This window comes from Coregonus clupeaformis, chromosome 16 (assembly GCF_020615455.1).
Source record: "Coregonus clupeaformis isolate EN_2021a chromosome 16, ASM2061545v1, whole genome shotgun sequence".
Taxonomy (NCBI): domain Eukaryota; kingdom Metazoa; phylum Chordata; class Actinopteri; order Salmoniformes; family Salmonidae; genus Coregonus; species Coregonus clupeaformis.
In genome coordinates, this window is record NC_059207.1 from 58,931,677 (window position 1) to 58,992,727 (window position 61,051).

The 61,051-nt window shown below is 43.4% G+C and overlaps 1 protein-coding gene across 2 annotated transcripts; it reads right to left on the reverse strand.

Annotated features, from left to right (window-relative positions):
* Window positions 1–2,769: 2,769 nt before the first annotated feature.
* On the reverse strand, window positions 2,770–60,563 carry c5 (complement component 5). 2 transcript variants are annotated; one of them, XM_041900546.2, is made up of 40 exons: window positions 60,459–60,563; window positions 60,027–60,222; window positions 59,452–59,608; window positions 59,251–59,321; window positions 43,981–44,075; window positions 43,782–43,864; window positions 43,553–43,643; window positions 43,292–43,394; window positions 42,872–43,004; window positions 42,528–42,643; window positions 33,192–33,395; window positions 32,667–32,870; window positions 32,242–32,451; window positions 31,925–32,074; window positions 31,416–31,545; window positions 31,155–31,220; window positions 30,829–31,032; window positions 26,213–26,297; window positions 25,815–25,897; window positions 25,115–25,263; window positions 24,531–24,767; window positions 24,043–24,103; window positions 23,544–23,633; window positions 22,943–23,155; window positions 22,547–22,625; window positions 21,991–22,243; window positions 21,659–21,830; window positions 21,324–21,529; window positions 8,988–9,143; window positions 8,580–8,642; window positions 8,213–8,306; window positions 6,508–6,547; window positions 6,253–6,355; window positions 4,685–4,759; window positions 4,318–4,423; window positions 4,150–4,236; window positions 3,873–3,962; window positions 3,612–3,695; window positions 3,366–3,504; window positions 2,770–3,237 (listed from the first exon to the last, which is right to left on the reverse strand). In XM_041900546.2, exons 1-40 carry the CDS (start codon window positions 60,521–60,523, stop codon window positions 3,105–3,107), a joined length of 5,076 nt encoding a protein of 1,691 aa, XP_041756480.2. In that variant the 5' UTR covers window positions 60,524–60,563; the 3' UTR covers window positions 2,770–3,104. The 2 variants fall into 2 exon arrangements, 1 of the variants encoding a protein (XP_041756480.2); XR_006003738.1 differs by lacking the exons at window positions 2,770–3,237; window positions 3,366–3,504; window positions 3,612–3,695; ... (3 more) ...; window positions 4,685–4,759; window positions 6,253–6,355 and having other exon boundaries at window positions 8,213–8,349.
* Window positions 60,564–61,051: the final 488 nt, after the last annotated feature.

Consider the following 61,051-nt stretch of genomic DNA (forward strand, 5'->3'; position numbering starts at 1 on the left):
CTCACCTCCAGCACACATGCACTTACACACACACCGCAGGCTTTGGACTGATCTGAATTTTAGGTAGGTTAATTAACTTGTGAAGCTTTTTATGTGCGCTTACTCAGAAACGCTTTAATTAACTAGTATAGGCCTACTATTTATTTATTTGATCTCATACTTTTCTAGCCTACTGGACTCATAGAGAGCTACTCAAGTTATTTTGTTGGGGCGAGTGACTCTTTGAACTTACAATGGCTAGCCCCAAGTCGTTATTTTTGTTTCTTTATACTATTTGCCTCATGACTCCTGCGTGCTTTGTTGACTCTGAACTTGCTTGTTTACCCAACCGTGGGACAGACTGTTTGTTCCCACACTCAAGACTCTGACTCTCTATTGGTTACACAGACTCTTGGCCTCCCATCCTATTCTAACCCTCTCTCGCGGGCTTTGTATTCATGTCACCTGATGAAATTGCTGTACAATATGATCTTGTTGCCATCTGATGCACATTCAAATGTCATAAAAAATTAACATTGCAGAGCTCTCCCTGTCCTCTGCCATGCCCTGATTGTATTACTGCTGATGATGTCTGGAAATGTGCATGTACACCCTGGCCAATCTACTGTTGCTAGCCCCAATTCTGACTTGTGCTCTGATATCTGTTTCACTGATTTCGGCTCTCGTAAAAGCCTGGGCTTTCTGCACGTTAACACTAGAAGCTTATTACCTAAAATTGATCAATTGAAAGTGTGGGTTCACATCTGGAGTTTTTCACAATTCCTGACATTTAATCCTAGTAAAAATTCCCTGTCTTATGTCAGTTAGGATCACCACTTTCTTTTAAGAATGTGAAATGTCAGAATAATAGTAGAGAGAATTATTTATTCATAATATAATATAATAATATGCCATTTAGCAGACGCTTTTATCCAAAGCGACTTACAGTCATGTGCGCATACATTTTTACGTATGGGTGGTCCCGGGGATCGAACCCACTACCCTGGCGTTACAAGCGCCATGCTCTACCAATTGAGCTTTTATCATCCCTTTCCTTTATCATCCCTTTCCTTTTATTTCCCAGTGGGTTAGAAGTTTACATACACTCAATTACTATTTGGTAGCATTGCCTTTAAATTGTTTAACTTGGGTCAAATGTTTCGGGTAGCCTTCCACAAGCTTCCCACAATAAGTTGGGTGAATTTTGGCCCATTCCTCCTGACAGAGCTGGTGTAACTGAGTCAGGTTTGTAGGCCTCCTTGCTCGCACACGCTTTTTCAGTTCTGCCCACACATTTTCTATAGGATTGAGGTCAGGGCTTTGTGATGGCCACTCCAATACCTTGACTTTGTTGTCCTTAAGCCATTTTGCCACAACTTTGGAAGTATGCTTGGGGTCATTGTCCATTTGGAAGACACATTTGCGACCAAGCTTTAACTTCCTGACTGAAGTCTTGAGATGTTGCTTTAATATATCCACTTAATTGTTCTTCCTCATGATGCCATCTATTTTGTGAAGTGCACCAGTCACTCCTGCAGCAAAGCACCCCCACATCATGATGCTGCCACCCCAGTGCTTCACGGTTGGGATGGTGTTCTTCGGCTTGCAAGTACCCCCTTTTTCCTCCAAACATAACGATGGTCATTATGGCCAAACAGTTCTATTTTTGTGTCACCAGACCAGAGGACATTTCTCCAAAAAGTACGATCTTTGTTGCAAACCGTAGTCTGGCTTTTTTTATGGCAGTTTTGGAGCAGTGGCTTCTTCCTTGCTGAGCGGCCTTTCAGGTTATGTCGATATAGGAGTTTTATTTCATATATATTTGTCTTTGTCGGTCATTGTAAATGTTACTTGTTTTCCTGAGCGGAATCGCTCCTACTATTTCCTGAGTACTTTATATTTTGCACTTTGGGTTCGCCTTTTGTTTATGAAGATATACTTTGAGCACAACAGCTTTTGGGTTTCTTGCCGCTTTGATCTATGGTGCTTAAATAAATTCAGTAGTTCTAAACTTGCGACTGCCTCCTGCCTACTCCTCTCTACACCAGTGACAGGAAGCCATCGAGCATTTGGCCTCCCTTGATAATATGTATATTTTTTTATAGCCAATCAGCGTTGAGCTAAACTGAGTGAGCTCAGCTGTGAATAGTCCTTGCACACAAAAAAAAAAGTGTCAAGGGATACCAGTTTGGATTTGGCTTCACACCAATCACATCACATCAGAAGCCAAACGTCATTGACAGAAAACCTGCATTTTTGCATCTCGTTGTGTCGTTGTCCTCCGGTGGCTAGCTAATTTACTAAAATCATCCCTTTCCTAAATTAGCCATGGATGGAGATAGGGATTTGGGCTTGTGGTTTTACTTAATTCTCCGTACTGGCCAACCGTACTGATCCAACCATAAATTCAAATATTGTGCTCCTGGCCTGAGAGGATAAAGTTCAACATGTAGCTACTGTGTCTTCTTATTGTCTCGGCCTCAGGCCTATATCTCGGTGTCATGGCATATGCACTAACAGGTTATAGAGCAAACAACGCAATTATCACAACACATAGGTTGTAATATGTATTTTTTCCTGGCATCCTTGATGATGTTACCCACACACCACAACTGACACACACACACAGAGAATCAATATCATTTTACATTTTAGTCATTTAGCAGATGCTCTTATCCAGAGCGACTTACAGTTAGTGAGTGCATACATTTTTCATACTGGCCCCCCATGGGAATCGAACCCACAACCCTGGCGTTGCAAGCGCCATGCTCTACCAACTGAGCTACAGGAGGCTTATCATCTGTTTATTTGTAATTTGTACAAAATAAATGAGACCTATGGCACCTTTTATGTATTCACAATAATCCTAAAAACACCATATCGTAAAATTATGTTGTGTCTTCTTGAGTTAGTGTCTTGCTGTTTCCTTTTCGATTTAGCTGCTATAAACAAATAATGGCTAAATGTGTCTAAAGCGTTATAAAGTAACCTTTGCCTGCTCATAGTTGACACTTGATGCACACCAGATGATGTCATCAGTGTCTCCTGAACATAGAAATCTGCCGTTTTTTTGGCATGGTGCTGGAGATGATGAATTTGATGTTGAAAAAGGGTGAAGTGCCCCTTTAACAGCCTTCAAATAGAAAACGTTCTGCATAATCATTCAGAATGTTTACATATTCAGTGCAGGCGGGACTTTCCTCACATTCAGTTGGCCACATCTCAACTGTAGCCTGGGAATCCAAAGGGTATCTATACCTGAAACATAGGGTTAGGGTCAGACCTGAATCAAAAAAGACGTGGTTATAGTGCAACAGTATATTGTCAGCAGCCTAGTTTTATACATTTTTTTGTCATCTAAAATAAAGACATATGCACACACTCACTTATAACTTCTGCCAACTCGTATTTGCATGCTGTCCGCACCCATGATCAGGTACTGCCCACCAATCTTCATATCCACAGAACTGCAACTGGCCTTTTTGACAAAGTCCACCTCTGTGTTGATATTGACATTGTCCAACACTGCCATTTACACAAAACAGGAATAAAGTTAAACATATCATACAATTGTAAATATATATATATTTTTTTACATCACTTTAAAAAGTTCTTATAGGAGATAGACTTACCCCTTTTGAAGGGATCCTCCACGTTTGCCACATAAGTAATAAAATCACCTTCTTCCACAATGGATTTGATTTTTACCTTAAAAGCTGTGAGAAAAGACGCAAACATATCACATGCAAGGCCTCCTAAACCAAACAAAAGAATATGCTCATCATACCAAAAAGACTGCCTACAAATGTGACATTTCTTTAAAAAATCAGTTGGGCATTGGAGACTATTTTTACTGATGAGGTGATAACAGTTCTAACAAAGTATCATCTTACCATATTTTATATTGTCACTGCAGGTAGCTTGTTTTCTTTCCTCAGCAGTGATGCTGGGATCCATCTCTGATTTGAAGTTGCAGCATTCCGCTAACATCACCGCAACAGATTGCAGTCACAAATAAAAACAAACGAATTATTCTCCCATAATTCACATTAACTTGATTAAATGACCAACCAGCTTTCTCCAAACCCACTCATGTTCCACCCTCCATACATCCTCCATGCTTATAATTTACTTGGAACCACCACTGTCCCCTGAGCCCATATGACTTACCTGCCATGCAGTGGCACTGTTCCTCTACACAAAGCCGCAGTAGCTTGGTTTCTATAGCCGGGGAGTAGAGCTTGAAACATTGGCTCTCTGTTGAGCAATAGAGAAGGATTGGTCAAACTTCCTGTGGTATATTCGTTTCTGTGGGTTTTGTTTTCAGCCGTACTGTACCTGGATCATTGTACTCGTAGACTTTAAACAAGGAGGCACCGACCATGCCAACTCGAAATAGTTCTTTTATACGGAATCCCACACAGACAAATTCGTCCATGGGGACCTGTAGTGTGAAAGGCAATGACAGTGTTAACAGTAAATGACTCATTTGAACTACAGAATAGGACTAACTTATACTACAGTATAGTGCTACATAATAGGACTCATTTGAACTACAGAATAGGACTAACTTATACTACAGTATAGTGCTACATAATAGGACTCATTTGAACTACAGTATAGGACTACATTATATGATTGATTTGAATGTCCACACTTAAACCAAAATGTTCCAAAAGCAGAAGAGAAGATAAGTGGTACTTACTGAGTCCAGCTGAAGCACAACCTTGTCTTCTGTGATCTTGTAGTCAGATATCACAGATTCCAGTCCATCCCGAAACTGTGAGGGAATTGATCACAGGCTATGTCATTCATGTGGAACAGTGTACAAATAAACTGAACAAAAATATAAATGCAACATGCAACAATTTCAAAGATTTTACTGAGTTACAGTTCATATAAGGAAATCACTCAATTGAAATAAATTAATTAGGCCCTAATCTATGGATTTCACATGACTGGGAATACAGATATGCATCTGTTAGTCACAGATATCTTTAAAAAAGGTAGGGGCGTGGATCAGAAAACCAGTCAGTATCTGGTGTGACCACCATTTCCTTCATGCAGCGCGACACATCTCCTTCACATAGAGTTGATCAGGCTGTTGATTGTGGCCTGTGGAATGATGTCCCAACTCCTCTTTAATGTCTGTGCAAAGTTGCTGGATATTGGCGGGAACTGGAACGCGCTGTCGTACACGTAGATCCAGAGCATCCCAAACATGCTCAATGGGTGACATGTCTGGTGAGTATGCAGGCCATGGAAGAACTGGGACATTTTCAGCTTCCAGGAATTGTGTACAGATCCTTGCGACATGGGGCCGTGCATTATCATGTTGAAACATGAGGTGATGGCGGCTGATGAATGGCACGAAAATAGGCCTCAGGATCTCGTCACGGTATCTCTCTGAATTCAAATTGCCATCGATAAAATGCAATTGTGTTTGTTGTCCGTAGCTTATGCCTGCCCATACCATACCCCACCGCCACCATGGGGCACTCTGTTCACAACGTTGACATCAGCAAACCGCTCGTCCACACGACACCATACATGCTGTCTGCCATCTGCCCGGTACAGTTGAAACCGGGATTCATTCGTGAAGAGCACACTTCTCCAGTGTGCCATTGAAGGTAAGCGGTTACGACACCAAACTGCAGTCAGGTCAAGACCCTGGTGAGGACGACGAGCATGCAGATGAGCTTCCCTGAGACGTTTTCTGACAATCTGTGCAGAAATTATTCGGTTGTGCAAACCCACAGTTTCATCAGCTGGCTGGTGTCAGATGATCCCGCAGGTGAAGAAGCCGGATGTGGAGGTCCTTGGCTGGTTGGACGTACTGCCAAATTCTCTAAAACGACATTGGCTTTTGGTAGGGAAATTAACATTTAATTCTCTGGCAACAGCTCTGGTGGACAATCCTGCAGTCAGCATGCCAATTGCACGCTCCCTCAAAACTTCAGACATCTGTGGCATTGTGTTGTATGACAAAACTGCACATTTTAGAGTGGCCTTTTATTGTCCATAGCACAAGGTGCAACTGTGTAATGATTATGCTGTTTAAACACCTTCTTGATATACCACACCTGTCAGGTGGATGGATTATCTTGGCAAAGGAAAAATGCTCACTAACAAGGATGTAAACAAATTTGTGCACAAAATATTAGAGAAATACGTTTTTTTGTGCATATGGAACATTTCTGGGATTTTTTATTTCAGCTCATGAAACATAGGACCAACACTTCTTCAGTGTAGATTTTGGAGAAATGTAATTACCATATTCAGATCTTCTTGGAAGGGTTGCACCCCAGTGGGTAGTTGGATTTCCATGACTGTGTGGCTAGACTCAGTGAACACCTCATTTGGAGGGGGTTTGTATCTTTAAAACATATGAGACAATATATGCACTGTTCTATAAAGTATATTTTACTATACAGAAATACACATTATCTTTACAGTGGTCGAGATAGCATTAGGATTTCTTTGTATTTTAATGACATTAATAAACGAAAAACAAAATATTTTACTCACTTTGCACATGCAACAATTCGAGAGGAATGCAGCATAGTATCTGGTGAAGTAGAAATTAAAGCTACAGTACCAGTCAAAAGTTTGGACACACCTACTCATTCCAGGGTTTTTCTTTATTTTTACAATTTTTTACATTGTAGAATAATAGTGAAGACATCAAAACTATGAAATAACATATATGGAATCATGTAGTAACCAAAAACATTTTAAACAAATCAAGATATATTTGATATTTGATATTCTTCAAAGTAGCCACTCTTTGCCTTGATGACAGCTTTGCACACTCTTCACATTCTCTCAACCAGCTTCATGAGGTAGTCACCTGGAATGCATTTCAATTAACAGGTGTGCCTTGTTAAAAGTTAATTTGTGGAATTTCTTTCCTTCTTAATGCATTTGAGCCAATCAGTTGTGTTGTGACAAGGTAGGGGTGGTATACAGAAGATAGCCCTATTTGGTAAAAGACCAAGTCCATATTATGGCAAGAACAGCTCAAATAAGCGAAGAGAAACAACAGTCCATCATTACTTTAAGACATGAAGGTCAGTCAATACGGAACATTTCAAGAACTTTGAAAGTTTCTTCAACTGCAGTTGCAAAAACCATCAAGCACTATGATAAAACTGGTTCTCATGAGGGCCGCCACAGGAAAGGAAGACCCAGAGTTATCTTTGCTGCAGAGGATAAGTTCATTAGAGTTAACTGCACCTCAGATTGCAGCCCAAATAAATGCTTCACAGAGTTCAAGTTACAGACACATCTCAACATCAACTGTTCAGAGGGGACTGCGTGAATCAGGCCTCCATGGTCGAATTGCTGCAAAGAAACCACTACTAAAGGACACCAATAATAAGAAGAGACTTGCTTGGGCTAAGAAACACGAGCAATGGACATTAGACTGGTGGAAATCTGTCCTTTGGTCTGATGACTTGTGGTTCCAACCGTTGTGTCTTTGTGAGAATAGGTGAATGGATGATCTCCGCATGTGTGGTTCCCACCGTGAAGCATGGAGGAGGAGGTGTGAGGGTGTGGGGGTGCTTTGATGGTGACACTGTCAGTGATTTATTTAGATTTCAAGGCACACTTAACCAGCATGGCTACCACAACATTCTGCAGCAATACGCCATCCCATCTGGTTTGCGCTTAGTGGGACTATAATTTGTTTTTCAACAGGACAATGACCCAAAACGCACCTCCAGGCTGTGTAAGGGCTATTTGACCAAGAAGGAGAGTGATGGAGTGCTGCATCAGATGACCTGGCCTCCACAATCACCCGACCTCAACCCAATTGAGATTATTTGGGATGAGTTGTTCCGCAGAGTGAAGGAAAAACAGCCAACAAGGTCTCAGCATATGTGGGAACTCCTTAAAGACTGTTGGAAAAGCATTCCTCATGAAGCTGGTTGAGAGAATGCCAAGAGCGTGCAAAGCTGTCATCAAGGCAAAGGGTGGCTACTTTGAAGAATCTCAAATATAAAATATTTGTTTAACACTTTTGTAGTTACTACATGATTCCATATGTGTTCTTTCATAGTTTTGATGCCTTCACTATTATTCTACAATGTAGGAAATAGTAAAAATAAAGAAAAAACCCTTGAATGAGTAGGTGTGTCCAAACTTTTGACTGGTACTGTATATTTGGTTCCATGTTTATTGTGAGAGAAATGGTTGTAGTAAGTTAACAGACATTGATACACTGTCATACCTTTGGACTTTTTGTCAGGACGAAGCAGTTGAATGGAAATGTCAAATTTGCAGTTTTTGTGGTTCTGTGTTGTTTTATAATAAACGGTTTTCATCTGTTGTCAGATAAGAATTGAGCATACTGTTTAAAGGGGCTATCTGGAGGTGAAACAACAATGGGGTATGACAGTTGAACTAAGCTCATGAGGCATAAAATACATTCTTTAAGAATTATTAGGTATATGTATATCATTACTTAAAAGTTTTTTTTTTTATGTATCAATTACAGATTGCCTCTTTAATGTAAGCACGAAATAATACTTTAAGAGATAAGCAACTTCTGTTTAGAAGGAAATTGAGTAACGCAACAGAGGATGGATGGAACTTACCTGGACATGGGAATATCCTGAACCAAAGCCTGTGGACACTCTGACAGCTTTATCCTCAAACACCTGTTAAAATGAGACACAGTAGGACCAAATAATCATGAATTAGATGGGAGACAGAAAATAGAGAGGAAACACACAAACACAGCACATGAGATATAAAATATAGTCTGTACTGCAACTTCAGGGTTCATTTAGCAAAGATCAGTATGAAATGTGCCCTAGGGGTAGAGGCTGGATACACTACGTCAGTACATAAACGATTGAGATCGTGATCAGGTTATACTGCAAATATCATTGTCACAGGAAAACCCAATGAAAAGATGGTCTTGTTGAGCAGAAGTGGTCATTTTACAGACAGTGTGTACATTTAGGGTCACACAGCGTGTGAGGGTGGAGGTAAGCCCTTACCTCTATTGGTTTGCCCACAGGTTTCTTCTGGGTGAGCGCGATTATCCCCAGTTGTTCCCTCGTCTTTATGTAGGACGCCTCGATCAACAGATCCAGCTTGGCATGTTTGACCAATTTGCTGTACTCGGTCAGAGCCTCCAGGGTGAGAATAGTGTCCTGAGTAGAGATGACACACGGTAGGGTGATGATAAAGATGGTGGAGTGTAGGTGGCACTCTGTAGGTGGTCTTCTGTAGCTCAGATGGTAGAGCATGGCGCTTGCAACGCCAGGAGAGTTGGTTCGATTCCCGGGACATACGTAAAATATATGCATGACTGTAAGTCGCTTTGGATAAAAGCGTCTGCTAAATGGCATATATTATGTAAGGGATAATCAAGAGGGACTATACGTTATGGAAATTATTGAATGACAGTGTGGTGAAGAAGGACAGAGCCTCTTCAACCTCAGGAGGCTGAAGAAATTTGGCTTGGCACCTAAAACCCTCACAAACTTTTACAGATGCACAATTGAGAGCATCCTGTCGGGCTGTATAACCGCCTGGTACGGCAACTGCACCGCCCACAACTGCAGGGCTCTCCAGAGGGTGTTGCGGTCCGGGGGCAAACTATCCGCCCTCCAAGACACCTACAGCACCCGATGTCACAGGAAGGCCAAAAAGATCATGAAGGACATCAACCACCCGAGCCACTGCCTGTTCACCCCGCTATCATCCAGAAGGTGAGGTCAGTACAGGTGCATCAAAGCTGGGACCGAGAGAATGAAAAACAGCTTCTATCTCAAGGCCATCAGACTGTTAAATTGCCATCACTAGCACATTAGAGGCTGCTGCCCTATATACATAGACTTGAAATCACTGGCCACTTTAAGATATGGAATACTAGTCACTTTAAAACTGTTTACATATCTTGCACTACTCATCTCATACAGTGAGGGAAAAAAGTATTTGATCCCCTGCTGATTTTGTACGTTTGCCCACTGACAAAGAAATGATCGGTCTATAATTTTAATGGTAGGTTTATTTGAACAGTGAGAAACAGAATAACAACAATAAAATCCAGAAAAACGCATGTCAAAAATGTTATAAATTGATTTGCATTTTAATGAGGGAAATAAGTATTTGACCCCCTCTCAATCAGAAAGATTTCTGGCTCCCAGGTGTCTTTTGTACAGGTAACGAGCTGAGATTAGGAGCACACTCTTAAAGGGAGTGCTCCTAATCTCAGTTTGTTACCTATATAAAAGACACCTGTCCACAGAAGCAATCAATCAATCAGATTCCAGACTCTCCACCATGGCCAAGACCAAAGAGCTCTCCAAGGATGTCAGGGACAAGATTGTAGACCTACACAAGGCTGGAATGGGCTACAAGACCATCGCCAAGCAGCTTGGTGAGAAGGTGACAACAGTTGGTGCGATTATTCGCAAATGGAAGAAACACAAAAGAACTGTCAATCTCCCTCGGCCTGGGGCTCCATGCAAGATCTCACCTCGTGGAGTTGCAATGATCATGAGAACGGTGAGGAATCAGCCCAGAACTACACGGGAGGATCTTGTCAATGATCTTAAGGCAGCTGGGACCATAGTCACCAAGAAAACAATTGGTAACACACTACGCCGTGAAGGACTGAAATCCTGCAGCGCCCGCAAGGTCCCCCTGCTCAAGAAAGCACATATACATGCCCGTCTGAAGTTTGCCAATGAACATCTGAATGATTCAGAGGAGAACTGGGTGAATGTGTTGTGGTCAGTTGAGACCAAAATCGAGCTCTTTGGCATCAACTCAACTTGCAGTGTTTGGAGGAGGAGGAATGCTGCCTATGACCCCAAGAACACCATCCCCACCGTCAAACATGGAGGTGGAAACATTATGCTTTGGGGGGTTTTTTCTGCTAAGGGGACAGGACAACTTCACCGCATCAAAGGGACGATGGACGGGGCCATGTACCGTCAAATCTTGGGTGAGAACCTCCTTCCCTCAGCCAGGGCATTGAAAATGGGTCGTGTATGGGTATTCCAGCATGACAATGACCCAAAACACACGGCCAAGGCAACAAAGGAGTGGCTCAAGAAGAAGCACATTAAGGTCCTGGAGTGGCCTAGCCAGTCTCCAGACCTTAAACCCATAGAACATCTGTGGAGGGAGCTGAAGGTTCGAGTTGCCAAACGTCAGGCTCAAAACCTTAATGACTTGGAGAAGATCTGCAAAGAGGAGTGGGACAAAATCCCTCCTGAGATGTGTGCAAACCTGGTGGCCAACTACAAGAAACATCTGACCTCTGTGATTGCCAACAAGGGTTTTGCCACCAAGTACTATGTCATGTTTTGCAGAGGGGTCAAATACTTATTTCCCTCATTAAAATGCAAATCAATTTATAAAATTTTGACATGCGTCTTTCTGGATTTTTTTGTTGTTATTATGTCTCTCAGTGTTCAAATAAACCTACCATTAAAATTATAGACTGATCATTTCTTTGTCAGTGGGCAAACGTACAAAATCAGCAGGGGATCAAATATTTTTTTCCCTCACTGTATGTATATACTGTATTCTATTCTATAATATTCTACTGTATCTTAGTCCATGCCACTCTGTCATTGCTTGTCCATATATGTATATTTTCTTAAATTCCATTCCTTACTAGATTTGTGTGTATTGGGTATATGTTGTGAAATTGTTAGATATTACTTGTTATATATTACTGCACTGTCGGAGCTAGAAGCACAAGCATTTCGCTACACCCGCAATAACATCTGCTAAACACATGTATGTGACAAATACAATTTTATTTTATTTGATGACTAGTGGTGATTTCTGTGTGTAAGCTTCAGTCCTAAGAGTCAGTATTTTTGCAATGGAGGAAACTAGCTAGTTGCCGTAGGCTACTTCCGAGAACGCAAACTCTCGCAACTTTTACAGCAAAGAAAGAAGCACCTAGCGAGGGAGGGAGAGAGAGGGGAGGGGCATAGCCTGGCATGTCGGCCACCAGGCAGTCAGTCAGAACCGTGCATCCGTAATCAAAAGATGTATATGTTCAATCTTATACTTACAACTAGTGCTAAGTTAAGATATTATACTGAGTTAAATCAACCAGACTCATAGGTAAACTTCAACATGTCTTTACTCCATCACTGTCACGGATTCAGCCGAGGCTGCTCCTCCTCCTTGCTCGGGCAGGCTTCGGCGTTCGTCGTCACCGGAGTACTAGCTGCTACCGATCTATGTTTGGGTGTTCTACTTGTCTTGTCTTGATTGTTCACACCTGTTTCCCATTATCATTGATCACTGCCCTATTTAACCCTCTGGCTTCCACTGTATGTTGTGCGTGTTTGTTCATGTTTGGTTGTCATCTGGTGAGCGGGTGTGTTTCCTCCCTGCGTGGAGGTCATGTTATTTGACGTTACCTACGAGTAAAGTAAGTTTTCGATTAGCTCTGTGTCCTGCGCCTGACTTCGTCCTACCGCATTACACTGACATCCTGACAGAAACACGCACCATAATATGGAGTCAGCAATGTACATTCATTTTGTCCGGATCAATGGAGGAACGTGTCCAACAGCAGGCGACCATGATCCAGACTCTCGGTACCGCAATGGAGCGCGTGTTGAACACTATGGAACGATGGGAGAGAGGTGGTGGTCCTACACCTCCTCCAACTACACAACCACCCACACTGCTGTCCACCCCTTTGTCACCTGGATCCAGTGGGATTCGGCTCTCGCTCCCGAGGGCGTACGATGGTACAGCTGCCGGGTGCCAGGGTTTTCTGCTCCAGGTAGAGCTCTACCTGGCTACCATCCACCCGTCTCTCTTGGGATACGAGAGCGTGTCCGCCCTCATCTCCTGTGTATCGGGAAGAGCGCTCGAGTGGGCCAACGCCGAGTGGGGTGGAATAGACGCAGCGTCAGTACGCTATGAGGATTTCACCCGCCGCTTTTGGGCGGTATTCGATCATCCACCGGAGGGGAGAGCGGTGCGGGAACGTCTATTCCACCTCAGACAGGAGAAGAGGAGCACACAGGACTTTGCCCTGGACTTCAGGACTCTGGCTGCCAGCGCACGATGGAATGAGAGGGCCCTGATCGATCACTACAGATGCAGCCTCCGGGAGGATGTTCGTCGGGAACTGGTCTGCAGGGACGCCACCCTTAACCTGGACCAACTGGAGGACATGTTAATCAGGCTGGATAACCTGTTGGCAACCCGCGGACGTCCGGATCAGGAACCATCCATTCCATCCCCCAGCACCTCCGACCCTACCCCTATGGAGCTCGGAGGTGCTGCACTTAGGGAGACCGGAAGGAGGGACATCTCCTGCACCAACTGTGGCCGCGGAGGACACACTGCTGGTCGGTGCTGGGGAGGGTCCTTCAGGAGTCGAGGCGGAGCACTGGTGGACCGTCTCAGGTGAGTAGGCACCTGACTCACCCAGAGCTCCCTGTTGCGCATATGTGTATAGATATTGTATTTCCAGAGTTTTCCCCTCATTCCCAGCATAAGGCGCTCGTAGATTCAGGCGCAGCTGGGAACTTTATTGATCGTCAGTTTTCTCGTAGTTTAGGGATTCCTATTGTTCCTGTAGATGTGCCCTTCCCTGTACACACCTTAGATAGTCGACCTTTAGGGTCAGGCCTAATTAGGGAGGTCACAGCTACAATCTGGATGAAAACGCAGGGGGGTCATGAGGAGAAAATTAGTCTCTATCTGATTGATTCTCCTGTGTTTCCAGTGGTGTTGGGGCTTCCCTGGTTAACCTCTCATGACCCCACTATTTCATGGCAACAGAGGGCTCTCAAGGGATGGTCAAGTCAGTGCTCGGGGAGGTGTGTAGGTGTTTCCATAGGGGCAACTATGGTGGAAAGTCCAAACCAGGTCTCCACCATGCACATTCCCCCCGAATATGCCGATCTGTCCCAGGTAGGCGCTGCACTTCCCAAGAGTCACGTGTATCCCCTGTCACAGGAAGAGACGGCGGCTATGGAAACATATGTCTCTGAATCTCTGGGGCAGGGATTCATTCGGCCATCCACTTCACCTGTCTCCTCAAGTTTCTTTTTTGTGAAGAAGGATGGTGGTTTACGCCCGTGTATTGACTACCGGGGTCTCAATCAGATTACTATCAAGTACAGTTATCCACTACCGCTCATTGCTAGTATGACGGAGTCATTGCACGGGGCGCACTTCTTCACAAAATTGGATCTCAGGAGCGCGTACAACCTGGTGCGTATCCGGGAGGGAGATGAGTGGAAGACAGCATTCAGTACCACCTCTGGGCATTATGAGTACCTCATCATGCCATACGAGTTGATGAATGCTCCATCAGTCTTCCAATCATTTGTTAATGAGATTTTCAGGGACCTGCACGGACAGGGTGTAGTGGTGTATATTGATGACATTCTCATATACTCCGCTACACGGTGTGTCCCTGGTGCGTAAAGTGCTTGGTCAACTGTTGGAGCATGACCTGTATGTAAAGGCAGAGAAATGTCTGTTCTTCCAAGAGTCCATCTCCTTCCTAGGGCACCGCCTGTCTGCGTCAGGGGTGGAGATGGAGATTGACCGCATTTCGGCCGTGCGTAATTGGCCTACTCCAACCACGTTGAAGGAGGTGCAGCAATTTTTGGGTTTTGCCAACTACTACCGGAGGTTTATCCGGGGCTTTGGTCAGGTAGCGGCTCCCATTACTTCCTTGCTGAAGGGGGGACCGGTGCGACTGCAGTGGTCAGCTGAGCGGACAGGGCTTTTGGTCATCTGAAGGACCTGTTTACCTCGGCTCCAGTACTGGCTCATTCGGATACCTCCTTAGCATTCCAGGTTGAGGTGGACGCGTCCGAGGCTGGGATAGGAGCTGTACTGTCTCAGCGCTCGGTTACGCCACCAAAGCTCCGCCCCTGTGCTTTCTTTTCTAAGAAGCTCAGTCCGGCGGAGCGCAACTCTGATGTGGGGGACCGGGAGCTGTTAGCTGTGGTTCAGGCCCTGAAAGTGTGGAGGCATTGGCTTGAAGGGGCTAAACACCCTTTTCTCATTTTGACTGACCATCGCAATCTGGAGTACATCCGGGCGGCGAGGAGATTGAACCCTCACCAGGCAAGGTGGGCCATGTTCTTTACTCGTTTTGTGTTTACGCTTACTTACAGACCAGGTTCCCAGAACGATAAGGCAGACGCCCTGTCCCGACTGTATGACACAGAGGAGAGGTCCATTGAGCCCACTCCCATACTTCCGGCGTCGTGTCTGGTGGCACCGGTGGTGTGGGAGGTTGATGCGGACATCGAGCAGGCGTTACGTACCGAGCCCACTCCCCCCCCAGTGTCCAGAGGGTCGTATGTACGTGCCGCTCGAGGTTCGCAATCGATTAATCTATTGGGCTCACATGTCATCCTGGCACCTTGGCATCAGAGCCAGATCGAGGCTCCTGTGGTGGATGAGTGGTTTCGGCGCTCGGAAGAGACCTGGAACGCTGCCCATGTAGGCCTGCAGCGGGCCATCAGGCGACAAAAGGCGAGCGCCGACCGCCACCGCAGTGAGGCCCCGGTGTATGCACCGGGGGACCGGGTCTGACTCTCGACCCGAAACCTGCCCCTTCGCCTACCCTGCCGGAAGCTGGGTCGGCGGTTTGTGGGGCCATTTAAAGTCCTGAGGAGGTTTGTTAGAGGTTACAGCTTCCTCTGAATTACAGTATTAACCCCTCGTTCCACGTGTCTCTCATCAGGCCGGTGGTAGCTGGTCCACTCCAGGAGTCTGAGGTACGGGAGGTTCCTCCGCCCCCACTGGACATCGAGGGGGCACCGGCGTACTCGGTCCGTTCCATCCTGGATTCGAGGTGTCGGGTGGGGGGCCTGCAGTATCTCGTGGAGTGGGAGGGGTACGGTCCGGAGGAACCGTGCTGGGTCCCTAGAAGGGACATCCTCGATCCCTCCATGTTGAGGGATTTCCACCGTCGTCGTCCGACTCGCCCTGCGCCGCGTCCTCCTGGCTGTCAAGGGGGGTGGGGTGGGGGGGGGGTGGGGGTACTGTCACGGATTCAGCCGAGGCTGCTCCTCCTCCTTGCTCGGGCAGGCTTCGGCGTTCGTCGTCACCGGAGTACTAGCTGCTACCGATCTATGTTTCGGTGTTCTACTTGTCTTGTCTTGATTGTTCACACCTGTTTCCCATTATCATTGATCACTTCCCTATTTAACCCTTTGGCTTCCACTGTATGTTGTGCGTGTTTGTTCATGTTTGGTTGTCGTCTGGTGAGCGGGTGTGTTTCCTCCCTGCGTGGAGGTTATGTTATTTGACGTTACCTACGAGTAAAGTAAGTTTTCGATTAGCTCTGTGTCCTGCGCCTGACTTCGTCCTACCGCATCACACTGACATCCTGACAATCACTGTCCGTGTAACAAGCCCCACATTCCTTTACTGACGTCATATATCAGTATGTCACATCAATACACGACAGTATAGGCTTTCGCAATGCTGTATCTCTCAATTTCTTGGCTTGCAATGTCTCATGCAAGTTCACTAAAGTAGGGGCTATCAATGAGTAGGCTGAGCTATTCTACACGCAACAGACCGAAGACCAGACACACGCTAATGTTTTTCATAGCGAAGAGAAAGAGCAGGCGAGTCAGGCAGGGAAAGAGAGAATCGGGGCAGGCAGACAGTCGAACCATGCGCATAGGCTATATCTTGGTAATCTGTATCTCGCAATGCCTCATAAATTCACTGAAAGTATATATTAGGCCATCAATGAGTATAGCTTTTCCTTATAGTGCCAGTGATTTGAAGTTGAACATCGCATAATGCAATAAAAGGTATTGTGCCTATAACTTATTTAATGAAACCCTGGCTGGCTGTTGATGTCCTAGGTCAGGGCTCTCCAACCCTGTTCCTGGAGAGCTACCTTCATGTAGGTCTTCGCTCCAACCCCAGTTGTAAATAACCTGATTCAGTTTATCAACCAGCTAATTATTGAATCAGATGCGCTAGATTAGGGTTGGAGTGAAAACCTACAGGATGGTAGCTCTCCACAAACAGGGTTGTAGAGCCCTGTCCTAGGCAATAGAATGCAAAGCAGGGCATCCCCGCAAGTTCACTTTAAATATTATGGGGACGCCTATACATTTGGCAGCCAAGCACGAGTTATCAATGTAGCCTTTTATTTTTTAGATATGACTTTGAAATATCTTCATGCCTAGAATAAAACCTCCAGGCTTCTGTCATAAGAGTAAATTACATTTGAAAGAATAATTACATAACATGTGCGCTATTCCTCTGGAATAACGCACATGCTTGGATAATAATTACATAACCAACGTCTCTAGTAATACCCGTCTGAATAGGCCTATAACATGGCAAAGAATAGGCTTATCAGCGTAGAGTGCACGGCATCTTCCCATGGGATCTGTCAAGGCTGCGCACAGCAGAAATACCATCTTGCTTTGATTATTTGAATCAGCTGTGTAGTGCTAGGGCAAACATCAAAACATGCAGCCAGGGGGGCCCCAGGACTGAGTTTGGGAAACCCTGCTCTAGAACGCAAATGCAGTCTTCCTAGTAGGACTGCAATAATGAGGCAGTTTGTATGTGTGTGCACATCCGTTTCAGCTTGTTTTGGGAGTCGAGCAAGAGTCGACTCCAACCAAAGGAGCCGGAGTCGCCTGCAAAAATCCTGGAGTCGTGCACCACTAGCCACGACGAGTTAGCAGATTGACACTAGCCTTCCACAGAGTTGTATTATTTTCCAGAGATCGCATAGAGCCATGAGTTGATTATCCGACTTACACCACAGCTATATTTTAACACATACAGTGGGGGAAAAAAGTATTTAGTCAGCCACCAATTGTGCAAGTTCTCCCACTTAAAAAGATGAGAGAGGCCTGTAATTTTCATCATAGGTACACGTCAACTATGACAGACAAATTGAGATTTTTTTTCTCCAGAAAATCACATTGTAGGATTTTTTATGAATTTATTTGCAAATTATGGTGGAAAATAAGTATTTGGTCACCTACAAACAAGCAAGATTTCTGGCTCTCACAGACCTGTAACTTCTTTAAGAGGCTCCTCTGTCCTCCACTCGTTACCTGTATTAATGGCACCTGTTTGAACTTGTTATCAGTATAAAAGACACATGTCCACAACCTCAAACAGTCACACTCCAAACTCCACTATGGCCAAGACCAAAGAGTTGTCAAAGGACACCAGAAACAAAATTGTAGACCTGCACCAGTCTGGGAAGACTGAATCTGCAATAGGTAAGCAGCTTGGTTTGAAGAAATCAACTGTGGGAGCAATTATTAGGAAATGGAAGACATACAAGACCACTGATAATCTCCCTCGATCTGGGGCTCCACGCAAGATCTCACCCCGTGGGGTCAAAATGATCACAAGAACGGTGAGCAAAAATCCCAGGACCACACGGGGGGACCTAGTGAATGACCTGCAGAGAGCTGGGACCAAAGTAACAAAGCCTACCATCAGTAACACACTACGCCACCAGGGACTCAAATCCTGCAGTGCAAGACGTGTCCCCCTGCTTAAGCCAGTACATGTCCAGGCCTGTCTGAAGTTTGCTAGAGTTTATTTGGATGATCCAGAAGAGGATTGGGAGAATGTCATATGGTCAGATGAAACCAAAATATAACTTTTTGGTAAAAACTCAACTCGTCATGTTTGGAGGACAAAGAATGCTGAGTTGCATCCAAAGAACACCATACCTACTGTGAAGCATGGGGGTGGAAACATCATGCTTTGGGGCTGTTTTTCTGCAAAGGGACCAGGACGACTGATCCGTGTAAAGGAAAGAATGAATGGGGCCATGTATCGTGAGATTTTGAGTGAAAACCTCCTTCCATCAGCAAGGGCATTGAAGATGAAACGTGGCTGGGTCTTTCAGCATGACAATGATCCCAAACACACCGCCCGGGAAACGAAGGAGTGGCTTCGGAAGGAGTGGCTTCGTAAGAAGCATTTCAAGGTCCTGGAGTGGCCTAGCCAGTCTCCAGATCTCAACCCCATAGAAAATCTTTGGAGGGAGTTGAAAGACCATGTTGCCCAGCGACAGCCACAAAACAAAATACCAGCAACAGTGTGTGAAAACCTTGTGAAGACTTACAGAAAACGTTTGACCTGTGTCATTGCCAACAAAGGGTATATAACAAAGTATTGAGAAACTTTTGTTATTGACCAAATACTTATTTTCCACCATAATTTGCAAATAAATTCATTACAAATCCTACAATGTGATTTTCTGGAAAAAAAAATCTCATTTTGTCTGTCATAGTTGACGTGTACCTATGATGAAAATTACAGGCCTCTCTCATCTTTTTAAGTGGGAGAACTTGCACAATTGGTGGCTGACTAAATACTTTTTTTCCCCACTGTACTTCAGTGGATGTTGAACACATTTCTATCAGCAAATAATAGCCTTAGGATAAGCGGGATAATCAACTTGGGGCTCTATGCATTCTCTGGAAAATAATGCAACTCGGTGGAAGGTAAGTGGCACACACCTTCCACTTAATGCATTATTTTCCATAGAATGCATTGCCCCTCGTTGATTATCCCATAAATATTATATATATGGTGAGCTCTAAGTATTGGGACAGTGACACATTATTATTATTTTTGGCTCTGTACTCCAGCACTTTGGATTTGACTAAAGTATTGGGACTAATTAACTTATATGTTTAATAATGTAGTAAAAAGTTTAGTATTTTGTCCCATATTCCTAGCACGCAATGATTACATCAAGCTTCTGACTCTACAAACTTGTTGGATGCATTTGCTGTTTGTTTTGGTTGTGTTTCAGATTATTATGTTCCCAATAGAAATTAATGGTAAATAATGTATTGTGTCATTTTGGAGCCACTTTTATTGTAAATAAGAATAGAATATGTTTCTAAACACTTCTACATGAATGTGGATGCTACGATGTTTATGGATAATCCTGAATGAATTGTGAATAATGATACGTGAGAAAGTTACAGATGCACAAATATCATACCCCCAAGACATGCTAACCTCTCACCATTACAGTAACATGGGAGGTTAGCATTTTTGGGCGGGATATGATATTTATGCCTCTAACTTTTTCACTCATCATTATTCACGATTCAGTCAGGATTATCCATAATCAAGATAGCATCCACATTCATGTAATAATAATAATAAAAATAAGCCATTTAGCAGACGCTTTTATCCAAAGCGACTTACAGTCATGTGTGCATACATTATTAGGTATGGGTAGTCCCGGGGATCGAACCCACTACCCTGGCGTTACACGCGCCATGCTCTACCAATTGAGCTACAGAGGACCACACATGTAGAAGTGTTTAGAAACATATTCTGTTCTTATTTACAATAAGGCTCTGTCGTAGCCGGCCGCGCCCGGGAGACACATGGGGTGGCGCACAATTGGCCCAGCGTCATCCAGGGTAGGGGAGGGAATGGCCGGCAGGGATGTAGCTCAGTTGGTAGAGCATGGCGTTTGCAATGCCAGGGTTGTGGGTTTGATTCCCATGGGGGGCCATTATGAAAAATAAAAAAATAATGTATGCATTCACTCTGCTCAAGTCGCTCTGGATAAGAGCGTCTGCTAAATGACTCAAATGTAAAATGTAAAAAAGTGACTCCAAAATGACACAATACATTATTTACCATTCATTTCTATTGGGAACATAATAATCTGAAACACAAACAAAACAAACAGCAAATGCATCCAACAAGTTTGAACACTCACAAGCTTGATGTAATCATTGCGTACTAGGAATATGGGACCAAATACTAAACTTTGGACTACTTTAATAAACATATAAGTTAATGAGTCTCAACACTTTTGGTCCCCTAAAATGGGGGGACTATGTACAGAAAGTGCTGTAATTTCTAAACGGTTCACCCGATATGGATGAAAATACCCACAACTTAAAGCTGACAGTCTGCACTTTAACCTCATAGTCATTGTATCATTTCAAATCCAAAGTGCTGGAGTACAGAGCCAAAACAACAAAACAATTGTCACTGTCCCAATACTTTTGGAGCTCACTGTAGCTAGGTCATAGGATTCAACACAGGTATGTTTTCATTTGTCATTTAGGGCTGGAACCCTTGGCAGCAGGCTATAATGTACATGTCATATTATGTATTGTGAGACCTGGGTTCAAATAGTTTTCTTTCAAATACTTTAACTGCGCTTGATTGAGCCGGTCTAGCGCAATGTAACCAATGGAATAGTCCCTAACATTCAAACCCTGCCCATCTTGCACTTCGTACAGGCAGGCTCAATCCAACGCTCAAAGTATTTGAAAGTAAATTAAATACTATCTGATACCAGGTCTGTGTTAGTATTGCTATGGAACCTGAGTTGAGTGAAAGCCCCCTCCGTAGCGCTGGTCCTGGGTCAGCCAGTTGATGATGGGCTGGGCGTAGCTGTGTTTGCCTTTGATCAAGGCTGTGAGTAGGACGTAGGAGGTGGTCTCCACGGTCTGGGCCGATGCTTTGTCAGGCTTTAGCGGGTTCACACTGGCGTCTTTCTCACGCCAGTATCGATATTTCACTGGTTCTTCTTCACAAGGAGACACAAGAGTACAGACGTCACAAGATTATACTGATAATTCGGAGCTACAGTATGTTCTACATTGAATTCTAGATTGTATCCAGTAACTTTCGCCTCAGATTCCATATCACTTCGTACCTCCTTCCCTGGCTTGCTTCTCAAGGCTATCATACAGGAACACGGATTGCATGCTGTTCCTGTCGTCCAGTGTGAGAGCATAAGCAGCCACAGCTCTTGCATACAGGCTTTTCACCCGGGGAGCATGATCAGAGATGTAGACTGCAGCACGTTTCAGAGCCTCACTAAACTCCTGAGGATAATCACACAGGTCTAGGTTACCACATGATACTGAAAATATTACATTTACATTTACATTTACGTCATTTAGCAGATGCTCTTATCCAGAGCGACTTACAAATAGATTAGAGCCTATATTTGATAGCCTACTTCCACACTTGCTATAGCCTCACCAGCAAGCCACAGTTTTCCACCGCCATGGCGGTCTTGATTCCAATCATGACGAAGGATGTAAAGAAGACTGATTGATCCACGGCATCTACACCTGGACCCTGTACTCTGGGACAGGTGGTGAATTCACGGAAGGAACCATCCTCATTTTGAGCCTTGTCGATCAGCCAGGAGATGGAGTTAGACAACATGTGACTGTCTACTTTGACGTATTTGTCCATCTGTCCCAAAGTCTTCACCACAAGAGCTGTTAACCTACAGGAGAGTCGGTCACACAACAAGACAACAAGGTAAGGTGCATGACACAGCGCCCTGAGTTTCCTCTAGCCTGGCTGCTGACCCATACTGTATACATGTGCTGACTGGCAGCAAGAAGCACAACAGAAAGATGACAAAACATAATCTTTGCCTACATTTACACAGGCAGCCCAATTCTTAAATGTTTTCCACTAATTGGACTGGCTGCCTGTGGCATGACAATGATAGAGGAGTTGGCTACAGCACACAGTATGGGACCAGAATCTGTCTGTACAACCCTATACCAAGCAGCAGACTCACCATGTACTAGCCTCTTTGTCCTTCCACATGCTGTAACTAAATTCACGAGGCCTCCTAAAAGACATGATGCTTGTGATGCCTTAACGACGCAGAACAAAAAAACACAATTGAGCAACACCAATTCAAAGATCAAGAAACAAAAATATTACAATTCTATTGAACCTTTGTTTAACCAAATGTTGAAGTTAGGAAACTTTTTTGCAAGGAGGACTTGGCAAACAAAGGAGCAACATAGAAGCAACAAGGGATTCAAAACAACATGTTCCTGTAGAACAGGATAGGTAATGTAATAGGTCATGTAATGTTGTGTTCACATTTGTATTTTAGAGAAACAATAAGTGTAAAAAAAAAAAAAATAGTAAAAATAAGAGTACACAATCAGATTGAATCTCCCACCCTCTCTGATCTTCCCCTTAAGTTCCAGGGGACTGTTGTGTTTCTCAGGGCCCATGATGTCCCAACGGCCCGTGGTCTCCAGGTAGTGGTAGACAAAGTAGATGGGGAGGACTCTCATGATCTCGCCCTCAGCGGAGCCACTGGGTAGTTTGACAAGCTGGCGCAGGCCATCGGGGTTGTTCAAGATAGCCAGCACCTCTCCCAAAATCTCACCTAAAAGACATGGTGAGGAGGATACAGGCTCATTTAAATGCAAGATGGAGAGGGAGGAAAAGGAAGGAGTGACAACAATTAGATACAATAACAAAGATTATGATAATGAGGTAAGATTAGGCTACGAGATTACGATTTCTACAATTCATTTAGGCTAAATAAAGGGCAACTGTGGGGCAATTCACAAATCATACGGCACAACTTATTGATATGAACTAAAAGTCATGATCAATCATTTGATATTGTACAGTTTCAGAAATTATACACATTTGTATCATTTCTGCTGGTGAAGTTCTACCACGTTTGAGAAAACAAATAGATATCACAGGGCAACCTCTGTAGCATACCATTTCATTACACTAGAATAGAATCAAATAGAATAGAATACCATTAATAATAAGGAGACGTTCCACAGAGGTCTTAGGCACCAGTTGTGAAGGAATGTTATTACTGAATTCTACCTTCCTGCTGGCGGGGCCTGATACACACAACACAGAACATACATCAGCAGTTAGGAGAAATGATATCAACAATGATCAACAACTCTAATGTCTATGTGTGGAGCATGTGCATCCAATGGAATGCTTTGTTCATCCATTTGTTTTGTTTTTCCCAGAAAAGACAGCCCAGCATTACAGAGGGCATATTTATTGTTTAGGAGAGATGATCCACAGGAGGCTGGTGAGGGGAGGACGGCTCATAATAATGGAGATTATTAGAGATTATACATATGCCTTTGTTGACAGGAAAAGTTTTTATATATATTGTGGTAGGGTTATTTTTCTTCACCACACACCAAAACGATGCACAACTCAGGGAGTCCAACCAATACACATACTGCCGATGTTGTGTCCCAGCACTAATGTGAAATAGCATTGAGCCCATACCATAAAGACCTTGTGGGTCCAGTGTTCCTGCACTGAGGTCCTCGGTCCTGATGCCTTCAGGCTGGTGAAAAGACAGATAATACACAGCTCTTAAAACATCAGACTGTCATATACTGCACATAATATACTGAAAATATTGTGTATGTAATCACAATATTCATTAAGTAGTTGCAAAGATGTTAAAGAGATAGTTTACTGAAAAAAAAAAAAACGTTATTTTTTAAAAATTGGTCCTCTATTGTCGATGCAGTCCAACAAATGTTTGCATGTCATCAGTTTTCAAGATAGAGCACTTAGTAAAAATCTAAAAGTGTGATGATGATGCATTTTGTGTCATTTCCATTTTGCCTCATCATCACCCCTTTTGTTTTGTCATATCCTCAATAATACCAGAGGGTTCGCAACTGTATAATGGTGGGGATGACGCTCGTTCTAGTAGAGTTAAGTGCTGAAGTAGCAGCAGTTGAACTAGTTGTCTATGAGCTTACCACTACACGGATCGTCTTGACAATTTGGTCGTTGAGCGTCGACTTGTCAGTGCGCAAGGTGAATGTGAGAGTGTGACTCCCCACTTCTAAGGCCATGAGAGTGAAGGTGACAAGACCAACTGAGCCGCTTTCCAACAGAGTGGTCTTGTCACAGCTGGTAGTCTTTATGCCGTCATCTTTCGTTGGTTTCCCTTGGAACAGGCACACTCCTGGCCCAGCGGTCAGAGTTACACAATACTAGCCATGGATGATACAGACAGAAAGAAGAATGGAAGCAGTAAGATGTAAGTAAATCAGTGCTTAAAATGGGCAGGTATGCACCAGTACTGAATACCAGCAACTCCATTTTTGACTGCTTGAGTACCGTCACCTCTTATAGAATATTGGCTTAACAAAAAATATGATGAGTACCGGCACCCAAAATAAGTACTGGCACTTATTTCATTCCACTTCAAGCACATCATAAATTCCTCAAAATATGCATTATATGATAAACGTTTTCAATCCTAATGACATAAATAATGACAGGTTTAATTTTTTTAATTTCCAATGCATTTCAATAGAACCTCTTTTACTGGCCTCACCTTAATATTTTCTTCTGCCTGGTTATAGACGGAGCCTCGCAGCTCGATCTGCTCTCCACGCACCATGGAATAGGGCAGGGGCACATCTACACTCACTGCCTGAGTAACTGGGACCTTGATGGGGTCCGCCACGCAGATCCCTGAGCGCCCTGGGAAGAATGAGAAAAACATTAACAACAAAACTGTGGTGACCAAGGGTTGATTCACATTACTGTTTTGAGCCAAGCTTTGCTGGCCTGTCTACACAACTACAATGGCAGCGGGGGGGCATGTAGCTCATACATGAGTGCTACAGGAGTGATGAAGGCCTAGAGCACAATTTATATATATATATATATATATAGATATATATATATATATATATTGTGATCTATCAGGGGCTGCATCACCCACAGCACCCCTACTTCCCTCGGCTATGACAACTACCATAGTTTCTGGTACTGTGCTGGAAAGGACAATGTGTAGACAAAATACCAGAGCCTGCATGGTACGGTTCGGGTTGGCACGATGTGTGAAAGGGGTACAACTGATTGTGTAGAACAGTGGCTAAGGACTCCAGCAAAGATAGTTGCTGTTATATGGATGAAAAAATAAACAAGATTTCTATGTATAGTGGCTTGGTGTGTTGAATGACTGTGGTAAATGTACCACATTTCTCCTGTGGGTGGTGCTAGGCGTCAGTGTTTGTTCACCAACTTACCCTCCTTGAACACGCCAACAGCTTTAATCTCCCAAGTGGTCAGAGAGTCTGGGAGATTTCTTTTCAAGGTCATCTGCCCTGACCTGGTTGATTACAACAGTAACACACTTACTTGGCCTCAGGTCAACCAAGACACAAGGGCCACTGGGCTAGCACACTCCCCTTTTAGATATGGTTAGATAACCGTACATTCAATGAACATAGAGAATACACATGTTAAATCTGTCTTTCAGTATTGTCTCTCAAGTAACTTACTTTGCATGAATTGTTAACCTTAATGTTCCATATATTACATCTCTTCCGGGTAAGAAGATATATTGCATTTACAGTGTGTTTATATTTTTAAGTTAATTAAATTAATTTTGATTCAGACTGCCAAGAACCTTTGTTTTTCTCACCTGACTGGTTGTACTTCCCATAGCCAGCTCTCTGGGAAGAAGCTGCGTATCTGAGTGGGCATCAGGTCAAAGAGAATAGCCATCTCTGCATAGAAAAAGCAGGGATTGTAAGTTAAAACACAACTACGCTGACCCTCAACACGGGGGCCCCTCAGGGATGCCTGCTTAGTCCCCTCCTGTACTCCCTGTTCACCTGCAACTCCAACACCATCATTAAGTTTGCTGATGATACAATGGAGCTCCCTGCCCTCCAGGACCATTGTGAACCAGAATAGGACCACAACAAAATGCACAGGACCAGAACAGGGACTACCCACTGGGCACACACTGGTTGAATCAACGTTGTTTCAACGTAATTTGTCAATGTATTGTGATATGGAATCACTCCGAATTAACTTTCACATACAGCTTGTGTAAGAAAAGTTTGAGGAGTTACTTTCAACTATTCAATGTTATTTATGTAGTGTACGCAAATTAGTGTGGAAGCTGATCAATGTCTAAATGTGTTGACATGATAGCTCAGCTGAATCGAACACAGCTTGTTTCTAAAGTTAAGCAGAGTACATAGTTCTCACTGAAGTGCATTACCTCTCATATACCAGTAGGAGTCAATGTCCAGGCAGGAATCGTTGGACTGTGGCTTCACATTATATTTCAAGGTTGACGTTGAAACAATGACATTGATAAAAAAAAAAACATTTTACTATCAACATTGAAAGGGCAAATCAAATGTGTGACCAGTTTCAAGAAACTAGGCGTATGTCGCACGTCACTACTTCACAGGAGTGGCATTTGAACGTAAAAAATAAATAATCAAAATACAGTTTTGGGCAGAATTGCCTTCTGAAACATATTAACTTTCATATGCCTTAATAACAAACTTGTATGCCATCTGTAAATACGAATACAATTGTTAAATAACGAGCCTAGTTGGTTTAGCCAGGGAAAAATACAGGAACCTTCCTGCTATCCATGATTGGCTGAGATAATGGATGGGCTGGACATGCCGAGAGAGGAGTTTGGAGCATGCTTCTGGCTATAACATGAGCTGCTAAGTATGTGTGGATAATCCTGTCTAACGCAGCTTTAAAAAAAATATATCATGAAGAACTGAAAAAGTTTTGCTACTGCTCTCAACATTGCTTCCCTGAAGTTAATAGCGCTATCGACAAAGCTCAGTGGGAAAATGTTCTGATGGACTACTTTCTGGAGGATGATCGTGCCATGCTGACTCTTTCTGACTGAAAATGAATCAGACAATGAGGAAATCCCTGATTTATGTAAGAACATTTTCATTGAACCAGACATTGTAGAGTCTTCTGATGACAATGGTGGGGAAGAAACGGTGTCATTGTCACGGAAGAAGTTGACTGAGTTTTGAAATCAGTGGAATGCCCGGTGGATGCAGAGAGATGATTGCCAAATGTGGAGAGTCCAAAAAAAGAACACAGAAAGAAGGCTGTTGTATAAAACACCTGTCTCCGGATTACATCTTCAAACTAAGGGCAACCATGGCATCCATGACAGAGGGAGAAACGTTCATCCATGTATACGGGTAAGTGTCTAGCTACATTTTCAAATATTATACGTTTCTAATATTGTCAGAAAGTTGTTTTCATTGCAAGTTAAAGCGTACTGTTAGCTAGCTAGCAAACGTTAGCTGGCTGCCTCGCTAGCTAACGTTACGTGTATGATCTGTGTAGGAGCTCTAGAAAGAGGTCAGAGTTCCCGAGTTGGAATTCCAAGTTGGATGACCGTTGAAAGCGATTTTTCCCAGTCGGAGTTTGTTTTTAATCGGAGTTCCCAGTTGTTTTGAACGTGGCATTAGAGTTGGGATTATGGTTCATTGTTTAGCTAGCTAGCTAGCTATCTAGCTAAATTACTAAACAAAAGACTCTACTATGCAAGTAACCATTTAACTGTACCATTTACACCTTCTGTATCCTGTGCATGTGACAAATAAACAGATTTTATTTGATAAAGTGTGTGTCTACTAGAGACGGTAATGTGAAGAACAACATGACCTGCACCAAAGTCAGATTAGGATATAGGTCAAGGACTAGATAACGTTTATTTTTACTACTACTTTTTGCTACTACTTTCACCACTTTTAGTCTTGCAATCTTTGGTTGTTTACCACACTGTGAATCCTTAAAGAGATGGGTGGTGCTAAGGCTTAAGAGGGTGTGAACGATGCTGAATGGGTATAGACAAAGATGAACTCTCCAGTAGGTGTACCAAAATATTCACGGGCCATTTTCTCAAAAGTGGGGTTGAAAGTTTATCAACTTTCAAAGCAGAATTACAGTGAGGGAAAAAAGTATTTGATCCCCTGCTGATTTTGTACGTTTGCCCACTGACAAAGAAATGATCAGTCTATAATTTTAATGGTAGGTTTATTTGAACAGTGAGAGACAGAATAACAACAACAAAATCCAGAAAAACGCATGTCAAAAATGTTATAAATTGATTTGCATTTTAATGAGGGAAATAAGTATTTGACCCCTCTGCAAAACATGACTTAGTACTTGGTGGCAAAACCCTTGTTGGCAATCACAGAGGTCAGACGTTTCTTGTAGTTGGCCACCAGGTTTGCACACATCTCAGGAGGGATTTTGTCCCACTCCTCTTTGCAGATCTTCTCCAAGTCATTAAGGTTGAGGCTGACGTTTGGCAACTCGAACCTTCAGCTCCCCTCCACAGATTTTCTATGGGATTAAGGTCTGGAGACTGGCTAGGCCACTCCAGGACCTTAATGTGCTTCTTCTTGAGCCACTCCTTTGTTGCCTTGGCCGTGTGTTTTGGGTCATTGTCATGCTGGAATACCCATCCACGACCCATTTTCAATGCCCTGGCTGAGGGAAGGAGGTTCTCACCCAAGATTTGACGGTACATGGCGCCGTCCATCGTCCTTTTGATGCGGTGAAGTTGTCCTGTCCCCTTAGCAGAAAAACACCCCCAAAGCATAATGTTTCCACCTCCATGTTTGATGGTGGGGATGGTGTTCTTGAGGTCATAGGCAGCATTCCTCCTCCTCCAAACACGGCGAGTTGAGTTGATGCCAAAGAGCTCGATTTTGGTCTCATCTGACCACAACACTTTCACCCAGTTCTCCTCTGAATCATTCAGATGTTCATTAGCAAACTTCAGACGGGCCTGTATATGTGCTTTCTTGAGCAGGGGGACCTTTTGGGCGCTGCAGGATTTTATTCCTTCACGGCGTAGTGTGTTACCAATTGTTTTCTTGGTGACTATGGTCCCAGCCTCCTTGAGATCATTGACAAGATCCTCCCGTGTAGTTCTGAGCTGATTCCTCACAGTTCTCATGATCATTGCAACTCCAGAGGTGAGATCTTGCATGGAGCCCCAGGCCGAGGGAGATTGACAGTTATTTTGTGTTTCTTCCATTTGCGAATAATTTCACCAACTGTTGTCACCTTCTCACCAAGCTGCATGGCGATGGTCTTGTAGCCCATTCCAGCCTTGTGTAGGTCTACAATCTTGTCCCTGACATCCTTGGAGAGCTCTTTGGTCTTGGCCATGGAGGAGAGTTTGGAATCTGATTGATTGATTGCTTCTGTGGACAGGTGTCTTTTATACAGGTAACAAGCTGAGATTAGGAGCACTCCCTTTAAGAGTGGGCTCCTAATCTCAGCTCGTTACCTGTATAAAAGACACCTGGGAGCCAGAAATCTTTCTGATTGAGAGGGGGTCAAATACTTATTTCCCTCATTAAAATGCAAATCAATTTATAACATTTTTGACATGCGTTTTTCTGGATTTTGTTGTTGTTATTCTGTCTCTCACTGTTCAAATAAACCTACCATTAAAATTATAGACTGATAATTTCTTTGTCAGTGGGCAAACGTACAAAATCAGCAGGGGATCAAATACTTTTTTCCTTCACTGTACTCTCTCATTGTTCCTCAACTGCAGTGTATGATATACCATTTTATAGCTCGGATTCTCTACTTTTATCCAATGAAAAATACACCATTTCAAATTTAGCTAAATAGGACCGAATCCAGGTGGTGGGTCACATAATCAAATATGAAATTCAACATAATTTCAACCACCCAATATATTGAGTATAGGATGATAAAAAAAAAAAAAAATTATATGTGAAATTTTCAACACAATTTCAACGTATACATAGTTCTGATGATTATGTTGAAATTAGGTTGATGTAACAACCTGTTAGTTAGGTTAAGTCAATGTATTAAAGTTTAAGTTTTACCCTAATTTCTATGTTTACAACGCTGGTTGAAATTAGATTAAAACAGTTCTGGTTGATTACTTTTTTCAAATCCAATGTATTTTCAATGTTGATTCCACGTCACAATACGTTGACAAATTACGTTGAAACAACATTGATTCAACCAGTGTGTGCCAATAATCTATACTTTCTCATAAAGTGTGCACTTTGCCACCTTCGCACATATTTAAAAGCATTTGTATCATATTTCTTATACCAATCCATGAAAGGAAGTAAACAAATGCACACTTTGGGAGAAAGGATAGATTATTGGGATGCAGGGAATATCACATTAACAAGAATACGTTTTGTGTCAACTTAATCATAGGGGCTGTGATTGCCATCCAAAATATGCACTCACCAACACGTGCCAAGACATGATCATTACTGGTTTGGAGAAGCTTTAGGCTGTAATCACAGCACTCAGTGAACACCGCACGGCACTTCTTCTCATCACTGGATTGTTGAACCTTAAGTCCATTGGCACGGTGAGCACAGGTATCCAGGGTTGGGATTTGACGCAATCCCTGCCAGCAGCAGTTAAAATTCCTGCCATATTTTTTGGCTGTGGGACAGATACACAGTTAGGGCCCTTATTTATCTAAACAAAGTACAGGTTTTTCTGCTTAACATTTAGAATAAAAACAACATTTGTTGTGATGGGGAGTTAGCTCACTATTTACTTGCCTTTCTCTTTCTTTTGGTCATAAGAGAGGGCGCGCTTTGGTCTCACAGAAGCAGTGCATGTGTCATCTGATGGAGGGCACATACATGGATACAAGTGTGTGTAAGGAGGCTTATTCTCAATGGCACTTCCATGTTCTCCAGTCCTCCTCGACTTTAGCTGCGTCTGAAATGGCACCCTATTCCCTTTATAGTGCACTACTTTAGACCAAAGGGACTAGGGTGCCATATATGACGCAGACTTTGACAGATACTGTAGATTACCTTCAGATTGGGAAGCCTGAGCATTTGCATTGGTCATAAAAGTGAGTCCAGTGAGACGGAAGACATCAGCGTTATCTTTGCCACCTCCTCCTCCACACCCTTGGTCACTTTGCTCGATATGGCGGAGCACCTAGAGAAGAAAATGACAATGATTGTCACCTCACCTTGTACGGGCCGGCTTTGTGCTTTCTATGAAATGTGCCCAGTTCAGGTCTTCAGTGTTACATTTGGCGTAGTCGGCAGGATATTCATATTTATCAATAAATCCCCCATTACTAAGGTTCCATTCACCATAGAAAACGCCATTCATCCCCTCAGCACTAACCATGCTCAACAAGAGTTTGCTGGACTAACCTGTACACTGTATGTAATGCTGTATGCATCTTTTAACTCAGAGTGCCAAACACATATGTCATTTTTTTTATTTTTATGTAATGGACAATCATGTTTTCTTATCTAACAAGTTAAGCATGGCTGCTGTGTGTTTTCTGAGTCTTGAATGGTCTTACTCTTGTCACTGGGTCCTGGAGTGGGGCTCTAAGTGAGTAGACAGCAGTGTCAATGGCAGATAAGGCCACCAGGGAATCCTGACCAGTTTTCACTTCTAATACCAGTTCATCCTTAGGCTTGTAATTCTTCTTAAGAAATGAGAGCTCTGTCTAAGAGATAAACAAACAGAAAATGTTCTGATGAATAAAGATGGGGTATGCTCATTGGGAAAAGACAAATATTCAGTGGATTCTCAGCTTATTCACAGTTACATGTGACAATACGATCAGGAATCAAGAGTTTTGAATGGGTTGTGGTGGAGGCGGAGCTACCGTACCTTAAGTCCATTGACACATTTGTCCTTGACGTCTATCCACACTGAGTCGGCAACCAGCTCAGGCGTCTTCTCCCCATACAGTATGTAGTAGACCAGCAGGCGTATCGATGGCACCATGTCTGAGGTCACTGTGAAACTAATGGCTTGGGAACTTGTATCTTTGATATGCTTCTCAGAAGCAAACTTCACTATCTTCCCCCTCGAGATGATCTGGCATAGAAGTCAGATAGGTAGGTCAGGAAGAGGTAACATTTTAGAATTACAGAACATTTAGAGTTATTTTTTTGTTTTTGTTATATACCTTTTTTTTTTTTTTTTTTTTAACGCAAATCATTTTCTTTTTACTTTGACCAAATGGAGTATTTTGTGTAAATCAGTGAAAACAAATCCCAATGAAACCAATTTAAATCCCACCCATCACTTACCTGGTAGCTGAAAGTCTCAATTTGGAGGTAGCGGCGAGCATGGAAGTAGATTTGAAGGCTGACATGTTGTCCAACTTGAAGGCCAGAGTAATCGGATGGCAAATCAATGTACAAGTAGCGTTCGTTGGGGGACAAGTATGCCTTGGCTTCAAGTGTATATTCAGCTTGACTACCGGAGGGTAACTGCTCATCAGCAGTCTTGAACTGAAACAACATTACAGCATTACATGCATTCTATCACAAGCCTCACAACACCAATAGAAAAGAGAGCAATCAATAGATGTGTGGCATGTGCAGAGCCTGTGGTCTAACGATAACGTGCCTGGATTAGACACATTTAAACTCCCTCCCCTACTGGAGACTGGGATTCAATCCCGGCTCCAACCCTTCAATCTGTTTCTCCCACCTCCCTGTCTAAACAGTGTCAAAATACCTCCAGAAATATATATATAAAAAATAGATGTATGCCAAACTGCCTTTACTTAAACATACATGTAATGAGACTCAAGCCACACTGGTACTTACGATAAATCTTGCACTCTCAGCTTCTGAATGAAGGTTGCAAATGAAAAGAACAATCCCATCGTCATTGGTTCTCTTACTGTTATCCGCTGTCAGTACAGGACACGGAAGTTTCTCGTCTACACCAAGTTTGTTTTTGGTGAAGGAATTCACCAACCTCACTGGTACCCGTGCCACAGGCTCCCCCAAATGGTCCTTGACTGACACCTGGTGGCAGAACCCCCATACACACTTAGAAAAAAGGGTTCCAAAAGGGTTCTTTGCAGTGGGATAGGTTTCTACCATGAACCGTTTTCATCTGAAGAAGCCTTTTTGGAAGACAAGGCTGCTTTGTAAGGCGAAGGGTTCTACCATGAACCTTTAAAGGGTGTATATGAAACAAGGGATGGTGAAGAAGGAAACCCTTCTGCAGGCACCATAATATTATTTTTAATTCTATTTATTAACATTTGATCCCCAAAAAATAAACAATATGAATTTTAAACCAACAGTTTGCAAAGTATTTTTGAACGTTCCGGATGTTTGTCGTTCTGAAGCAATGGACTTTGACGTCACTCGGCGCCCAAGGCTATAAATTCCTTCCACCAGTGGGGGCGACCGGAGTTTGCAGTTCAAGATGTGATTTGCATCTCTGGCGTGTAGCCCTCACTCGTTGGGCCGCTATAAGCCCTTGGCAGGCCGCTTTTGCATCTATGCCGTTTAGCCTGCACTCAGAGGACAGCTATAAGCCCTAGGCAAGCCATCTAGCCATGAGAAAACTTGAAAGACAATAGCAAGGAATTTCTCTAATCTCAAATTTGGCCTGCCACTTTCCAGCTAACCACAGCCAGCCAGAGACTGCAAGCTGTTTTTGTTGTTTCCATAAATACCTTATATTTATTGTGATTTTAATTTGATTAGATTTATTTGCCAAAAAACACCATTACAACCAGATGTGGACATAATGCATTTAAAATCATCAATCATGACAAAAAATGTGATACACCTAATAATTTAGTTTAAGTAGATTAATGATATATTGATTATGCCCCAAAATAGCCTACATTACTGCCATTGCTTTAATATACTATATTTTCGAGGCAATACCAATGGTTCCTTTCTAGCAATAATGCCACTCCCTAAACCGTCTCACCCACTTGAAGAAAAGTGTTTATCACTACGAACAGTAGGTGGCGGCACCTCTTAAACCCCACAGAAGAAGTTTAAAAACCTTCAACAGGAAGTTATCTTTGTTACAAACCTGTCTTTGAATCCGAACTCATCTTAAGGGGCAACAGTCATACACACATGTAGTCAGAGCCAGCCCTAGCCTGTTGGGGGCCCTAAGCAACATTTTTAGTTTGAGAGTACATTTTTCTCGATGCCATTTTTGCAAATGTATAAAAAATACAAAAACGGAAATGTCACATTTACATAAGTATTCAGACCCTTTACTCAGTACTTGGTTGAAGCACCTTTGGCAGCGATTACAGCCTTGAGTCTTCTTGGGTATGAAGCTTGGCACACTTGTATTTGGGGAGTTTCTCCCATTCTTCTCTGCAGATCCTCTCAAGCTCTTTCAGGTTGGATGGGGAGCATCGCTGCACAGCTATTTTCAGGTCTCTCCAGAGATGTTAGATCGGGTTCAAGTCTGGGCTCTGGCTGGGCCACTCAAGGACATTCAGAGACTTGTCCCGAAGCCACTCCTGCGTTGTCTTGGCTGTGTGCTTAGGGTCGTTGTCCTGTTGGAAGGTGAACCTTCGCCCCGCACTGGAACAGGTTTTCATCAAGGATCTCTCTGTACTTTGCTCCGTTCATCTTTCCCTCGATCCTGACTAGTCTCCCAGTCCCTGCCTCTGAAAAACAGCCCCACAGCATGATGCTGCCACCACCATGCTTCACCGTAGGGATGGTGCCAAGTTTCCTCCAGACATGATGCTTGGCATTCAGGCTAAAAAGTTCAATCTTGGTTTCATCAGACCAGAGAATCTTGTTTCTCATGGTCTGAGAGTCCTTTAGGTGCCTTTTTAGCAAATTCCAAGCGGGCTGTCATGTGGTTTTTACTGAGGAGTGGCTTCCGTCTGGCCACTCTACCATAAATTCCTGATTGGTGAAGTGCTGCAGAGATGGTTGTCCTTCTGGAAGATTTTCCCATCTCCACAGAGGAACTCTGAAGCTCTGTCAGAGTGACCATCGGGTTCTTGTTCACCTCATGACCAAGGCCCTTCTCCCCCGATTACTCAGTTTGGCCGGGCGGCCAGCTCTAGGAAGTGTCTTGGTGGTTCCAAACTTCTTCCATTTAAAAATGAAGGAGGCACTGTGTTCTTGGGGAACGTCAATGCTGCAGACATTATTTGGTACCCTTCCTCAGATCTGTGCCTCGACACAATCCTGTCTCTGAGCTCTACGGACAATTCCTTCGACCTCATGGCTTGGTTTTTGCTCTGACATGCACTGTCAACTGTGGGACCTAATATAGACAGCTGTGTGCCTTTCCAAATCATGTCCAATCAATTGAATTTACCACAGGTGGACTCCAATCAAGTTGTAGAAACATCTCAAGGAAGATCAATGGAAATAGGATGCACCTGAGCTCAATTTCGAGTCTCATAGCAAAGGGTCTGAATACTTAATAAGGTATCTATTTTCTTTTTTATACATTGGCACAAAAAAAAAACTGTTTTCGCTTTGTTATTATGGGGTATTGTGTGTAGATTGATGAGGGAAAACATTTATTTAATCCATTTTAGAATACTTTCCGAATGCACTGTATTCACCACAGCACCATGTGGATGTGATAGCCATGGAGGTATTTTTATTTATTTAACCTTTATTTAACTAGGCAAGTCAGTTAAGAACAAATTCTTATTTACAATGACGGCCTACCCCGGCCAAACCCTCCCCTAACCCAGACGACGCTGGGCCAATTGTGCGCCGCCCTGTGGGTCTCCCGATCACGGCTGGTTGTGATACAGCCCGGGCTCGAACCTGGGTCTGTAGTGACTGTAGTGATGCCACTCAGTGTCCCACTCAGGTATGTAAACGTTACATTCACTTAGCCTCTCTGTTCTTTCTTGCACAGTATTTACTTAATTTCAAATGTGACATTATTGTTTCAAACAGGGCCAGGAGTCAGACACTACAATGGGTCAACGTTGCCAGGTTTGGGCCGCAGACATGAAGGTAAGAACATAGCTAACTGTTACCAACTTAAATGTAAATACGTATTGGAAATATCTGCCATCTGTCTTTACAGACTGTCACAATAAATGTATGTAAAATATAGGGGGTGAGGGAGGAAATATGTGAACATACTGTGTAATTTATAATACTTCTCTTGCATTTTGTAGCTTAGGTTTCTGGCTGTAATGGGTGCCAAGGACCTGAAGTCGCCAGTGTGGCAGATGCTACCTTGCATTTTGTCAAACCGTCTTGCCATCGCCACTACCTGGACTGTGGCCGGTGATAAGGCCTGTTTCAGGGACTTGTTTCTGAAGACCATTCTTCACAGTAAGTTTTGATATTATTAAATGTGTTAGTACTTTTAAGTACATTCTTAAACTTTTGTAACTCAATGTTCTTTCTTTGTGTATTGTAGCCATCAGGAAGAACCCTGCAATATAGGCGATATAAATGAAATTGAATGAAATGAAAATTATATATTTTTTTAATCGTATTTTCTTTTATCTGCATGCCTCTTGTACTTGATTTAGTTGATTTAGTCTTTTTATTAGTATGTTACAGTGGGGGAAAAAAGTATTTAGTCAGCCACCAATTGTGCAAGTTCTCCCACTTAAAAAGATGAGAGGCCTGTAATCTTCATCATAGGTACACGTCAACTATGACAGACAAATTGAGAATTTTTTTCTCCAGAAAATCACATTGTAAGATTATTAATGAATTTATTTGCAAATTATGGTGGAAAATAAGTATTTGGTCACCTACAAACAAGCAAGATTTCTGGCTCTCACAGACCTGTAACTTCTTTAAGAGGCTCCTCTGTCCTCCACTCGTTACCTGTATTAATGGCACCTGTTTGAACTTGTTATCAGTATAAAAGACACCTGTCCACAACCTCAAACAGTCACACTCCAAACTCCACTATGGCCAAGACCAAAGAGCTGTCAAAGGACACCAGAAACAAAATTGTAGACCTGCACCAGGCTGGGAAGACTGAATCTGCAATAGGTAAGCAGCTTGGTTTGAAGAAATCAACTGTGGGAGCAATTATTAGGAAATGGAAGACATACAAGACCACTGATAATCTCCCTCGATCTGGGGCTCCACGCAAGATCTCACCCCGTGGGGTGAAAATGATCACAAGAACGGTGAGCAAAAATCCCAGAACCACACGGGGGGACCTAGTGAATGACCTGCAGAGAGCTGGGACCAAAGTAACAAAGCCTACCATCAGTAACACACTACGCCGCCAGGGACTCAAATCCTGCAGTGCCAGACGTGTCCCCCTGCTTAAGCCAGTACACGTCCAGGCCCGTCTGAAGTTTGCTAGAGTGCATTTGGATGATCCAGAAGAGTATTGGGAGAATGTCATATGGTCAGATGAAACCAAAATATAACTTTTTGGTAAAAACTCAACTCGTCGTGTTTGGAGGACAAAGAATGCTGAGTTGCATCCAAAGAACACCATACCTACTGTGAAGTATGGGGGTGGAAACATCATGCTTTGGGGCTGTTTTTCTGCAAAGGGACCAGGACGACTGATCCGTGTAAAGGAAAGAATGAATGGGGCCATGTATCGTGAGATTTTGAGTGAAAACCTCTTCCATCAGCAAGGGCATTGAAGATGAAACATGGCTGGGTCTTTCAGCATGACAATGATCCCAAACACACCGCCCAGGCAACGAAGGAGTGGCTCCGTAAGAAGCATCTCAAGGTCCTGGAGTGGCCTAGCCAGTCTCCAGACCTCAATCCAATAGAAAATCTTTGGAGGGAGCTGAAAGTCCGTATTGCCCAGCGACAGCCCCGAAACCTGAAGGATCTGGAGAAAGTCTGTATGGAGGAGTGGGCCAAAATCCCTGCTGCAGTGTGTGCAAACCTGGTCAAGGCCTACAGGAAACGTATGATCTCTGTAATTGCAAACAAAGGTTTCTGTACCAAATATTAAGTTCTGCTTTTCTAAAAATTACAGACCTCTACATGCTTTGTAAGTAGGAAAACCTGCAAAATCGGCAGTGTATCAAATACTTATTCTCCCCACTGTACATGCCCGTCTGAAGTTTGCCAATGAACATCTGAATGATTCAGAGGAGAACTGGGTGAAAGTGTTGTGGTCAGATGAGACCAAAATCGAGCTCTTTAGCATCAACTCAACTCGCCGGGTTTGGAGGAGTAGGAATGCTGCCTATGACCCCAAGAACACCATCCCCACCGTCAAACATGGAGGTGGAAACATTATGCTTTGGGGGTGTTTTTCTGCTAAGGGGACAGGACAACTTCACCGCATCAAAGGGACGATGGACGGGGCCATGTACCGTCAAATCTTGGGTGAGAACCTCCTTCCCTCAGCCAGGGCATTGAAAATGGGTCGTGGATGGGTATTCCAGCATGACAATGACCCAAAACACACGGCCAAGGCAACAAAGGAGTGGCTCAAGAAGAAGCACATTAAGGTCCTGGAGTGGCCTAGCCAGTCTCCAGACCTTAATCCCATAGAAAATCTGTGGAGGGAGCTGAAGGTTCGAGTTGCCAAAGCGTCAGCCTCAAAACCTTAATGACTTGGAGAAGATCTGCAAAGAGGAGTGGGACAAAATCCCTCCTGAGATGTGTGCAAACCTGGTGGCCAACTACAAGAAATGTCTGACCTCTGTGATTGCCAACAAGGGTTTTGCCACCAAGTACTAAGTCATGTTTTGCAGAGGGGTCAAATACTTATTTCCCTCATTAAAATGCAAATCAATTTATAACATTTTTGACATGCGTTTTTCTGGATATTTTTGTTGTTATTCTATCTCTCACTGTTCAAATAAACCTACCATTAAAATTATAGACTGATCATGTCTTTGTCAGTGGGCAAACGTACAAAATCAGCAGGGGATCAAATACTTTTTTCCCTCACTGTAGATACAGTGCCTTCAGAAAGTATTCAACTCCTTGACTTGTTCCACATTTTATTGTGATACAGCCTGAATCCAAAATTGATTGGGAAAACAAATTATCTCACCCATTATACACCATAATTTTAGCAAATGTATTGAAAATGAAATGCAGAAATATCTCATTTACATAAGATTCACACCCCTGAGTCAATACATGTTAGAATCACCTTTGGCAGCGATTACAGCTGTGAGTCTTTCTGGGTAAATCTCTAAGAGCTTTGCACACCTGGACTGTACAATATTTTCTCATTATAATGGGGAAATATTGTACAATCCAGGTGTGCAAAGCTTGGTTGTTGATTATTGCTAGACAACCATTTTAAAGTCTTGCCATAGATTTTCAAGCAGATTTAAGTCAAACTTGTAACTCAGCCACTCGGGAACATTCACTATGCTTGAAAATATGGAGAGTGGTGCTCAGTAATGTGTTGTATTGGATTTGCCCCAAACATAACACTTTGTATTCAAGACAGAAAGTGAATTGCTTTGCCACAGTTTTTGCAGTATTACTTTAGTGCCTTGTTGCAAACAGGATGCATGTTTTGGAATATTTGTATTCTGTACAGGCTTCCTTCTTTTCACTCTGTCAATTAGGTTAGTATTATGGAGTAACTACAATGTTGTTGATCCATCCTTAGTTTTCTCCTATCACAGCCATTAAACTCTGTAACTGTTTTAAAGTCACCATTGGCCATGGTGAAATCCCTGAGCAGTTTCCTTCCTCTCCGGCAACTGAGTTAGGAAGGACGCCTGTATCTTTGTAGTGACTGTGTGTATTGATACACCATCCAAAGTGTAATTAATAACTTCACCATGCTCAAAGGGATATTCAATATCTGCTTTTTTTATTTGTACCCATCGACCAATAGGTGCCCTTCTTTGCGAGACAATGGAAAACCTCCCTGGTCTTTGTGGTTGAATCTGTGTTTGAAATTCACTGTTTGACTGAGGGACCTTACAGATAATTGTATGTGTGGGGTACAGAGATGAGGTAGTCATTCAAATATCTGGTTAAACACTATTATTGCACACAGAGTGAGTCCATTCAACTTACTATGTGACTTGTTAAGCACATTTTTACTTCTAAACTTAGTTAGGCTTGCAATAACAAAGGGGTTGAATACTTATTGACACAAGACATTTCAGCTTTTCATTTTTTTTTTCTTTATATAGTTCCACTTTTACATTATGGGGTATGTGTAGGGCAGTGTCAAAAACATCTCAATTTAATACATTTTTAGTTCAGGCTGTAACACAACAACACAAAGGGGTGTGAATACTTTCTGAAGGCACTGTAGAACCCTTCTGAATCTGAAGAAGCTTTTTTATTATAATTATTTTTCTTTCTTTTAAATAATACCTGAGCATTAGTGTTACCTCAGTGTTAAACTTTAACATCAGGAGTTTGAGTAATCTGATACATTTAAAAAGATTGGTGTGAGAATGTTTTAAACTTTACCTACTGTATATGGGAATATTTTTGAATTGATCTGGTCTTCCCTTAATAATTGTGCATATACAGTACTTGCATAGTTGGTATCTTTGCCATGATTTCTGTCTTTTAAATGAGTATTTTCTATGATTTTACTGAGCAGAGAGTAAGGGAATAGAAGGGAGTATGAGTGGTATAGTAAAACACTCAAAATCACAACCATCATTATTATGTTTCCCAGCATGCTCTATTGCACATAGATTTTTAGAATTGTTTGTTTCAAAATGTGTGTTTTTGCATGTACATTGGTTGGTTGATTAATGTTATGCTACACAAAGATAAATAACATACATTTTTCTAAACTAATCCAATCTGTTTGTAGTTGGACTTATTGCACCCGTTACTGAGATGGTTGTTCAAGTTTAAATGATTTAGGTACTAACTAATCAATCTTCTCTATCCTTGCAGTCATTCTTGAAGACATGCTCCGGTACTTTGGCGACTAATACGTATTTTTTAAACCTCCCGCTTTGGGCTGGATGTGTCAATGTGTAGTTCATACATGCATAATCTATGAGCAGAATGACTGTTTTACCTTCATTAGCCAGGAAATCCCTAAATTGAAAGTGTCTGTTTTCTGGAAGCTGTGTGGCGCCATTTTCCTTACATTTACCCCCACTTGGGCCAGCCCCTAGCAATTTGAGTTTCAGCCAATGAGCTTCAGCTCCTCGACATTTGAGTGACAGTTAGCAAGATGCACACACAGTAGAGCGAGAGAGAACATTGACGTGGTGCACATTTGTGACGTAGTATGCAATTTTCGGGGACCACTTTTGTCTCGTGGACGCTACTTTCAGAACTACTGCCTTAAAAGTATAAAAAAGTACCGGAGAATATCTTTAACGCAGGTTGCAGGTGATTAATAGTTCCAATTGTTGGATATCCTCACTCTGGCTGGATTCCAATAGGAATTACACATCACTTTGGAAGTCAGCATAATGACTTGCTGGCCTAATGTGGCCTGTAAACCAGGAGTTTCCTAAAACCACTGTGTTAGGGTATAACTAGGCACTCAAAGAAAGGCCTTATGATATGTAAGGTATTATCATAAAGACTTTAATTTTAAATACTAATAAGGCTGGTGGAACCATTCATAGAGGGTTCTAGGAAGAACCTTTCAAAGATAAAAGGTTTCTCGGTAGAACCGTTCATAGAGGGTTCTAGGAAGAACCGTTAGAGGATAAAAGGGTTCTTGGTAGAACCATCGTAGAGGGTTTTAGGCAGAACCCTTCATACAGGGTTCTAGGTTGAACCATTTAAAGGGGGTTCTATGAAGAACCCTACATAGAAGGTTCTACAGTAGGTAGAACCATCTGCAAAAAGTTTGACCTATCACCAAAAAGGGTTCCCCTGTGGGGACAAACCGAAGAACCCTATATGGTTCTACTTAGCACCTTTGTTTCTAATTATATTAACTTAGTTTGGCGGAACAATGACCATAGGAGTTGGGAACTGTCAAAGAGTAGCTAGCAAGCATCAAGATATGCCAAATAACAGTCTAAAAATCACTTGAGGGCAAATAAATCTGATTTGACCATTCAGACACATGTCGCATGGCCAGGAATCAGATTTGTATCTGATTTCAAACCACCTATGAAGGTGGTTTGAAATGAGGCTTGAAATATCTGATTCCATGTGTTTTTGGCTATTCAGACTACAAGAAAAAGAACAGATTCTAGTCAGATATGCAACAAAATGGGATTTGAGTCACTGCAAACTGTCAATGTGAACAAGGCTATAGAGGTGCCCTACCCTGATAGTGTATGGTAGTCCTGGTTTGATGAAAGGAGGAGTAGCGACAAGACTCAGGCTGTACGGGGACTTTAAGAACTTCACATTGGCCATCTCAGCTTCCTGGGAGATACCACCTAGAGAGATTGAAAAGAACCGTGTCTGATCAAAAATAGAGTAATAATATGTTCCTGCTAAACTAAATGATGCAATCATTTCCCAATAATGCAATGATCTACTTTGAATGATCAATCAAACCCTAGATCAAAGTGAACAAATCTTAGATGCATCATATAGATGACTTATTATTGTCAATATTGTAGGTTTGTGTGCAACAAGGCGGGCCTACACTGTGCGTCTCTCACCAGTTGGCTCTTGTACCATCACAGCCACATACAGGAACTTTCCCACCATCTCCTCTAGTTCTTTGGGTCCATCATCAAATGATAGAGCTTTCTTCATGTTTATGTTCACCTCCACGTCGCCACTTTCACTCATCTGAAATGTTTGATCACAATGTTGCTTACAAACCCCAGTGGCCCTTGAAGACCAATGGAAAACAATAATATCATGTAATAATATAATAATATATATTTAGCTGACGTTTTTATCCACAGCGACTTACAGTCATATGTGCATACATTTTTTGTGTGGGTGGCCCCAGCGGGACTCGAACCCACTATCTTCTTTCTCTCACTCATAAATTAGAATAAATCCATGTATAGTGCACTGACACACACACCCAACCACACAAACATAACTTGTTACTCATAACTCATTCTTACTTGCTCTCTTCTCACTGATTTGTGTAGGATGACAGTTGTTGTCCCAATGTATCCAAACCGTAGGAATACCTCTGCATTTGCAACTGGAGCACCGTGAATATACCTGATACACAGCACAAATAACAAAGAAACTCAATATCATCCAAGATAATGTAGAACCGCCCTGACTACTGACAAGGGATAAGACAAGACTTAACTTAATCAAGAATTAATGCAACAGTGTAGGTTAAAATGATCAGACAGACTGTTATTTTTACCCACCTGGCAGATATCTTGATCTTAAAAGCTTCAAAAGTACCGAAACTGATGTAGCTAGCCTGTGGCTGCATGTGGATGGAAAGGCTGGGTAATACTAATAATAAAGAAAGCATAGTTAGACTCAACAGTTAAGACTCAAAAGTGTCTAAATCAATGTGACTTGGTGGGAGGTGACCCCCCCCAAAAGTATAATTCAATCATCAATCACAATCGATGTTTCTTGTTGAGTTACCGTATTCTTTGACTTCAAATTCAGCTTTGTTTGTTGTGGTGAACTCATCTTGGTAAGAAGCTTCAATTCTCCAGATACCTAACCTATGACATGGACCGCACAGTATGTACTGTCATTAATGATACGTACAACCGATATTATCATCCTGAATCATGACTAACAGTGTGATGTCAAATGTTGTGTTGTAGATACCACTTACTTTGGTTTTAGAGGGATTTTGAAAGGATTTTGCATTGATGGGATTCCATTGATATCTGTCAGGTCCACAATGTCCACCTTCTGTAACTCTGGGTCCTATACATTGCCAGACAAAAGAAAGTCCCATATCAATGTAGTGTATGGCTAAGTGCATCGCTACTGCCTTCCTGAGACCTAGAAGTACTGTCGCCCAGGACCCAGAAATAACTTTGCTTAACTGGATCACTGGTATTGAAGGTGCTTCGTAAAGGGACAGTTCACCAAATGACAAAATTCCATGTTGATTTCCTTAGCCTGTAAGCAGTCTACGGACAAGGTATGACAGCAATCCATGCTTTAGTTTAGTTTCCCTGGCAATGTTTCCGAATGCTAACGTTTTAGCATTTGTGGCATAAATCCCATTCAAGTCGTTGGACTGATATTAGCATTTTTCGTGCATCATGTCCAAATCATCTGAAAGTATCTAAAATTGATTAAGTCACTTTATTGATGATTTTAACATTATGCATAAAAAATTATAATATCAGTCCCATCAACTCAGGATTAAATGTTGTAAACATGCATTTAAAGGAGCAATCTGGGTTGGTCCATCCATTTCTGGACTTGATTCTTGAAGAATATAAGTTATAAATGCCTCATGAGCTTGGTTCAACTGTATTACTCCTTCAGAACCCAAAATATAAGCCTGTTTTACTCCATTGTTTGTAAATGATGTAATTGTAAACAAACACTGTGTAGCTTCAAAACATAGCTAAACTATCATATTTGATCTCATGGATGGCCTTGCAGTCATAGCTCTGTCTATGAATTTAGGAGTGGTTACATTTCTCAAGTCCCATCCCTCAGTTGTTTATCAAAAACAATGGGGAGTCTCCTTTGTTGTTATTTGAAATCCCAGATTGGCCATTTTACTGGCCGTGACAGGTGATGTAAAGACAGTAACGTGATGTGGTTTGAGGCTAATCAACACACTGCTCATTGGGCACAAGCTGGTTGAATCAACGGCGTTTCAACGTATTTTGTCAACTTATTGGGACGTAGAATCTACGTGGACAATACATTGGATTTGAAAAAGGTCATCAAGGTAAACGGTTGTTTTCAGGGTGAAATGTCAACCACAGGATTATGTCATCATGGTAACCAAATTTCAACATAGACAATGGTGGTCTGTTTCAAGCAGACCACCATAGTCCCTGTGCCCAAGAACACTAAGGTAACCTGCCTAAATGACTACCGACCCGTAGCACTCACGTCTGTAGCCATGAAGTGCTTTGAAAGGCTGGTCATGGCTCACATCAACATCATTATCCCAGAAACCCTAGACCCACTCCAATTTGCATACCGCCCCAACAGATCCACAGATGACGCAATCTCTATTGCGCTCTACACTGCCCTTTCACACCTGGACAAAAGGAACACTTACAGTGGGGGAAAAAGTATTTAGTCAGCCACCAATTGTGCAAGTTCTCCCACTTAAAAAGATGAGAGAGGCCTGTAATTTTCATCATAGGTACACGTCAACTATGACAGACAAAATGAGAAAAAAAATTCCAGAAAATCACATTGTAGGATTTTTAATGAATTTATTTGCAAATTATGGTGGAAAATAAGTATTTGGTCAATAACAAAAGTTTCTCAATACTTTGTTATATACCCTTTGTGTGACACTCTGGCTCCACGGACCTTGATATTTGAGCCAGGGTTGTTTAGTTTCATTGTTTGGGTGTATTTCTATGTTGGGGATTTCTGGTTGTGCATTTTCTATGTTTGGTTAATTGTTCTTGATTAGTCGTATGACTCCCAATCGGAGGTAACGAGTGTCAGCTGTCGGCTCGTTATCTCTGATTGGGAGCCATATTTATACTGTGTGAGTTCACTTTGTGTTGTGGGTTATTGTTTCTTTGCTGCTGTTAGTAGTATTCAGTATAGAACTTCACGGATCGTCATTTGTTGTTTTCTTCGTGGTTGCTTTAAGTTAATAAAGTCATCATGTTCACTCGCAACGCTGCGCATTGGTCTCCTCCTTCAGACGATCGTGACAGAATAACCCACCAAAAAGGACCAAGCAGCGCGTCCAGGAGCAAGGGGTCTGGACACAGGAGTTATGGATGCCTCCCTAAGGACTTTTGGACATGGGAGGAGATTCGGGCTGGAAAGGGTCCTTGGGCACAACCGGAGGAACATCATCGCCCTCGTGAAGAGCTGGAGGCAGCTGCAGCCGAGAGGAGGTGGTCTGAGGAGGAATATCACCGCCCTCGTGAAGAGCTGGAGGCAGCTGCAGCCGAGAGGAGGTGGTATGAAGAGGAAGCGCGGAGTCGAGGCTGGAAGCCCGTGGTTACTCCCCCAAAAATTTTTTGGGGGGCACATGGCTTGGGCGCCTGGGCAGCAGGAGGCTGCCACAGGGAGAAAAGGAGAGAAGGCTATCGGATTACGGGAGCCATTGGCGAGTAGAGGGAGGGAAGTTGTTGTGGCACGGCATGAGAGACTGAAGTGTGTTCCCAGTCTGGTCCGGTCCGTTCTTGATCCCCAGTTAAGGCCAGTGGTGGGTGTTCCCGTGCACGGTCCGGCCTGTTCCTACTCCACGCACCAGGTCCACGATGTGCGTCGCCAGCCGGCCTGAACTGGCCGTCTGCCCAACGGCGCCCTGAACTGCCCGTCTGCCCAACGCCGTCTGAACTGCCCGTCTGCCCAACGCCGTCTGAACTGCCCGTCTGCCCAACGGCGCCTGAACTGCCCGGCTGCCCAACGCCGTCTGAACTGCCCGTCTGCCCAACGCCGTCTGAACTGCCTGTCTGCCCAACGCCCGTCCTGAACTGTCCGTCTGCCCAACGCCCGTCTGAACTGCCCGTCTGTACTGAGCCTGCAAAGCCGCCCCGTCTGCCATGAGCCTTCAGAGCCGTCCGCCAGACCGGGAGCCGCTAGAGCTCTCCGCCAGACAGGATCAGCCAGAGCCTTCCGCCAGACAGGATCAGCCAGAGCCTTCCGCCAGACAGGATCAGCCAGAGCCTTCCGCCAGACAGGAGCAGCCAGAGCCTTCCGCCAGACAGGAGCAGCCAGAGCCTTCCGCCAGACAGGAGCAGCCAGAGCCTTCCGCCAGCCATGAGCAGCCAGATCCGTCAGCCCGCCAGGATCCGCCAGATCCGTCAGCCAGCCAGGATCCGCCAGAGCCGTCCAGCCAGGATCCGCCAGAGCCGTCCAGCCAGGATCCGCCAGAGCCGTCCAGCCAGGATCCGCCAGAGCCGTCCAGCCAGGATCCGCCAGAGCCGTCCCGCCAGGATCCGCCAGAGCCGTCCCGCCAGGATCCGCCAGAGCCGTCCCGCCAGGATCCGCCCAGAGCCAGCCAGCCAGGATCCGCCATCTAGTCAGGTACTGCCCCTTAGTCCGGTACTGCCCCGTAGTCCGGTGCCGCCCCCTTAATCCAGTGGGGTTTAGTTGGGGGGTGGTCATGAGGAAGGGAATACGGAAGCGGATAGTGACTAAGGTGGGGTGGGGACCACGACCTGGGCCAGAGCCGCCACCAGGGACAGACGCCCACCCAGACCCTCCCCGAGACTGTATGCTGGTGCGCCCGGAGGTCGCACCTTTAGGGGGGTAATGTGACACTCTGGCTCCACGGACCTTGATATTTGAGCCAGGGGTTGTTTAGTTTCATTGTTTGGGTGTATTTCTATGTTGGGGATTTCTGGTTGTGCATTTTCTATGTTTGGTTAATTGTTCTTGATTAGTCGTATGACTCCCAATCGGAGGTAACGAGTGTCAGCTGTCGGCTCGTTATCTCTGATTGGGAGCCATATTTATACTGTGTGAGTTCACTTTGTGTTGTGGGTTATTGTTTCTTTGCTGCTGTTAGTAGTATTCAGTATAGAACTTCACGGATCGTCATTTGTTGTTTTCTTCGTGGTTGCTTTAAGTTAATAAAGTCATCATGTTCACTCATAGCGCTACGCATTGGTCTCCTCCTTCAGACGATCGTGACACTTTGTTGGCAATGACACAGGTCAAACGTTTTCTGTAAGTCTTCACAAGGTTTTCACACACTGTTGCTGGTATTTTGGCCCATTCCTCCATGCAGATCTCCTCTAGAGCAGTGATGTTTTGGGGCTGTCGCTGGGCAACACGGACTTTCAACTCCCCTCCAAAGATTTTCTATGGGGTTGAGATCTGGAGACTGGCTAGGCCACTCCAGGACCTTGAAATGCTTCTTACGAAGCCACTCCTTCGTTGCCCGGGCGGTGTGTTTGGGATCATTGTCATGCTGAAAGACCCAGCCACGTTTCATCTTCAATGCCCTTGCTGATGGAAGGATGTTTTCACTCAAAATCTCACGATACATGGCCCCATTCATTCTTTCCTTTACACGGATCAGTCGTCCTGGTCCCTTTGTAGAAAAACAGCCCCAAAGCATGATGTTTCCACCCCCATGCTTCACAGTAGGTATGGTGTTCTTTGGATGCAACTCAGCATTCTTTGTCCTCCAAACACGACGAGTTGAGTTTTTACCAAAAAGTTATATTTTGGTTTCATCTGACCATATGACATTCTCCCAATCCTCTTCTGGATCATCCAAATGCACTCTAGCAAACTTCAGACAGGCCTGGACATGTACTGGCTTAAGCAGGGGGACACGTCTGGCACTGCAGGATTTGAGTCCCTGGCGGCGTATTGTGTTACTGATGGTAGGCTTTGTTACTTTGGTCCCAGCTCTCTGCAGGTCATTCACTAGGTCCCCCCGTGTGGTTCTGGGATTTTTGCTCACCGTTCTTGTGATCATTTTCACCCCATGGGGTGAGATCTTGCGTGGAGCCCCAGATCGAGGGAGATTATCAGTGGTCTTGTATGTCTTCCATTTCCTAATAATTGCTCCCACAGTTGATTTCTTCAAACCAAGCTGCTTACCTATTGCAGATTCAGTCTTCCCAGCCTGGTGCAGGTCTACAATTTTGTTTCTGGTGTCCTTTGACAGCTCTTTGGTCTTGGCCATAGTGGAGTTTGGAGTGTGACTGTTTGAGGTTGTGGACAGGTGTCTTTTATACTGACAACAAGTTCAAACAGGTGCCATTAATACAGGTAACGAGTGAAGGATAGAGGAGCCTCTTAAAGAAGAAGTTACAGGTCTGTGAGAGCCAGAAATCTTGCTTGTTTGTAGGTGACCAAATACTTATTTTCCACCATAATTTGCAAATAATTTCATAAAAAATCCTACAATATGATTTTCTGTAAAAAAAATTCTCAATTTGTCTGTCATAGTTGACGTGTACCTATGATGAAAATTACAGGCCTCTCTCATCTTTTTAAGTGGGAGAACTTGCACAGTTGGTGGCTGACTAAATACTTTTTTTCCCCACTGTACTTGAGAATGCTATACATTGAATACAGCTCAGCGTTCAACACCATAGTGCCCTCAAAGCTCATCACTAAGCTAAGGACCCTGGGACTAAACACCTCCCTCTGCAACTGGATCCTGGACTTTCTGACGGGCCGCCCCCAGGTGGTAAGGGTAGGTAACAACACATCCGCCACGCTGATCCTCAACACGGGGGCGCCTCAGAGGTGCGTGCTCAGTCCCCTCCTGTACTCCCTGTTCACTCATGACTGCATGGCCAGGCACGACTCCAACACCATCATTATGTTTGCCGATGACACAACAATGGTAGGCCTGATCACCGACAATGATGAGACAGCCTATAGGGAGGAGGTCAGAGACCTGGCCGTATGGTGCCAGGACAACAACCTCTCCCTCAACGTGATCAAGACAAAGGAGATGATTGTGGACTACAGGAAAAAGAAGAGGACCGAGCACGCCCCCATTCTCATTGACGGGGCTGTAGTGGAGCAGGTTGAGAGCGTCAAGTTCCTTGGTGTCCACATCACCAACAAACTAACATGGTCCAAGGCTATTTCTCCGAAAGTTTTAAACTGTCAAGGGGAGTGAAACAAGGTTGTCCACTATCGGCATATCTATTTATTATGGCCATCGAGATGTTAGCTATTAAAATCAGATCCAACAATAATATCAAGGGATTAGAAATCCAGGGCTTAAAAACAAAGGTGTCATTGTACGCTGATGATTCATGTTTTCTTTTAAATCCACAACTTGAATACCTCCACAGCCTCAGAGGATCTAGATACATTTTCTAACCTCTCTGGATTACAACCATATTATGATAAATGTACTATATTACGTATTGGATCATAAAAAAATACAATTTTTACATTACCATTTAGTTTACCAATAAAATGGTCTGATGGTGATGTGGATATACTCGGAATACATATCCCAAATGAAATAAATGATCTCACTCCAATACATTTTTATAGAAAGTTAGCAAAAATAGATAAGATCTTGCTACCATGGAAAGGTAAATACCTGTCAATTTGTGGAAAAATCACCCTGATTAACTCTTTAGCATTATCCCAGTTTACCTATTTGCTTATGGTCTTGCCTACGCCTAGCAAACAGTTTTTTTAATTATATGAGAAAAAAAGATTCCACTTTATTTGAAACGGCAAGCCAGACAAAATTAAACGGGCCTATTTATATAATGAATATGATTTCGTAGGACAGAAATTATTAAATAATAAAGCATTAGACCTATTACTAAAAGCTTCGGTCATACAAAAGCTATACTTAAATCCGAACTGGTTCTCTAGCAAATTAGTAAGATTGTCTCACCCAATGTTCAAGAACGGCCTTTTTCCCTTTATTCAGATTACAACCTCTCACTTTCAGTTATTTGAAAAGGAAATAAACTCCCAAATATCACTATTTCTAAAACAAGCCACAGAAAGTTGGTTGCAATTTCAATTTAATCCTCCAGAAATGACAGAACAAATAATGCAACAAATATTGTGGTTAAACTCAAATATAATAATTGATAAAAAAATATTATTTTTTGACAAAATGGTAAAAAAAAAAAGGTATATGTCACGTTCGTCTAATGAGTGAGACCAAAGCGCAGCGCGTTGAGCGAACATGTTGCTTTATTAATTAAAGCGAAACACGAAAACAACAAAACAAATAACGATACGTGAAGTCCACAGTGACAATGACTGTAAAGGAACAAAAACCCACAAACACAAGGTGAACACAGACAGTTTAAATATGGCTCCCAATCAGAGATAACGAGCCGACAGCTGACACTCGTTACCTCCGATTGGGAGTCACTTGACCAAACAAGGAAAACACAACCAATGACAACCCAACCAAACAAAACACAACCAAATGAACACACCCTGGCTCAAAATACAAAGTCCCGGAGCCAGAGCGTGACAGTACCCCCCCCTAAAGGCGCAGACTGCGACCGCGCCTCAAAAACCCCAAACAGGGGAGGGCTGGGTGGGCATTACTCCTCGGAGGCGGCTCCGGGCTTGACCACCACCCTTCTTCAATCCCCCCGTAGCGCCCCCGGTCCGATCTGACCCAGCTGGTAGGATCTGGACTGACGACGCGCACCCTAGGCTTGATGCGTGGAGCCGGAACGGGCCTCACCAGGCTGACGACTCGCATCCCTGGCTTGGTGCGAGTAGCAGGAATGGGCTGGATCAGGCTGACGGCTCGCACCCTAGGCTTGGTGCGAGTAGCAGGGACGAGCTGAACCAGGCTGACGACTCGCACCCTTGGCTTGGTGCGAGTAGCAGGAACGGGCTGGACCAGGCCGACGACTCGTACCCCTGGCTTGGTGCGAGTAGCAGGAACGGGCTGGACCAGGCTGACGACTCGCACCCTTGGCTTGGTGCGAGTAGCAGGAACGGGCTGGACCAGGCTGACGACTCGCACCCTTGGCTTGGTGCGAGTAGCAGGAACAGGCTGGACCAGGCTGACGACTCGCACCCTTGGCTTGGTGCGAGTAGCAGGAACAGGCTGGGCTGGGCTGGCGACGCACACCGTAGGCTCTGTGCGTAGAGCAGGGACAGGCCGGGCTGGGCTGGCAACGCACACCGTAGGTTTTGTGTGTAGAGCAGGAACAGGCCGGGCTGGACTGGCGACGCACACCGTAGGCTTTGTGCGTAGAGCAGGGACAGGCCGGGCTGGGCTGGCGACGCACACCGTAGGCTCTGTGCGTGGAGCAGGAACAGGCCGGGCTGGGCTGGCAACGCACACCGTAGGCTTTGTGCGTAGAGCAGGAACAGGCCGGGCTGGGCTGGCGACGCACACCGTAGGCTTTGTGCGTATAGCAGGGACAGGCCGGGCTGGGCTGGCAACGCACCCCGTAGGCTTGGTGCGTGGAGCAGGGATAGGCCGGGCTGGGCTGGCGACGCGCACCATTAACTTAGTGCGTGGAGCAGGGACAGGCCTCACCGGACTGTGGAGACGGATAGGAGACCTGGAATGAAGAGCGGCCACAACCCGTCCCGGCTGAATGCCTACCTTCACACACTCTGTGTGAGGCATCCGCACAGGACGTACAGGGCTGTGTACCCGTACCGACATGACAGCACGTGATACTGGAGCAGGATATCCGGGACAGCGGAGAGGCATAGGAGACCACGAGCGTTGAGCCGGCACACTCCGTCCTGGCTGCATACCCCCCTTCGCACGACACGTGCGGGGTGCTCGCACAGGACGTACAGGACTGTGCCGGACCACTCGTGGCACCGTACGCTGCTCCGCATACCGCGGAACCTGCCCCGTCCCATGCTGCCATGCCTGAGTACGGGAAGTTGGTTCCGCTCTCCATCCCGGCCTCGCCAACCTGCCTTCTGGTCCCCAAAACCCGGTGGCCTCCTCTCCAAATTGCCCTGTGGCAGCCTCCTGCTGCCCAGCCGCCCAAGCCATGTGCCACCCCCCAAAAATTGTTTTGGGGTTGCCTCTCTTCCATCCGACGATGGCCCTGCTGACGCCGTTGCTCCTCTCTCGCCAGGGCCTTGATCCTACCCCAAGGTCCCTTGCCCCCGAGCATGTCCTCCCAGGACCACGATTTGCCCACCTGGGCCATCGCCAGCCTCTCTATCTCCTTACCCGGCGCTTCCTCCCATGTCCAGTCTCCTTGCTCCTGGACACGCTGCTTGGTCCTTTTACGGTGGGTTTTTCTGTCACGTTCGTCTAATGAGGGAGACCAAAGCGCAGCGCGTTGAGCGAACATGTTGCTTTATTAATTAAAGCGAAACACGAAAACAACAAAACAAATAACGATACGTGAAGTCCACAGTGACAATGACTGTAAAGGAACAAAAACCCACAAACACAAGGTGAACACAGACAGTTTAAATATGGCTCCCAATCAGAGATAACGAGCCGACAGCTGACACTCGTTACCTCCGATTGGGAGTCACTTGACCAAACAAGGAAAACACAACCAATGACAACCCAACCAAACAAAACACAACCAAACGAACACACCCTGGCTCAAAATACAAAGTCCCGGAGCCAGAGCGTGACAGTATAATCTTCGTAAATGATATCATAGGTAGGATTGGTGGAGTTATGTCGCACATGCAGCTAACAAAAACATATGGAAATGTCTGCTCTACCCAAAATTACAACCAAATAATTGCAGCATTACCGCAAAAATGGAAGAGGAAAGTGGAAGGGGGAAAAAGTAAGTAACTTGTCTGTCGGTCTTGCATTAAAGAACATAATTGGTTAAAGAAAATTGTGATAAATAAATAAGTATACCAGTTTCATTTAAGGACCAAAGGATTGACAGACGTCCCATATAGATTGCAAAATAGTTGGGAAGAGATTTTTGACGTACCGATTCCATAGTGTTTATGAACTGATACGCAAAACGACGCCGGATTCAAAACTCAGATTTTTTCAATTTAAATTATATACAATTCTTGCTACCAATAGAATGTTATTTATATGGGGGATACAATCTTCCCAGCTCTGCAGATTTTGCTGCGAAGAGACAGAATCATTAGATCATTTGTTTTGGTACTGTCCATTTGTAGCTTGTTTTTGGACACAGGTCCAGGAATGGCTAAAGGATTGCAATATTTACCTGGAGCACTACTGGGTGATCTGAAAAGTCATAGTCAATCGATCAATAATATAATATTACTTTTAGCAAAAATGTTCATTTTCATTTTACAATCTGTAGAAACAATGAGAATAGAAAGGTTCAGAACTTTTGTAAAACATCACGGTACAGTTGAAAGATATATGGTAAATAGAAATCCAATATGGATGGTGTTAAGAGATAGATGGGTTCTGTTGAATGAAGTTGAAGGATGGGACTAATAACAACTAATAACAACAAGATAACTAATCTAAAGCATACTGTGTCCATAATATGTTCAGTTGAAGTCGGAAGTTTACATACACCTTAGCCAAATACATTTAAACTCAGTTTTTCACAATTCCTGACATTTAATCATAGTAAAAATTCCCTGTCTTAAGTCAGTTAGGATCACCACTTTATTTTAAGAATGTGAAATGTCAGAATAATAGTAGTGAAAATGATTTATTTCAGCTTTTATTTCTTTCATCACATTCCCAGTGGGTCAGAAGTTTACATACACTCAATTAGTATTTGGTAGCATTGCCTTTAAATTGTCAAACGTTTCGGGTAGCCTTCCACAAGCTTCCCACAATAAGTTGGGTGAATTTTTGCCCATTCCTCCTGACAAAGCTGGTGTAACTGAGTCAGGTTTGTAGGCCTCCTTGCTCACACATGCTTTTTCAGTTCTGCCCACACATGTTCTATAGGATTGAGGTCAGGGCTTTGTGATGGCCACTCCAATACCTCGACTTTGTTGTCCTTAAGCCATTTTGCCACAACTTTGGAAGTATGCTTGGGGACATTGTCCATTTGTAAGACCCATTTGCGACCAAGCTTTAACTCCCTGACTGATGTCTTGAGATGTAGCTTATATACACATTATACACATACTTTTCCTTCCTCATGATGCCATCTATTTTGTGAAGTGCACCAGTCCCTCCTGCAGCAAAGCACCCCCACAGCATAATGCTGCCACCCCCGTGCTTCACGGTTGGGAAGGTGTTCTTCGGCTTGCAAGCTTTCCCCTTTTTCCTCCAAACATAACGATGGTCATTATGGCCAAACAGTTCTATTTTTACTACGATTACTAGGATTAAATGTCAGGAATTGTGAAAAACTGAGTTTAAATGTACTTGGCTAAGTTGTATGTAAACTTCCGACTTCAACTGTATAGATATATACAGTGGGGAGAACAAGTATTTGATACACTGCCGATTTTGCAGGTTTTCCTTCTTACAAAGCATGTAGAGGTCTGTAATTTTTATCATAGGTACATTTACACTGTGAGAGACGGAATCTAAAACAAAAATCCAGAAAATCACATTGTATGATTTTTAAGTAATTAATTTGCATTTTATTGCATGACATAAGTATTTGATACATCAGAAAAGCAGAACTTAATATTTGATAGAAAAACCTTTGTTTGCAATTACAGAGATCATATGTTTCCTGTAGGTCTTGACCAGGTTTGCACACACTGCAGCAGAGATTTTGGCCCACTCCTCCATACACACCTTCTCCAGATCCTTCAGGTTTCGGGACTTTCAGCTCCCTCCAAAGATTTTCTATTGGGTTCAGGTCTGGAGACTGGCTAGGCCACTCCAGGACCTTGAGATGCTTCTTACGGAGCCACTCCTTAGTTCCCCTGGCTGTGTGTTTCGGGTCGTTGTCATGCTGGAAGACCCAGCCACGAGCCATCTTCAATGCTCTTACTGAGGGAAGGAGGTTGTTGGCCAAGATCTCGCGATACATGGCCCCATCCATCCTCCCCTCAATACAGTGCAGTCGTCCTGTCCCCTTTGCAGAAAAGCATCCCCAAAGAATGATGTTTCCACCTCCATGCTTCACGGTTGGGATGGTGTTCTTGGGGTTGTACTCATCCTTCTTCTTCCTCCAAACACGGCGAGTGGAGTTTAGACCAAAAAGCTCTATTTTTGTCTCATCAGACCACATGACCTTCTCCCATTCCTCCTCTGGATCATCCAGATGGTCATTGGCAAACTTCAGACGGGCCTGGACATGCGCTGGTTTGAGCAGGGGGACCTTGCGTGCGCTGCAGGATTTTAATCCATGACGGCGTAGTGTGTTACTAATGGTTTTCTTTGAGACTGTGGTCCCAGCTCTCTTCAGGTCATTGACCAGGTCCTGCCGTGTAGTTCTGGGCTGATCCCTCACCTTCCTCATGATCATTGATGCCCCACGAGGTGAGATCTTGCATGGAGCCCCAGACCGAGGATGATTGACCGTCATCTTGAACTTCTTCCATTTTCTAATAATTGCGCCAACAGTTGTTGGCTTCTCACCAAGCTGCTTGCCTATTGTCCTGTAGCCCATCCCAGCCTTGTGCAGGTCTACAATTTTATCCCTGATGTCCTTACACAGCTCTCTGGTCTTGGCCATTGTGGAGAGGTTGGAGTCTGTTTGATTGAGTGTGTGGACAGGTGTCTTTTATACAGGTAACGAGTTCAAACAGGTGCAGTTAATACAGTTAATGAGTGGAGAACAGGAGTGCTTCTTAAAGAAAAACTAACAGGTCTGCGAGAGCCGGAATTCTTACTGATTGGTAGGTGATCAAATACTTATGTCATGCAATAAAATGCAAATTAATTACTTAAAAATCATACAATGTGATTTTCTGGATTTTTGTTTTAGATTCCGTCTCTCACAGTTGAAGTGTACCTATGATAAAAATTATAGACCTCTACATGCTTTGTAAGTAGGAAAACCTGCAAAATCGGCAGTGTATCAAATACTTGTTCTCCCCACTGTATATGCAAACTGTAGTCTGGCTTTTCAATGGCGGTTTTGGAGCAGTGACTTCTTGCTTGCTGAGCGGCCTTTCAGGTTATGTCGATATAGAACTTGTTTTACTGTGCATATAGATACTTTTGTACCTGTTTCCTCCAGCATCTTCACTACATATTCATCCCAAACCCACTGGCTCCAGGTCATCTATAAATCACTTCTAGACAAATCCCCGCCTTATCTTAGATCATTGGTCACCATAGCAACACCCACCCGTAGTATGCGTTCCAGCAGGTATGTCTCACTGGTCATCCCCAAAGCCAACACCTCCTTTGGCCGCCATCCCTTCCAGTTCTCTGCTGCCAATGATTGGAACGAACTGCAAAAATCTCTGAAGCTGGAGACACTTATCTCCCTCCCTAACTTTAAGCATCAGTTGTCAGTGCAGTTTACCGATCACTGCACCTGTAGACAGCCCATCTGTAATTAGCCCACCCAACTACCTCATCCCCATATTCTTATTTATTTTGCTAATTTGCACCCCAGTATCTCTATTTGCACATCATCTCTTGCACATCTATCATTCCAGTGTTAATACTAATTGTAATTATTTTGCACTATGGCCTATTTATTGCCTTACCTCCATAACTTGCTACATTTGCACACACTGTATATATATTTTCTGTTGTATTTTTGACTTTATGTTTTGTTTTACCCCATATGTAACTCTGTGTTGATCTTTTTATCGCACTGCTTTGCTTTATCTTGGCCAGGTCGCAGTTGTAAATGAGAACTTGTTCTCAACTGGCTTACCTGGTTAAATAAAGGTTAAATAAAAAATTATAATTTTAAATAAAAAAAATAGGGAAATAATGCAACCTCTAGAATGCCCTACAAGCCAATCAAAACTTAGTATTTGTCACGATCGTTGAGAGACGGGTCAGACCAAGGTGCAGCGTGGTATGTGAACATGTTTACTTTATAGAATAAACATACAAAACAAAACAAGGTAATGTGAAGTGAAGTCCTCAGGCGATACAAATACAAGCCTACACACGGAACAAGATCCCACAACTAAGGTAGGCAAACAGGCTCCTAAAGTATGATCCCCAATCAGAGACAACGAGCGACAGCTGTCTCTGATTGGGAATCACACCCGGCCAAACATAGAAACACAATACCTAGAACACAAACATAGAATCTCCAGCATAGATTCTCACGCCCTGACCAAACCAACTAAAGACGACCGGCCTCTCAAGGCCAGGGCGTGACGGTATTCAACAATGCCATGGTATAGCAACATTTTATTTGTAGACAAACTGTAATTAAAGCCAGACTAAATCAGTGGCACAGATGGCACTATCCAAGCAGAAGATGCATCTCCTTCAAATGTTGATGTTTGGTTGCATGGACAACAATTCAATATCACTTTTGTATTACAGTAAATAGCCTAAAGTTAAGGCTATCTTACAAACCTTATAATGAGTAACACATCCATGGCCACATTTTGAGATTACTGTAACTATACATTTCTTCTTATGTAATAATATAATGTAGCGATTCTGAACTGGTGGGTCGCGGCCCATATTTGGGTCGCAGGAGGTTTTGAGTGGGTCATGCGTGTCTGAGTAAAAATTATAATAAAAAAAACATTTTTTAAATGAAAAATACTCCAGTCTGAATTTAGATGACTTAAACCAGGTAGAGAGTGTGTAGAAATGATAATGCACTTACATTTTGAAATAATTTAATCTCCAAAATGTTTTTCTTCAATCACAGTATTTTCAATATAGAGCTATTAGCAGCACTATTTGGGTTGATTTTGTGGTCTCAAGCTAGTGAGTTTATTAACATTCTTCATCAAGAATATGGGGAAAATGTAATTATTGACAATGAAAGAGGTGGAAATGTTGTCCTCTTGTCATATAAATGCAACATTCACTATCAATATAGCATTAAAAATAGTTTTCCAGATTGTATTGTATTCTTTTTCGCGATGCGAATATTGTGTCGGGATTGAGACAACCTGGTTCAATTTGGGTCCCGAGGAAAAACCAGTTGAGAACCACTGATTTAAAGCATGCATGTTCAAGATAGCAGGCATAGGTTGTAGCAGTTCCGTGGAGATCTTCACAATTGCTGTAATAATCTGTGCAGATTGTCGAACGACATTGATCAATTACACCATATACTTTTAATGTGATCTCAACTGCAATCCAGGTAATTTGGTTCGGCTATTAGATAAAGCACAGTGATAACACAATCTGTTGTGTAAATAAACTAAATATCTGACATTGTATTCCCATTTGAACTTTACTGCGCTTTTAAAATGGTTGAAAGCGCAGTGATAGACATTTGGGTGACAACTAAACCAAACATCAAACATTGTTTTTCCATTGGAATTTGGTTGTGCTTTTAGATGGTTGAAATAATAGTGAAAACTAACTTTTGGCTGTCTTTTTATATGGGTAAATATAGGTTATAATCTCATTGATCAACGTCTCTCAACAAAACATTCCCCAATTATCTACGTTGAAATGATGTGGTGTGCCCAGTGGAAGGTCCATTTGTGATACACTCACCCTGAAAGTTAGAGTCACAGGTCGAAGGGCTGGCTGCAGATCTTCATTGAGAGAGAATACTCGCACTTTCACTGTTGGATCATGCTTAGCATTAGAAGGGGTGTGTGTTTCCACTTCTCACAATGGAATACACCTAGCAACTGATACACTCAAACACACATGCGTACGCACGCACACACACAATGCTGTTATCATCCTCACCTGATTGTTCTGGGGTATAAATGGGTTTGTCAGTCTGGATGAAGAGGAAGCCATTTTTACGAGAGACTGGTATCTTCACGTGCTGCGCAAACTGTTCTGGCAGTATAACTTCAAGGTATGCATGAGTGGCATCCGTAGGGAACTTACTAGGGAAAATCTGTGGAGAGTTAGTATATTGATTTTAAAATCCTTACTAAGAACAAATATCTCAAATAAAAATACATACAAACCTGGTATGCGCAAAGAAAGATATGAGACAGAAAACTCATGCAAAATGCTCAATCCTAACCACATACATTTCATAACCTACATAACATAAACATTTCAAATCTCCATGGTCTTTTGTATTACTACTTATTTCCTGTTTTACACAGACATAGACACCTGGGCCTGTATTCATAAAATGTCTCAGAGGAGTGGTGATCCAGGACCAGGTCCCTCCAGTCTTATTTTTTTATTAGATGGCTAAACTGATCGTAGATCAGCACTCCTACTCTGAGACACTTTGGGAGTACGGCCCTGTCCTTCAGAAGGAAACATGACTGCCTGTTTCACTGGTTGGAGCTTTGTCTGACCCTCAATGTGACAGCCTCCTGGAAGCCATTCCGGGAGTTGAGGGTCACAAACTGATCAGCATATTTAATATGGCCTGCGTCCATAGAGCTTTTCAAGTACACATGGGCATTGGCTTCTTGGGTGTAGCCAAACAGCTGAATCACCACTTTCTCAGATGCATCCAGTCGGAGGAGTTTGGGAGCAGTGATCAGGTACCTTAGGAGAAAAACAGGGTTATAGAAAATATGCAATCCAAACAAGTCACTGTGATACACTAGTGTCCTGTTCAGGGGATGTACTTGTACATCAAGCTGCCTCATGCTACAGAAACAGGAGATAGGCTCCTGCCCTATGGGCCATTCTGGCTCAGACAAAGCTACTTACTAATCCAAACAAGTCAAAACGTAACATTGTTGACAATTGCCAGGATTGTCATAAATGCAGCCACTTACGTCTTTTCCTGAGCACCTGCCAAACAGCAGAGATAAAAAACACAAAGAAACAGTAAGAGTTTCATCTTCCACTGCCGATGAGACTGACTGACTCTGCAAACCCAAACGCAGATGTTTTTATCCAGCCCACTAAGGAGTTATGCAGTCTGCTTGTTTTTAGTTAATCATCAACTCATGTCTCCTAATATACAAACATTACCGTTCAAAAGTTCTAATATATTTGTCCTCTTGCTCAGTTGTGCACCGGGGCCTTCCACTCCCATTTCTCGCATGGAATAGCCTTCATTTCTCAGAACAAGAATAGACTGACGAGTTTCAGAAGAAAGTTCTTTGTTTCTGGCCATTTTGACCCTGTAATCGAACCCACAATTGCTGATACTCCAGATACTCAACTAGTCTCAAGGCCAGTTTTATTGCATCTTTAATCAGCACAACAGTTTTCAGCTGTGCTAACATAATTGCAAAATCGTTTTCTAATGATCAATTAGCCTTTTAAAATTATAAACTTGGATTAGCAAACACAACGTGCCATTGGAACACAGGACTGATGGTTGCTGATAATGGGCCTCTGTACGCCTATGTAGATATTCCAT

Excerpts from the sequence above, each read along its gene's own strand:
- c5 (XM_041900546.2), bottom strand. The coding sequence starts at position 60,523 with ATGAAACTCTTACTGTTTCTTTGTGTTTTTTATCTCTGCTGTTTGGCA. Across the intron at positions 32,452-32,666 it reads TTGAGACTTTCAGCTACCAG|ATCATCTCGAGGGGGAAGAT; the intron begins GTAAGTGATGGG and ends CTTCTATGCCAG. Across the intron at positions 24,768-25,114 it reads AGGCAGAAGAAAATATTAAG|TATTGTGTAACTCTGACCGC; the intron begins GTGAGGCCAGTA and ends ATCCATGGCTAG.